Here is a 60,948-nt window from a genome sequence, read left to right on the forward strand (position 1 = left end):
GGGCTGTGCACTCAAAATAAAAACAATTGAAAAGAAGTGATGAGAAAAATCTCTAGTCAGCCCTACCCATCCATTTGACTTGACTATTAAGGGCCCTACCGACTCTCAAAGATATTTTCCGATTAAATGCCAATAATACCATCAAATTGATACATCAAATATGCGCGCTTGTCAACTTACCTCTTGATTCCCACAGCTGATCCTTGCACAACAAACTGATATCCACCAGCAAAAATCAATCACCAGCTTGTCTCACAAGGCTTTTGTTCCCAATACTCTCATCTGTCAATACTCTGCTCGCTGCTCACATCTAGTTCTCCTGCAAAATAAATGTGACGGATAACAATGTGACTGTTGGAGTGACTGCTTATTCAGTCTCTTCTGAACCATCTCCCCCCCCCCCCTCTCTCTCTCTCTCTCTCTCTCTCTCTCATTCACACACATTCACCACGCACCTACCGTCGACCCTTCAGCATTACGCGCCGTCGCCAGTGCCCACCCCATGGGTGATAGAACGCTTGTGATGGTGGTGTTGTGGCTATAGCTTTATTTATATATTTAATAAACTTCATAATGGGGATGTGAAAGAGAGATCTTTTCCCTTGACCGTTTGTTCAGCTTATTTATTGATAAATCGCAATGCCCCCATACATAATAGTGTTATAGACAAACAGACGGACTATTAGATAACACAGCCAATGCACATAAATAACACACACAGGCAAAATGACACAATGTGAGAAGAACAATCTCTGAGGAATTTCAGTGTGAGTATAAGGGGAGGTTATGTTAGGTCCACATATAGAGCCCCAGTTCAATAAAGGTAGCAAAAGTCACACTTTCTTCTTTTTTTTTTGCCTAAAATGGATACACACAATTTATTTTTTTCTTAAACTTTCAGATGGTCAACAACAGTCAACACTGATAATGTACCCTGAGATGTGTCCCTGAGAAAAACACACCTCTACAATGGATGTAGATAATTTGTAAAGGAGCCTTACACACAAACAAAATTAAGGAGATCACAAAAGAGTAGATTGCATTTCAATGGCACAGAAAAAAAGATAAGAGAAGGGCCAGCCATCTTTAAAACTACTTACACTTGTAGGTAAACATTATAGATATACTGTATGACTGACAGCAAGAGATGAAAGTATAAAATTCATTCAAGAATGAAACACTGAAGTCAGTGCACAGATTGGTGTGTAATAATCAGATTCAGATAATACACATAACAGCCGTATGGGAAAGTCAGCACACGGCATTCAATGTGATTATGGCTGAATAAAGATAAAGGCGGAACACAGGGACAGCAGTCCAGTGTTAAAGTGCAGTTTGTCTTCCTACTATTCCCCCAAGCCAGCGTTCAACCTCTTGTCCGTCTGTCTTTCTCTCTCTGTCTTCATCCATTCATCCCTCTGCCTGTAAATCCACGCATGCCTCTAAGACGACTTCATAGTGCAAGGTTCATTGGGGAAGGGGGAAAGCAGGCCGCCAGCGGTCTTTGGAGAAAGGATGTACTGATGCCACGAGAGAGGAAGTGACATCACGGCCTCTCTTCCTGTAGAAGGCACAGGAATTGTTAAGATAGTGAAAAACCTGTTGCCTAACACATATTTGCGCTCATTCTCACTGCATTTTTCCTCTAATATTGCAGAGGAGGATACAATCATATGGATGTCAAACACACACACAGCCCTATTTTACCCATTTCTCCTCCCTCCCTTCCTTACCTGCATCTTGCTGTAGATCCAGGGCAGTAAGCTGTTGACCCTGGTGTAAACCCCCGGCTTGTTTCTCCGGCCGCAGCCGGCTCCCCAGCTGGTGATCCCCACCAGGTTCCAGCGGTCATCCCCTGCTCGACACACCAGAGGTCCTCCACTGTCACCCTGGAAAGAGCAGTTTGTAGTTACTTTAGTTACTTTAGCTTAACAGTTCCTGCAAATAGACATTTTAAAACAATACAATATAAATTTTCCTTTTTAATAAGGCCTTTCCTTTCTGTTGCTTTTAATGATCTTTGTTTGTTTTATCTGTTTTTATGCACTTACACACATTATTTATTCTGTATAACACTTTGAGATTTACTTGAAATGTAATTGTAATGAATTGAAATGAAAAGTGCATTACAAATAAAATGTATTATTATAATTATTATTACAAAAGCACAAAATATATACAAAGGCATGTAATCTGTCTACTGTATGTATTCTGATTACTGTAAACCCTGTTCCATGTAATTCATTGCTTTGTAACCGCTGTCATATTGAATCTACACTACCAGTCAAATGTTTGGACACACGCATTTTTCTTAATTTTTACTAATTTCACATTTTAGAATAATAGTTAAGACATCAAAACTATGAAATAACACAAATGGAATGAAGCAGTGACCAAAAAGTGTTAAACAAATCAAAACTATCTTCTATGATAGAGTAGCCACTGTTTGCCTTGATGGAAAGGCAAAGGCTTTGGAAAGAAATTCATACATAGGCATCAACTTCACTATTTGTATTTGTCTAAAAAACAAATTTCAAGTGTTTAAGCATAAACCTTTAGATCAAAATGGCTTTAAGATAATGAAAAACATAGTACATTCAATCAGGTGTGTCCAGACTTTTGACTGGTAGTGTAGGAAGAGGGATGGAGAGCTGGAAGCCTACCTGACAGGAGTCTCTGCCTCCATCCAGGTCCCCAGCACACAGCATGTTCTTGGACACAGAGCCCCCATACACACTACTGCTGTTACACACACGCACATCAATGATGTCCACAGTCACCTCCATCAGGTCCCTTGAGCCCCTGGCTGTACGGGAGAAAACAATATGCTTGTTTATATTCCTAAAAAGGCAGACAATAAGACAAAATAGTGGTTGATCAGATATAGATCAACCAATTCAGTCATTTATTCATTAGTCTATAAGTAGATTGATGTTACCAAATGATTAAAATAAACTGTATAGCCCTATGTATTCTCCTCCAAACAAAGCATATTCATGCAGGGGAAACAAATTGCCTCTCCAAAAGGAAAACCTCAATTTCTAAATGAATTGAATTTATTCATCTGCACCACAAAAGAGAGATCATGAATGATGCATGTGTGCTTCTGATGTTCTTTTTTTTTTTTAATCATCCTATATGCATGCACGGTATATAGTCATTTATTATCCGCATATTATTGTACTCCATGGCTCCATATCTCAGCCTACCTGCTCCTGCGTCAGTGGTGCCAAAGCCGGAAGTCCAGCATACGGTTCCATGGGGGAATCTCTGGTCAAAGGCTGGCAGACAGGCTGGCTGAACTGCATCTGAATAACAAATACACAAAGACTTACAGACTTTTGCAAACACACAAACAAATGTGTGTGTGTGTGTGTGTGTGTGTTTGTCTATAGTATCACCCTCTGTGTGTGTGAGTGTGTCCAAACTAGATTACCATTCTGACTGTGGATGCAGCACAGACTTTAAAAGCTCAGACAAAGGACTCCACAGCAGCAGCAAAACGTTTCAATTACAACCACTTTCCAGCTTATCTTATAACATGTTTTTTTGTTGGTGTGGTTTTTTTTTCAGATTGTTGCTTATGTATGAAGGCAAACGCCCTGCCTTCAAGTTTCAGGTGTCAATACGTTCTTCAAACAAACTTAAGGGCATTTAGCAATGTAACAATCAGTGAGTAACTGTTAATAATAATGTGATAATTGATCCCTGCAGAGAAATTATCTTTTTATTGATCCCTATAGAGAAATTATATTTTTGCTTGCCCCCCTCATTTGCTGTATCAGACAAGGCTATTAATTAGATTTATTTCATCCGCACATCACTCTTATTTTGAAATTTGGTCTCCCTTTGGAAGCGGTCTGTCTCTCAGACATTTGAAGTGGATTTTAACCACAAAATCAAGCTTATGAGTGCCCATTGTTTTTTGTATATCCTCAAGGAGGAAGCTATCATATCAGAACCCTTCTTCAACCAGCCACTTCTGGTATGTGCTGAAGTTTTGTTTCAAATGCTTTAACTGAAATGTAGAATCTTCTTCAATATAAAAAATGGAAATACACATCTACATGCCGAGGACCAAATTCTGCCTTCAGCCTGAGGTATAAAAGTAAGATAAACACAATATTATTTAAATAAACTGAAGAAGCGACTGACTGTTGAATTCAACCGGTGCAGTGAGCTTGAGCAGGGCGATGTCCTGGTCATTGGTCCTGTTGTTGTAGTTCTCGTTGAGGAGGATCTTCTTCACCAGATAGGGCTGAGGTAGACTGTCCTGAGACACCACTCCGCCATACACACGCCATTTCTCTGGATTCAGAGCTGAAGGGGTGGACCTGCGACATTGAGAGAGCAGAGGTAAATGTTGGTGATATACAGAAGAAGTCAGTCAAAGGACAGAGAGTAGATATGAAAGTATCCTGAATCCTCTATTAGTATCACAGCAGTCACTGCAACCTTTTCAAAATGTTGGAAAGTAGAACTGAACTGTCCCGTTGAGACACAAAACTCACATCTTTACAGCAACTTCCTTGCTGAAAAGAGCACAATATTCTTAAATTTTGTGGGGGTTTTTATCCAAGACAGATTTCATCAGTCAATCAATCACCTTGGAAAGCAGTGGGCAGCGGTCACCACAAAATCAGGAGAGATCAGGACCCCTCCGCAGGTGTGGAATCCTCTGTAGTGGAGGGACAGCTGCCAAGGCCACTGGCCCAGCTTGGCTATGCTGCCCCCTATGATCCGGGATGTAGACTGCTGTCGACCACAGTCTGGAATGAGGAGGGATATGGTGAGATACAACATCCAAGGTCCAGTGTTCTGCCCAGATCAGACACAGCTAAAATCCCTCATATAACATGAACTGTACAAAGCTTACCTGAATTTAATTTGAATTCAAAGCAGGCATGGGTGCGATTACATTGTGATTTGAATCAAATACTTGTTATGTTTTGTGTTAGTTTCTGCAGATGGTTGGGTGTGCAGGCATAGCTGTATTGTGTGTGTGTGTGTGTGTGTGTGTGTGTGTATGCGTGTGTGTGTGTGTATGCGTGTGTGTGTGTATGCGGGTGTGTGTGTGTGTGTGTGTGTGACACATGACTGTGCGAACAGATGGAGGCTCCTTACCCACACACTGTAGGGAGACAGACTTCTGGTCTGGGCAGGAAGAGCTACACAACACCACCACAAGAAAATAAACAGTCATTAAACTTGACTACATATACCAATATGCACCTTACCAGTGGTTTTCACAGTATTCTTAGCACTTGGAAAAGCAGTATCATCAGTTGATCGCTATTTTAACTAATTCAAAAACACTGATTAGGCTTCGATATAATGAGCACAAAATCTGTAAAATGAGATTAGAAGGAGCTTGAATGAGATGAAATGTGATTATGCTGTGTATCAAATAGGGAAATAATAGGTACAGATTATTTACCTGACATTGACCAGACCTTGAATAGGTAAAGATGATCTGCTGGTCAATGTTAGACCAATGGACTGCTGGGAATTCATTTCTTTGGTGTCATAGGACCTGTAGAGATAAAGAAAGAGAGAGGGGGAAGCAGAGGAGACCATTTTGGCTAAAACAATACCTGAATGGGTCTGGAAACTCATTTTGGTTCTGTCACACTGAGGCACCAGGGAGAGACCCATGGAGAATCAATTCAACCCTAAACACACAACAGCAGCAGGTGAGGAGAAATGAAATGGATCTCAGTGGATAAATTACAGGTGGGAGATAGAAACCTGCATGCTTTCTAGCCAGTGTTGAAATTTGGCTTAGCTAAATCACTCCTTCATGTAGCCTGAACTAGTTTCTCTGAAACACAATGGAGAATGGTAATAAATATATGGATGTACACAGCATGATTGAGCCTGACTGACATCACAGGCAAAAACGGCCTATATTCAGTGAACCCAGAATTCAGCACAACCTTTTTTTGGATATGATATTGTTTGTTTTAGCACACAACAGATTAGTGTAGCTTATAGACTGAATTAGTGTGAGTTGAAGCGGTGATTCTTTACTTTCTGAAGCCGAGCTGAGCGCAGGTCTGGTCGGCGTAGCTCCGGTCCCAGCCTTGGTAGCACACTGGAAGGAAGCGGCCGTCCTGAGACGACCTGACCTGCAGAGCACCGTCCCCACCGAACCTCACTGGGGCAGACAGAGGGGGAGGAACAAGAAGGAAAGAAATCTTAACTGACATTTCTTCAGTGGGTTCAGTGGAATCCCATGTTTTTCTTAACACAATGTGATAGACGTGGATTTTTAGGCCTGTGTGGTGCCGCTCGTACGGCTACAAACCATTACTGTTAAAGCAAAAATCAATGGTAAAATAAATTAAAGCTACACTAGGCAACCCTAGGCAAACACGGGCATGCTGTGTGCAGTTTTCTGATGTCAGGTTACATAAATGTCAGGGTATTGAAGTTCAAATGTTTCTTCTTTTTCTCGCTGCCATCTGGAGCAGCAGGTTTTGTCAGTTGTTAATACTTAAACTAAATACAAGTGTCTTCCATAGCTCATATCACCATTACCAAGTCAATATGTGAGAACTCAACACCCAACTAACAAAACACCTAGATGGCCTAAATATCCTTTTGGCTGTCCGGGTGTCTACCCATCCCTTTCTACCATCTGTCTTTGTATTAGTCTGGTTCAGGTCTATGAGTGTGTGTTTGCGTGTGTGGGTGTGGGTGTGTGTGTTTGTGTGCGTGTGTGCCTACTCACCACAGTTTGTTTCATCGGTGCCCAGTTGGCAGTCTCTGATCGCATCACATTGGACGGTAGTGTTGGAGCAGGTGTCACGCTTCGGCACACTAGGCTGGTTTTCATTTCTCCCCACATCGTCGTTCTCACTGGCATTGTAGAGGATGGCTGTTGTTGCCAACCTGGCACCGTAACGCACTACCATTGGAGGAGGGTGAGTTGTAGTGAGTGTGGGGGTGTTTAGACCAAGGTTATTATAGTTGACTAAAACTACATCTAGACATGAAAACAACATTTTAGCAAACTGAAATAAAATTAAAATAGAGCAAAAAAAATGCAACAAACATTGATATAATCATGGATATAAAATAAAAAAATAATATTTAAAACACATATTTTAAACACTTACAAGCTTTGGTACACAATGTACTTTATTTTGAACACGTAAAACAAACATTCTGCTACCAGTTAAAATATGCTAAATTTAAACTGAAATGAAATAAAATAAAAACTAAAATGCAACATTCCTTTAAAAGATACTGAAGTTAAACTACCAAACCTCATCTGAACACTAACAGAGATATATACATTACAATAGATACATACACATTTTGATCTAAAGGCTCATGCTTAAATGCTTGAAATTAGTTTTTTAGACAAATATAAATAGTGAAGTTGATGCCTATGTATGTATTTCTTTCCAAAGCCTTTGACTTTCCATCAAGGCAAAGGCTGGCTACTTTAAAGAATCTAAAATATAAGATAGTTTTGATTTGTTTAACACTTTTTTGGTCACTGCATGATTACATTTGTGTTGTTTCATAATTTTGATGTCTTTACTATTATTCTAAAATTGTAGAAAATAGTGGAAAATGGTAAAAATAAAGAAAAATGTGTGTGTCCAAACTTTTGACTGGTAGAGCAGATAGATACAATACAATAGCCATGAATGAATGAGCAGCAAATTAATATCAATGATAATCTCTAAAGGTCTGTATGAATAAATAGAGTAGGGATACCTCCGAGCCAGACGGCCAGTCCCAGTAGGATGAGCAACAGTATGATGCCCCCTGACCCTCCGTAAAATTGAGAATTGCTCTGACAGCATCTCCTCCTCTTAGTACTGGGGGCTGGACAGACAACACACACATACACACACATACAAACACACACACACATTTCATTATCTGTTAAGCAAATCTCACACAAATCTCCATTTCTCTTGCTACCTGTTGACGCGCTTTCACTGCTGTACCCATTGTATTTCTAGGAAAACATGGAGAGATGGCCGCTGTAGCTACTCACGTATGCTTGGCCGTGTGACGCGGGGAGCTGCCACAGGTGGAGGATACTGGGGGATATATTGCAGCTGGTTGGAGGGGTTCACGCCTGGACCTCCTCCATACACCACCTCCTCATAGGGCATGAGGGGGGGCTGGGCGTGCACCGCAACAGAGTAGTATGGAGGAGGGGGCTCGTTCTAACAGGAGGGGCACCAAGGGAAAAGAAAGAGGGAGAGAGAATGATTGAGAGGGAGAGGTCATTATATCCACTGAAACCCCTTTCTCTAGTAAAACCTGATGTGATGTGAAGCCTTAGTCCTTTGTTGTGTCAGGCTTTACCCTTGGAAAAAAAGACACCATATCTTTAAGAGGCATAATAAGAGAAGATAGACAATCAGAGGGAAATCACATGTATTTTGGTGGCTGTTAACACTAGGCACGTAACCCATTGTCTTCCATATAATCCTACCACTGTTATCAAGCCTGTGTTTAAGAAGTCAACACCTGAGTAACAACCTTTCACACAAAGACCCTGATGTGTCCCGGCAATAGCGTCTGAAAGATCAATACCCTGAGGGTTTCAACCCTTCATTTCCTCATATTTCTATTCACGCTATCTCCTCCAGTTTTTTTTTCCACAGCTCCCAGTAGCCCTATCAAGCATTTCAGACAAAAGGCTTAATCAGTAGCTGAGGCCTGGGTGGGTAAGCTAACATCCCCTCACAAATGGGGACTACTGTCACCAGGGAGATGGAGCGTGGCTAAAACAGCAGGGTTTTAATAGGAAGTGCTGGTAACTGTGGTCTCACCTAGCCAATGGCTCACTGTGGGCGACTTGTGACACACATACACAGGCAGGTTAGTCAGATTTAGCATACCAGGACACCCCCTGGCAAGACAATAGCTTCCAAGACTGGCAGTGAAACCTTTAGAAGTCCTCTCTGTTTCTCTGTGTGTGTGTGTGTGTGTGTGTGTGTGTGTGTGTGTGTGTGTGTGTGCGTGTGCGTGTGTGTGTCTCTCTCTCCCCTGTTACTGGCAACGTAGCAATGACTTGCATTTAAAAGTACATTCCACACTGTTCCATTGTTTAAATGATCACCAACTCCAGCCTCCTTGACCCGTTCTTCAGGTATGACTAACATGTCTGTGGTTAAGCTAACCGAGATGTTGTCACAAAAAATTCCATGGTATAAACAAACAGGGTAGAATAAACCTATGTCTATGTCTGTATGTTATACACACACATATACATACATTCTGATAGAACAAAGGTTTTGCAATTTGAGTAAAATAAGCTAGTGAATTCATGTGTCTTTCCTGTATGTACTTTATGCTGTGTTATTTGGCTGCTAAGCACTTTTTGTTAAGTTCGGAGGTATGTGGAATGTAAAGGATGTGACTTGGGAAGGCGCAAACTGTGATGTGACTAAACCTGCTTGGTAGAATGCATGTTTACTTCCTAATCACCTGTTGACAGTGTTACTCACTGTGTCCATATCCTGCATGAAAACAAGTGAAACTAATTGAGGAGATAGGTTTGGCTACATGTCATTGGTTCATTGTGAACACTTGCAAATGCTAGGATTTGCTAGACACCACACTCTCACACAAGGCCCAAATTTAGTTGAGTTGGGGTAAGATCTAGCAAAAAGCAAAAGCTCCATAACAGTACAAGTTTGACTATACCTTCCATAAAGAAAGGCTTATTGGGCTACAAAAATATTCAAATGCAATGACACAGTATTAGCGTCAATGTCTATCATTGTCTTTTCCAAAGTGTCAAATTTTGCTTGATTAGAACAGCCTGGTCTGTATTTTCACTGTATTATCAGTCCCTACTGCTCAGGCTGTGTCTGTTAGGAATTATTTCCCGTTCCCAACAACCAATGACCACAGCTTGGCCTAGCTGTTGTGACCCTTCACAATTCATCAGTGTGGTTACACCATCACAAAAAAGAGGGGACAAAAAGCATCTGTCAAAAAAGAAGGAATTATTCTGTCTGGGTGACACAGAGAGGACCATGGGTTGACTCAGTAACAAAGGTGTTTCATAAGACCAATTCTATTGCCTTGCGATCAAGTATCAAAATGTGCCTATAGGCAGCAAACACCCAACTCAGATGAACTAAATGGCTGAGCTGAAATAGGTGGAGGAGCAGGTTTGTCTTATTTCCCAGAGGAGTCGACTTGGATCATATTTGTCAGTGTTTGTCCCCTGTGCCATTACCACAGAAAATTACTGTAAAATTATAAGATTAGGGGTTCACATGACATTTAAAAGGTCAATTGTTCACCAGAACAATAACTAGAATAATATAAAGTTACAAAGCTACTCAACATGAAATGTGAAGCATAAAGTGTCCCTTTATGCTTAGTTGCCCAACCTCTATTGCTGAAGATAAACTGACTAGATTTAAATAGGTATACTCCAAGTGTATCAGGCCACTACATCTCTGTAGAACTGTTGTGAGCTCAATTACAACCAAAGTCTCTATTCAACACTTTCGTCTGCATATAGGTCAAACAGACTATACAATCACAGCACAAGGAAGTATACAGAATAAAGACCCAGTCCACTGAGTTTTATGAATGTCAGCCAAGTACACGCTACAGATTCACAATACATTATGTGTAGATATATACTGTAATATCATTAGCTCTAGAAACTAAGTCAAGGCAGAAACCCTCCAAGCGGAAACTGTCTTCTCTTAGCAGTTCATCTAGTTAAACCTCCGGTTTAACTCCCTTGCGGGCAGGTAAAATAAAACTAGTAAAGCCTATGGTAGTAAGCAAGAGACCTATAGGCTAGTAAACAACATATTTCATCCTGCTGGAGGCCACATTGGTTTACAGACAACACACTGAAACACAGACAGAGCAAACAGACAGAGAGCGGAGCTGTGGTGAGAAGCACACAGACAGACAGAGAAAATCATCATTGAAAGCAGTCTTTGCGGAGAAGAAAATGTAAAAAATAAAGTATTGATTAAGGAAGAAGGTGGCTGAAGTCAGAGGAGAGGACATATTATAGCAGCACAGAAGGAGCACATCCCAGAAGAGGAGGAGGAGGACAAAGAGGGAACCTACCGGGTCATGCTTTGCCATCGGACTCAGGGGGGCACAGAGAGGAGAGTGGAGGTGAGAGCAGGTGGGAGGAGCTTTTCACATCCAGGCATTCACTCGGTCACAGAGCAGTGGTTAGAGCATGCTGGCGTCACATGAAACACCTCTCTTCTCTTCCACTCTTCCCCTTTCCTCTCTACTCTGTGTTTTTCCTCTTCATCCAAGCCCTCACAGGTAGGTGCCCTCTCCCTCCTTCCCCACCCTCATTTCCCCTCCCTCCTTTCCCCTCCCTTAACACCTCCCACCCTCAACCTCCATCGTTCTCTCAATCCCTCATTCTTCTCCTCACAGAGACGGGCGTGCCCAGTGCACAAGTTTCCCACCTGCCAGACCGGTTTCATGGTAACCAGGGACTGTCAAGGCTTCACAGTTTGAAGCTCCATTATGGCTCAAATGACACCAGCTGAGCAGTCAGAGCCCTGAACCAAAATGGCTTCCTCTTCACAGAGAGAAATGGCCTTTTTGCGCAAAGCTGAAAGATGTTTATCTTCCATATTTTTACCACCTTTTTTACCACATATTTCCACCTTCAATGTGAAGTATGAACATTTGTTTGTCAAATGAAATGCATTACATGTGTAAATTACACAGAAATAAAAAGAGATGCAAAACACTGGCATATCATACACAACCACACTCATAAGCAGTTCAGTAAGACAAAGAACAAAGAGTGCTGTCACTGAAGTCCTTGTAGTGGGGACAATGGGTTATGTGTGTGTGTGAGTGTGTGTATATTTTATTCTTTTAGACAAACAGACAGCTGAACACACGAGAGAGAGAGAGAGAGAGAGAGAGAGAGAGAGAGACAAAAACACAGACAAGCGAAGAGATCGACAGTAATGACAACAATAATGCAATTGCAGTGTTAATATGCGGTTCACTGAGTCAATGAGTGTAAAAAGAGTTATGTACACAGAAATACACAAATGTATATAACAACATACAATTATGTCTGAACTGTGTGAGTTTATCACATACATATTACACACACAAGCAAACAAACACACACACACACGTACACACCACACTGGGCTTGCATGGGAAGATCTCACCATGAATACTTAACTTTCAGTGGGCCTCAAAGCAAACGTTTAGCAGACCGAGCACAAGCATCTGAATAGATGATGAAATACAGTGTAATATCAGAGTGCTGAAACACCGGTCTGAACTGCAAGACCTTTGATGTTCAGATGAATATAGAAAGAGATATCGTCTTTCTGTGAGTCTATCCAAACTGTATCTGAAGCAGAGCCAGAACATTGAATGATGCATTTGTGAAGAGCATTACAGGTATTAGGAGTGTTCCCTTTCAGCACCACTAGAGGGTGATGTTGTATACTGTCTCTTCCTCCATGCATGCATGGCGCTACAGGCACATGACACCTGTGAAACTCCCCCCTCTAAACTACAGTAGAGGACCTCTGTCAGTTAGGTGGGCCACCAGAGTTCAGGATTAATCATCTATTGTCACCTATCCATCTGCAAGAAAGAAACCAAAAGGGCCACAAACAGACACGTGATCTACAGTAGCCTATGAACTTTTCCTGTGGTTTAGTGCGTTTTCTTTAACCAGGAACTAAAACTGCAACAGAGACATGTGAGGAGACACACTGGAGGTCACAGAGAGAGAGAAAAGGGGATGTGATGTATTCTGCTAAATGGCAGAGCTTTCTCAGACTCAAAAATGTGATTTGGTTTTAAAATTGAAAGAGAAAAAAGGTATTGATTGTTGATACACCCCCAAAAATACCTCTTTAACTTTCCTTCAAAAGTCCAGCCGGTAAATGTCTCTCTTTCCCTTGTGACAGTGCAGATGTTGAGGGGTGTAATGTGTGTATAAACTGTAAATGCAACTTTAGTAGCGCTAAACATAAACATTACATTAGATTTCAAACAGTGACAATTAAGTCTGGTGAGGAGGAAACAAGTGTCCAACAGAGGGTGTATAGATGCTCTGTTTGGTCACTAAACTACATCATGGAAATACTTGGGCTACGACAGACTGCTGCCAAACAACTCACTGAGCAAAAGACGTGATTTCAACATCACGTCTATGCTTTAGCTCTCATATAGCCCAGGATCATTACGGCTATGTATTGACCTATTTTAGACCAAGCAGTAAATACATTATTACAATGAATAAACATCTGTAAATACCAAAAATATGCACCAGAGAAGTCCTGTAGACTAGCCTACAAGATAATTATCTGAGCACAAGAAGTAATTTCAACATTGCGTCTATGCGTAGCTCTCAGTCCAGGATAATACTGTCTATGTATAGACATCTAATAAACTTTCACTTTTCAACCCCATTTAAACTTAATTTAGCCTAGACGGCAATGGCCATTTAGACGTGTTTTAAACGTCTAATCAACGTAAAATTGCTCAGTGGGAATGGTTTGTATTATTATTATTATTATTTTTCATTATTATTTATTGTTTTTTTTATTATTATGGTATTGTTTATTATATGTACTGCAATTCAACAAATAAACATTTTCTCAGATAATGATTCATGGCCAAATGCTTGTCTATTGGTGATCCTTGGTATGAAAATGTTTGACAACACACGTTCTAGAAGAGTAAAATAAGAACTACCTCCTTGATGAGATTCAAAAAACTGTTTTGTCACATTTCCACATTTTCTAACCCATAATCCATTCCATTCAGTGGAAATCAGTGATAACTGACAATCTGTCGAGGTGGTGTGCAACTTATGCCTGTGAGTGAGATGAGGTATGGAGATGTGGCTTCACACAAACTGCGGTTTGTCAGAACCACAGAAACTAAGCCAGCATCCCTTAACTGATGACTTTATGAAAAGGTCATAGACCATTTGATGTTCATGAATTAGACATTGCAGCACACTAAGAATTCCTCAGCTTACAGTACATTTGATGCCTTATAAACAAAAGAAATATATAGGTTCCGGTGGCAGATGCATTACTTATAATAGTGTAATAACCTGGTTATATCAGATTCGTAATAGATTACAGTGTATTATGACATTTCATGATATAATTATACCGTGCTTATGATGTGCGTATGATGACTTATGTCTTATAACCAACAATTCAAGTAAAGTGTTATCCTATGAACACACAAACACACACTCAAAACACACAAAAAACAGCAAAAACGGACAGGTATTTTGAGTTGCCTCCATCCCCCTCCCAGCCATCACTATTGGTCCTTTGGAAAATCCGCCTGCAGCTCAGACAACTGCAACACAGGTTTTATTAACATTGACTATCATAGGAAAAGACAGAAAGGCAGATATAAGTCAAATGGGCTTGCACACACACAACACACAGTGGCAAACTGAGAGAAAAACGAGTGTGCTCTTTGTGTGAGTGATCCAATATTTTACATTATAAGAGAAAATGAGAAAGTCTTATTTATGTCTGCTTCTCTAAACAAGCGATGACCAGATTGCCTCTATTTCTCATTGGCTAGAATGTATCATCGAGAAACTGGAGAATTTTCTGTGACAGTGAAAGGGGAATTCCTAGAGCCTTCCCCTTTCTGCTGTCTCTCACCCCTGTATAGGCCAACAGTCCAGGTTTGCTGTTCGTCATAAAAAGGTATGGAAAAGAGAAAAGAAAAGGCAAAAGAGGAAGGAAAGAGTCAGCCGAGACAAGATCGAGAGTTGAAGCGAGAGCAGCATCGCTGACGTCAGAGCAGGAAGTGTGTCAGCTGAGAGGGAGGGGAGTTGATCAAGAGAGGAAGAGATTGGGGGAGAAGTGTGTAAATAATGTCACAAGGGGAAAACCTGCTGCCTTCTCACTTCTTCCACAGATCAGCAGACACCACAGTACTACTAGAGAGAGAACATCAGCTTGCCTCCGTCGATATTTATCAACACTTTAATTCTATTCACTGCCATTACACAGAAGACCCAATAGTGGATTAAGGGGACATGTTTTTTTAATTCAATTTGCCCTGCTGCCACTTGGAATGAGGGACCGCAGGAGTGATGAATGAAGGACAGCTTGAGCAATACAGTATTGCTGGCTACTGTGTGGATTATGACACTTTGTGACGGCATGAGGATATCTGTCCAGATACCAGAAATGGATAGGAGCTTCAAGATACTAATTCTTGTCTTTTTGATCACCTATACAAACTGTGTGTCAGGTAATGAACAGCTTTTATCATATCATTAGAGTCTGATGTTTGTTTTTTCAGTTTAGATTATCCATGTCTCACAGATATTTTCCACTGTAATGCTAAAATTGTTACACTCAAACATAATAAACAGTAGGAGTTTATTTGTATTTTGTATTGTATCTTTGACAAATTCTGGAAATTGTTCTGAAATGTTGAGATCTAATCTAATTTCCCAACATGTTAGTTTCCCCAACATGATGAACACTGAAAAAAAAAAAACCTAGTCATTTTTATGGAGAATTCCCCTGTTGGATGTTCCATTCTGGTAAATTGTTCCCACAAACAGAGTCAAAATGGTTAAAACTCTGTTCCCTTTGGAAAACCCATCAACTATCATTCTAGAGTAATCAGCGTTCCCATAAATGTTTTGCAAGCTCTCTTCGCCTTTTTCTCGACAAGACTACTTCTCTTCCTGACCACATCCTCTGCAAAACATGTTTGTGAAAATAGTACTTTTTTTTCAGCATTTTCATTGCATGTTTTCACATTACAGTCTGAAATTAAACTGGAACAAAGTATGGTGTTCCCACAATCATAAACGACAAAAACTATACGTGGAGAAATTTTGATACTTTTGTGACAGTGACTTTAACATAGCTCCCCTACTTCTCTGTGGCAGGCCTGGACGTCCCTCAGCCTGACAACCTGCTGATGAATATGTGGGATGGGGAGGTGATGGCAGTCTGGGACCCTCCTATGGATGCCCCATATAAGTCACACTACAATGTACAGATGGCAAAGTACGTTTCACTTCACAGTCCTTGCCACTCTCATTAATACATGTCATTTTCCTATAATTTCCTTCAGAGTTACAGTATCCTGTTCATTTTTAAGTTCCTATCCTATTTTTTTCAGTTTTCTCTATTTTTCCTTTCCCTCTGATCTGTTCAACTCGGTTTCCCTCTATTCCATGCTGTTTCTGTCCACCGATGCAAATTATTAACCAAGGGTAACTGTTAATAAATAGCAAACTCCCACTTCATGTTGTATCATCCACATTTCTACTCCTTTGAGTGGATCATCAGTGCGTTTTCTCTCATCAGGTATGGTGTAGACTGGGCCAAGGTGTCCAGCTGCACAAGGATCACAGTGACCTACTGTGATTTCAGCCACCTCATCCATAACTACGGCGTCGCCTACAAGGTCAGAGTTCAGCTGGTCACAGGAGAGGACGTGTCAGCGTGGAGAACCATTAACAGGTTTTACCCAAATAAGAGTAAGCATATTTTGATTGCATTTTGTTATGCAACCAATGTAGCAATAATGTCTTTTGGCTGGTTAATTCACAGTTTGGCACAATGAAGAAAATAAAGCATACTCTTTTCTGTATCCTGTCAAACTTTTGTAAATACACTACCAGTCAGAGGTTTGGGCACACCACATTATAATTTATTTCTACTATTTTCCACATTTTAGAATTATAGTAAAGACATCAAAACTTTGAAATAACACAAATGGAATTATGCAGTTACCAAAAACGTGTTAAACAAATCAAAACTATTTTATATTTGAGATTCTTTAAAGTAGCCGCCCTTTGTTTTGATGGAGAGGCAAAGGCTTTGAAAAGAAATTCATATGCATCAACTTCTCTATTTATATTTGTCTAAGAAACAAATTTCAAGCATTTAAGCAACAGCCTTTAGATCAAAATGGCTTTAAGAAAATGAAGAACATAGCACATTCAATCAGGAGTGTCCAAACTTTTTACTGGTAGTGGTTGGATTGTGCCGTCCTTTCAAGATCGCAGGTTGCATCATGTACACACAAGTATGGTCATACCATTCTTACATTCCTTTCTCTGTTCCTATAGGTGAATTGCTGCCTCCTTCCTTCACTCTATTGGCTACGTCCAGCACTCTGACAGTCAAAGTTCACAAAAAGCCCATTTTGACAAAGCTTTTTCCCTATGGCGTGACCTACACCATCTACCTGGAGGAAAAAGGGAGAGACAATAAGGTGGGTATCAGAATTAGGTGTAAAATCTGATGAAAGTCTCCATGGCTGAAACAGCTTTATTTGAACATTTTGCTAAATCGTTCCCATCTTCCCAAATGTCTTACCACTCCTCCCAAACAAAACATTCCCTCAGTAATATTTCCAAAGCAGCATGTGAGAGTGTGTGTAGCAAGGCCTGTAATGTTCAATGTACTGACATCAATGCCATTTTGATTTTTGCCCTGCAGACTACAATAGCATACCTGAAAGATGGAGTGGAGGAAGATCAGACGACTAAGACATTTTATTCGCTCCACTGGGGGAGAGAGTACTGTGTCAGCCTCAGGGTGGAGGGCAACGGAGCTCTCCTCAGCAGCGATGTGTCTGCTGAACAGTGTCTGCTGCTACCTGAGCAAGGTGAGAGAAACATTACAATGGTGACTAACAGTGGGAATTCAGAGAAGCCGGCCAGCAAGCAAAAGGTTACATGTTCAAACCTAGCGGTAGAGGAAAGCCTTCCATCGCCTATACAGTCAAGTTATTGGCACCTGGTGAACTGTTTCCTATTTTCTGTTCCCTGTAGAGTGGTTCATAATTGCCGTGTCATCCCTGTCCATTCTGGGTATGATGGTCATCGTTGCTGTGCTGCTCACCATCCTGTTCTGTTACCTGCAACGTCCAGAGAAAATACCTGTTGCATTGGTAAGTACATGAATTTGTAAGTACGTGAATTTCAGCAAATCAGGAACAAATACAGTTATGAAACCTTGGACTGTCTACTATATGAAAAAAGGAACCAATTTACAAAAGGAGACCAGGAGTTTAACAATCATTTTCAGTTTCAGTTCTCATTTCGTAATAGACGGAGACGACAATAGTAAATACCTTGTTCTCATTCCATATTGTAGATATCCTTACCAACAGATTTAGATAATAACATTCGGTTCTTTGCCCTCTTCTTCCTCATTTACAGAAATCCCCCAGAAGTGGCTGGCTCCCGCTCACTGTCGGAGAGGGCCCTATGGAGGCTGTCACGGACAAAGGCTGGTTCCTGACCATCTCCAGAACAGAAGTTAAAAACCGTGTTGCCAAAGAGCCAGTGACGCCACACGCTATGGTATCAAAGGTGGACGCGCAGGAGGGCAGGAGGACAAGCATGGACAGCGGGGTGAGCATGGAGTCAAACTCTGCCACAGCGAACAGAGGAAGTGCTCCAATGAGGCAAGAAGATAGCGGCTGTGGAAGCATGGGAGGATCAGAGAGCTCCACCAGTGGCAGCAGTAGTCCAGGAGAGCACCCCCTGCAGGAAGGGAGGAGTAACACAGCCAGGCAGAGGGAGGATAGCGGAGTGGGTCTGGGCTGCCAGCTGGATTGCTCCATGAGTCTGGATGGACAGGACAGCGGACCTGTAGCGGAGCCTGTCGCGGGGGATAATTATCGCAGCCAGAGCCCCTCAGCTGTGCAGATCCATGTTTGTGATGGTGAGGAGATTTTTAAACAGATACTTACAGATCCAGACACAGTGTTGGCTGATGTGGTCACAGGCTACAGAGCCGTGAATCAGTCATGTATCTGCTCAGGAGCAGGTCAGTGCGCTTGGTGCAATAAAACAGAACATTATGGAACTGAAGACATCAGACAATACAGAGCCACATGTATTGAAAACGGACTGCTGAATAGCAAAAATCATTTTGTGGACACTTGCAAAGGGGAACTTACATTCTCAAGTTACTGCAGAAAAACACACATTCACACGGACACTGTGGTCATGATGGATGACTCAGAGACATCCCCTAACCTGCCTCTTGTACAACTGGAGGCTTTCCCACTCTTAACAGCTCTTTCCACACTGCCCATAGTGGAGGGAGGACAGGACTTTGGTATGAACAATATGTCCCTCTCTTTATGTGACGTAGAACTGCAAACTGACTGATGACTTTTGATGCACAGTAATGCTTGTTACATTGTGGAATACCTTTTATACTGACATGTTGTTGTAAAATATCTGACTGTTCTATTCCAATAATACACTCCCTTTTGCCATACCACACACACATATGGAGTTGTTTTTTTCAGGCACAGCTCAAGACTTTTTAAGTTATGAAATAGGAGAACTATTTAGTATTTTGGAAGAAGAAATTATGCAGAATTAAACTCTTTCAGAGGGGTAAAAAAGCAGAACAGGCATTCTTAATGTGTAGGAAGGAAATAGAGGTTTAAGATCTCTGCTAAACAATACACAGCTGCTGGCTGGTAACTGTTGGTTTCGCAGGAGTGTACAGAGACAAAGTCTATGAGGTGAAAGTCCCAATTCTGCCCTGCTACTTTGGGGTATATTTACAACTGAGTAAAATGCATTATGCCCGGAAGCGAAACTAGCGTGGGTAGAAAATGCAGAGAAACAGTTTAGCAGTTTAATGGATATGAATGTTTTGTGAAGATCTTCTCCTTGCCCCCTCCCCTCCACTCACAACCACATCCTATCTCAATAATTCACCCCAAAGAGTCATGAAAATAGTTATCTGTTGTATCTATTCAAATATGAGTCAAAGTAAATGGATTTTAAAGATTTTAAGAAGAGATATATTACCGTGTAATCAACAAAAGGTCATGAACGTTTGTCTGAATAATTTATTCAAATATTATCGCTCCATAAACCTTCACCACATCAGATGGTGTTAGTAAGGTGTCAGAGTAGCAACATTTTTGCCTAATCTCCATGACTCCATCTCCATCTCCAATGACATTTTGTTAAATGTTCTCATTACCATATACTGACTCAGCAAGTGACCTTTCTCTGCCTAAGAGCTTAAACTGTAGGCCTAAGTGTGCTGCCTATACCTTCCAGTCATGGCAATTTATCAGAATTCTAAATATGAAATAAACTATTTATTCATTAAGCATTACTGCAAATGTACGAAAGATTGAAAGACATCCCCGAAATAGTCTGTAAATTTTGAATGTTGACAAAACAACACAAATGAAAACAAATGTTTGCTGAGTTTCTATTTGATGTGGGTTTCATACATAGAGAAACCATGACTCAAATAAATAAAAAAAAAAAATACCCCTATACACCAAAGTGACACCTATTGAATAATAAACATTACCTTAACTATAACAGGGATTCCTCTGAACCAGGGCAGCGGTTTGGTGGCATCTAAATTAAGGTACAAACACTTCCTCTTTCAGACTCCCTCTTGTGTTCTCATAATCAAGAAGTTCACATGAGGAAAGTCCCACATCAAACTGACAGCAAATAAGCCAAATATTGCCATTATTGCTGAATTTTCAGAGATATTCAACATTTATCTCATTAAAATTAATTACAGTGTTTTTCTTTAGGCTACAAAGAAGAACTAAAGCTAAAACTAAGACGAAACTACAAAACTAGACAAACTACTAAACTGAACTGAAATAAAATAAAAACTAGACTTGTACTTTGTACAAAAACAAAATATAACGTTTCTACTAAAACTAATTAAAATACAATCAAAATAGAGAAGAATTTAGTTTTCGTGTTTTTGTTTATGTTTCGGGTAATTCATTTGTGCAGCATGAATGCAGCATAATAATAAAACTAGAACTGAAACTAAACTACAATTAAACAGAAAAACCAAAACCACTACCAAACCATGTTATATGAAGATAGGGTCCTTTAAGGAGAGAAACATAGATACAATTCATGTTTTTCTGAAAATATCATTTTTGGGTTTTTTTGTTTATATTAGTGGTTGTGTTGTCTTGTGTTGCCAAATTGAATACAGTGAATGCTTCTTGTATATGAAATGCCTCTTCTCACAGATGAGGAGTAGCAAAAACCCCACAAAAACCCCACCTCACATTGTGTTTTCCACTCTCGGTAGCTGCCTAGGGTTTTTTCAAGCTGTTCCCATGACTTGTGCTCTGCTGCCGTTGACCTTATAGCCTGTGGCTGGCTCAGAGGCACGTCGGCAGCACTGCCTTACCTCTCACTCTCTCCCACAGGAGCGCTAAATCGAGGGGTGGGGGAGGGGCGGCTGTGCAGGCCAGGGCTGCTCAAACAACCAAAAGCACATAGACAGAAGTACACATATGCTGGTTCCCAGGTTAATAGATAATACAGTTACAAATTGGCGATTTGCACAAAGCGTGACATAAAAATGTTGTTACCCATGATGATTAATTATTTGAGAATTTCTTTTGGGACATGACTTGTTGAGTTACACTTATGGGGGGATGGGTGGTCACTGGTAAACAATCCACATTACAGAAAAGCAGATTACATTGTAATTGAGCCTTCACAGCATCATGAAGTGGTCAGGGCCATCAGGTGCACAGTTCAGAAAAAAAGAACCAACTATTTTATATATTTTATATTCTGTTATGTAGCATTTCTGACTTGTAAAATCAAGTGGGTAGCTGCACTAGAGATAGCTAGCTAACTAGCTTCAATGTTACAAATGCAGTAGCCTCAACGGTCTCAAGAAGTTGCTGTCATTCATTTGCATTTACTTGCATTTTGAGTCCAAAGGTGCCCTATGCAAATCCTTGGGGCCACTGGCAGGAAATGTCTGGTCAAAAACAGGTTTGAACACAATGGCTGTGCCTTTGAGCATGTACAAAACACATATATGTGAAAAATGGTAATACAAATTTCAATTTTGTTGTTAAAATCAAATTAGAAGATCTCAGACAAAACTCAACAGTTTGCCTTACTGCAAAAGCTCCATTCTCTGCATCTGTGTGGTGTGTGACTGTGCTGTCTGACACACAGAGACAAAATCTAAAAACTGCATTGCATGAGAGCACCAACAGTGTCAGGAGTAGCACTGAACAGAAACATGTTTTTTTTTTTTACTGAACATTGCTTCTCTGAAATTTCCCCAGTGGCTCGTGAATATGTCGCTCATACTCTGGTGACTAATTGTTATTTTGGGAAAGATGTGTGCAAATACTAAGCAGATAGTGAAATATTTTGCCATAGCTTGTTTGACCCGTGGAACTATGGTTTGATGCTCTGGGTTTTTTCTGAATTCATGAAATGGATCGTGGGAGTTTCGTGAAGGTGTGATGATTCATAGTTAATGCTTAGTTAATAGTTACATTCAACAATTCATAGTTACATTAGCACAATAATAAAATGTTTACTTTATTTTATTGAAGTAGATATTGCTCAATATAGAACAGACATGATTTGTAAAAAAAAAAAAGAAACTCATTGTATTTTTGTTCAATTATTATAGTTAATAAAGTTTTTGACTGAAGGGAAAAGTTGACACAGACAAAAAAATAACAAAGACACAGAGAAAGAAGCGGTAGTTTCGTTAATCAAAAAAATGTGAGTTCAAAGAATTTGCCTAAAACTCAGCCAACCTTAGAAAGTATCGAACCGGTAGTAGATTATGTGTATTTGAAGGGAAGTCTCCTGCAGCTTACAAGAAAACTGATCCGCCTATTGCTGTGGTTGAGCTGTTGATATTCTGCATTCGCCCTAAAAGTTCTTCTCATCAGCAGTAGTGTTTGCATTTGTTTCCGTGTGATTTGGTGTGTGTGTGTGTGTGTGTGTGTGTGTGTGCGTGTGCGTGTGCGTGCGCGTGTGCGTGTGCGTGTGTGTGTCTGTCTTTGACTGTCTGGCTGTGTGTGAGTGTGTGTGCTTACTCAAAACTGAACCACTAGAAGCCCCATATCTTGACACCACAAAATGACAAAGTGTGACTGTTTTCATGACAAATAGTGAAACTGGCAAATAGTGGAATCATAAGAAATTCATATTTAAATATGTATGCAAAATGTATATTTTGCATTTCATTTTTTATTCAATTTTTATAATTTTAAAATGTACATTCAAATGATATAATAACATACTCTTTTTCGCAGACACAGTGGTATGTGATATATGAGAAAGAGGGCATTTGTTGTGGGATATGTAGGGTGTTTACATGGAGATGCAATCTTAATGCCCTAAAGGTAACATGGTAGATTCCCTCCTTCATACAAGTTAAAACATCAAGATACATTATAACATCAAGATACATTACAGCAGCAAGACACAGGAACAGATAATATGCATATTGAAACCAAGATGTGAGGGAAAGTGACAGTCCTCTGTTATAGTTGTTGACAGTTTCCTGTGTGACCGAACTGGTGTCATTTCATGATGCTGCTGATGGAGAAGGGAGGAGGAGACTTCTTTAAGCCCACCTTGCTGTAGATAGAAAGATCAAACACATCAACTTTACCCGGACAACCTCACAAGCAATTGCAGAGAGCGAGAAAGGAGTTTGCATGTGAAAGAACTTTACAGAGAAAAACACTTACGTGAGCACTTTGTCTTTCAGTGAGGGCTCTGCAGAGACATAGAGTAAGAAAGAGAAAAAAGAGAGAAGCAGAGACAGAGTGAAGATGAAATTCTAATAATAATGGCATGACAGCTTCACCACGCACTAGTCATAATGTTGGCTGATGTTGTCTAATGTCTAGCATGTAAGCAGTTGTATGCCAGTAATAGAATGTGAGGAGATCTTGTAACTCCACCCACCCTTTTTCTTGCAGCAATTTTTGCACTTTTGGCATTTGTACTTGCAGCAGAATTGTACAATGCCGATGGTGAAGAGGATAGCCAGGATCGTAAAGCCCACAGCGATCCCCACTGCCACTGAGTTTACATGGCTCCCTGTAAACACAGAGAGGAGAGGAGAGGAGAGGAGAGGACAGGAGAGGAGAAGAGAAGAGAAGAGAAATGGATCATAGTCACAGATGAACACATTTTCACAGATAGCCTTATGAGCATTTGAAGAGCAATAAACAAGCCAATTGAATGATGAAAAGGTAATTTTTTATCCTTGGTAGGGAAGACATGATCGTATTCCTTACATAATGATTGCAAATTAAAATAGCTGTCTGCCAGGCTACATGGGCATACTCGGATCAATTTTTTATTCATTCATTATCTGTCACATTTATTGAATATTTAACTCTCTGATGAAGTGAGATTGGAAAATCAATCTTTGCGAATGATGCTGGCCTGGCTTCATTAGCAGTCTTTGGAGAGACACTGAAACGATGAGTGTGGAGGGAATTTAAGAGGCCAAAATACAGTCATTAGCTGGCTCATAAAGCAAACAGGTGAGGAATTAATCACATTGTCATCTCATTGTCTCTTAACTGCAAACTCGTCAGCAGCACCAGATGGAGAACACTTTAAAATTTTATATTTTCAACTTTGTTAACTTGCTGTTGTCTCCAAGCATCTTCATAACAACAGCTTTACAAACTACAATGGTGACATTTACAATAACTGATCAAGCAGATTTAATTGGCTCTGTAGTGTAGTTCATAGGTTACCAGCCAACACAGATATGAGTGCTTGTTTTGTGTCGATAGACAGAGCCTGTATGGCTGTGTGAACTGTAGCACTAACAACCCAACAAAAGCATTAAAAGATCATGAATCAAAAGAAGCACAGTAAAAGTAAATCAATAAATGAGCTAATTTCATCACCTCGGTTGGATGCCAAGGGTTTACTTCCCTGACATAGGTATATTACGTATAAGGTATATTATGTATGTGTAACACATGAAATTCAGCAACAATTCCAAGACTGTGAAAGTAAAACACTTGAGTAAAAAAGGTGTTACTGCATCACTGCACAGAAAAATTTTCAGGAATCCTTTTTTGCATTGCAGGCACTGTAAACAGAAATGCAATAAAACTTCTCAGTTGAAAAACTCTTACCACTGTTCCCCATACTGGACTAGCCAGGAGTGACTGACACCTTTTCTTTGTTTTCCTCTCCTCTCCTTTTGGTGGTGGGTTGCGTCAATCACTCCCTGTGACTTTATATCAATCTTTATCAAATGATTAGTCTCAACTGTTTAACACCAAAACAGTCTATGTTCTCTTCTTCCTTCTTGTAAGTTTGTCTACGTCTTTCTGTCCATGTCCCCATACCTGGCATTCCTTTAAAACTGGTCCATCTTCTTCCTCTCTCCCACCCATTTTTAACAGTGATTTAACAGTGACATTTATAGCAAAGTGCCTCTGACGTCAAGGACAGTCTTGATTGTCCTTTCTTACTGTAAATAGCTTTTGTCATGGCATTCTCACCAGGGACAACATTATAGTCTAGTCCAGTGGTTCTCAACGGGGGGTCCGGGGACCACCAGGGGTCCTTGAGAGGGTTCCAGGGGGTCCCCAACAAATTGATAAATTGTTAAACTTCACCATTATTTCCATTTACAAGAATTTAATGCAATTTCAGAATGTAAAAGAATTACTGTTCTCTCGACCTACAATACAGATAGTCATGGAATTCTGGACAAAATCATATCTAACAATAAAAATATTCTCAGATTTGGGTTCGAGAGACAAAATCTCATCATATGGGGGTCTGTGGCCCTAATATGGATTAAATTAGGGGTCCTTGATATGAAAAAGGTTGAGAATCACTGGTCTAGTCAATTCTCAGAAAACTAACTTAAAACTACAGCTACTATGTGACAACATTAAGCGTCTGTTACTGATTAAATCTGTCCTCCTTTCCTACCTCAGGATCTTATCACAGCTTCACTGTATAGCAGCCCTTCATCCTTTCCTCTATTACAAGTCAGATAGGTATGACAGATAGGTACCTAAACCTGATTCAGGTAGTGTATGGGGACTCCTGGTGGATGACTGATTTATTGCACCTCTTGATCTTGAAACAAGAGAAAACTAGCTTCAAGCTAGTTTTAAGCTCACCACATTGGTTTCAGTAGCCACCTGTTTATTGCAACACACAAATAAGAAGATGTGCACAATATTACGGAGCTCTCGGATGGCCACCAGAATGACCCAAAGAAGGAGGAGGGGCTGGTGAACTGGGTAACCAACACAGCTACAACAGAAGCTAGTGTGGTTATGCCATAGACTTTAAAAACTATTATGCACACACACAAAGTTCAAAACAGAAAACAGGTGATGTTGAAAAGACATGGTGCTGGCTTATCTGTGCAGGTAGTGCAGACTATCCAGGGAGCGTGAGCGCAATCCACCATCGCTAACTACAAAGCAAATTGACTGGGCTTTCTGAAGTGGTCGGGGGAGAGAGACATTGATCCACTAAACTATTAAATTGGTTCTGTTCTCTCTTGGCGGACTGGTGAATTCTACTAAGTGTATATGTCAACAACCCCCTCTTGTCATGAGGGGTTTGATGAGAGGTCCTTTTTGGCCATCGCTTCATGAAACATTTTCTGCTGGGGGCTAAGAGGAAACGGATGCATTCCACTGCCCCCCAGTGGGAATTGCTCTTGGTTCTGGAGGCCCTGTCGAAGGAACCTTTGAGCCCATTTGTCAGATGTGTCTCAAGCTGTCTATTAAGACAGCACTGCTGCTTGCCTTGACTTCGGCTAAGAGAGTGATTTGTGCACTCTGTCGGTCCACCCCAGCTGTTGCGGATTCGTGGGGACCTGAGCAGTGCCACACTCAGGAATCCGTCCTTTACACCTAAGACCATTAATAGTTCTTTCAGATCGAGGAAGATTCAGTTGGCGGCCTTCCATCCTCCTCGTTAGCGGGAGGAGCGGGAGAAGAGGCTGCACCGCTTGTGGCCGGTGCGGGCGCTGGCGTGTTATGTAGACCAGTGGTTCCCAACCCAGTCCTCAAGGACCCCCTGTCCTGCAAGTTTTTATTCTATCTTTACTCTTGCACACCTGATCCCAATGGGGCCTACACACTTTCATGCTGCTCTGTTCAGGTAGATCTGTCTCTACCAATCAGCATTAAGACCTTCACTGGATCAGGTGCGCAAGAGTAGAGCTGGAACCAATACTTGCAGGAAAAGGGGTCCTTGAGGACTGGGTTGGGAAACACTGATGTAGACTGCACAGCTGCATTGAGGGGCTCACAACAGTTGTTTGTGTGCTATGCGGATAGAGAGGCAGGCAAGCCCCTGTCGAAACGGAGCCTCGTCCTGTGATGGCATTTTACAAGCTTATGTGTTGGTGGGCAGAGATCCTCCCACTGCCATTCGTGCACACTCTACATGCAGTGTAGCAGCGTCCACAGCCCATTTTAGTGGCATAGGGGTGGAGGAGATCTGTACAGCGGCGTCATGGTCGACGCCTTGTCCATTCATCAGATTTTATCTGTTGGATGTGTCTGGGTCTTTCTCTGGCTCGAGGCTTAGCACTGGAACACGAGACCTTGGGTGAGAGACCTTTTGTGCTCGAGTCTCAACATGCAAAAAAAAAAAGGGGGGGGGGCAAATTTCGAGACTGAAGAAAGAAAGAAGAGAGGATGGTGAGGTACGGGAGAAGACAGTATTACAGTCAATTCATGCTATAAGCACAACATTTGTTGTCATGTTGTGACGCACCAGGGAGTGAAGTCATCGGGCTTCGCCCCCTAAGCATAAGAGCCCCATTATGTGAAATAGAGCGATAGTTACATGTAACTCTAGTTCTATGATCACAGGCGGAGCCCTCTAACAAGTCACCCTGACACTCCACAAGTTGCTGAAGACTTGGTGGATGGCGGGCGAGGGGCCACTTATTATATTAGACTGATCTCACAGAAAAACATGAAATGAACACGACATGTTAACAGCAAATTACGTGTTGGTGGAACATAAAGTGTTAAATTTATGTTTTCCCAGCACGAAACAGTTACAAGACATGACTATAAACAGTAAGTAGTGTGACATTGAAGTAGCACGGTGGCCAATAAGGGTGTTGTGGTCGGGGTGGTGGATAGGCGGCTTTTTGGCTAATGTTTCCTGTCATGTATAAATTTGAGGATTTAATGTTACAATTAGTTAACGTTTCCTCCACATGCTTGTAGGCATACAGGTTTGATACAGATGCCAACCAAATCTGTGCTCTGTAATGGACGTGATTTAAAATGCAGTGAAGTATAATACATAGGTCAAGAAAAAGTTTTTTGCACACCTAAAGGTCTTGAGATAACAGGTGCGTAGGACCACAACCAAAAAGATAGATACTAAGAGTGGAATAGAATCCCGCACACTGTCTGTACTTGCAATATAATTGAATATGACGTTTTGGTCATGTTTGCCTGATGAAGGTCTGATGACCGAAACGTCATATTAAATTATCTTGCAAGTACAGATAGTGTGTGGGATTCTATTCCTCTCTTAGTAAAAACAAAATTATCGACTGAGAAGCTACTCAATAACAGTAATGAGAGTAAATGTAATCTGTTATTTCCACCTTTGCATTTAACATACAGTTAGAACGTTACTAATCAATTGAATTAAATGATAAGGAAATTTGATGAATTTCAGTCAGTTTCCACACAATCATAACGCATGATCCATGTCTTTTTCTATTTGTAGTATATTGGAGGAATTGTATGTAAAACTACATCTGTCTTATGAGCCTAAATCATAAAATGGGGCAGCAATAGAGAAGAGTTTCCCATCCCACCCAAATTGAGACCCTGTATCGCCCAAATGAAATTTTGGCATCAGGACTGAGAGGATATGTTCCCACAGGAAGTGACAAATCCAAGTGAGTGCTCAGTCAGGAGACAACTGGACTCACCAATGTTAGATCTTTGGCTGCTCATGTCCTTGCAACTAACAGCAAATATAGGTGTTGTTAATTAAACCATTAAGCAAATATTAAATAAAAACTTGGCTGATAAAGGGATTTAGCAGTTGGGTTTTTGCAATGTATGTGTGTGTGTGTGTGTGTGTGTGTGTGTGTGTGTGTGTGTGAGAGAGAGAGAGAGAGAGAGAGAGAGAGAGAGAGAGAGAGAGAGAGAGAGAGAGAGAGAGAGAGGCGGGAAAGGCCCCCCCCTTTCCCGCCTCTCTCAGCTGAACAACAGAGACACATGTCTGGGGCATGTCTGCATGAGAGATGCACCTTGTGATAACGGTGAACAGGACAGATTTTTTTCTCAGGAAATCTTTCACGATTTCTTGGTAATATGGCAGTAGCTGCCAGGAAGGAGTTTCATATTAATTTCATAGTACCATTATGTAACAGAGGGGAGTGTCACTGATAACCTCTTTACAATGATGATGCGGATAACAAGTATTGACCTGCATAGCCTTCTATACAGTATCCTCTTGCTTCATATATCACTATGTTAGTTAAAAACCCATCTACACATTTAAGACATTTCTTACCATTTGAATACTTTAAAAATGACAAAGATGAGTACACCATTATATCACATTTCCACAGCCATAGCAGAAATGACAGTGTAGTTCAGCAGACTAATTAATGTCACACTATCAGTTATTGAGAAAGTACTGAGGAGTGTTGAATGAATGAATTTCATAGGTTACATCATGTGACCTAGTTTAGTTGTATAACGTAATTGCGTTTGCATTTCTCAGCAGACAGCAGAAATTCTTCCTTATACTTCCTTCTGTGTGATACCCTTAATCAGGAGCAGTGGGCGGTGGCTAACACAATAAAGTGTTGTGTGTTCCCCAGGGTGGTGACACACACACTCTAAGAGGCATATTGTGTTGTGTATTGTGCATTTCTTTTTGCTACAGATTACTCTTTGATCATTTTTTTCCATGGAAGTGTATTCGTGCCTCGGTAGAATCATATCAGCTTGCAAACAAAAGTTATTTTTGTTCACACTAGTCTGATGAATATGAACGTAATAAAAATGTTGTCACAAAAACATATGTTGTTATTAACATATGTTGACAAATGTCGACAACATTCGACAACAAATGACAACACACGTTTGACTAAACCACTTTCTTTAGTGCAGGCAACATGACATTTTTGAGAAGCACTCTACATTTCCCTCCTTTTCTCATCACATTGTCCCAGTTTTACAAAATGCACACCTGTCTGGACAAAAGAGAGCTTGGCAAAGCTTTGTTGTTGAGGTCGACTGGGTGTGTGGATGGTTGTGACAGTAGTGGTGGCGAATAGTGCAGTGGCTTTGATGGTAGATTGAGGAAGTGTGTGTGTGTGTGAGAGAGAGAGAGAGAGAGAGAGAGAGAGAGAGAGAGAGTGGCGGGAAGGGGGGGCAGACATAGAGAGATGTGAGTGGCTGTGGAAGTGGAGGGCCGAGAGGTGGGATGTATGAACTATGAAGGGTGTTCCTGGTTTAAATAAGGAAAAGGAAGAAACTCGTCAGAGGAAAAGAGGGAGAGAGAGGCAGATTAATTGGGAAGAGGAATGTTTGCTGCAGTCAAGATCGTTACCCTGTCTGCATTGTCATCGCACTGCAAAAAAAATGAGATACGGATGAGTCAGACAGTCAGATCTCTCAAGTCTTTATTCACAGACACACACTCCCAGGACATACAGTGTAATTTACGGGTGTTGCCAGCTCTTGACCAGCAGCTACACAAGGACTGAAAACATCTCAAAAAGTCATCTGGACACCAGGAAGGGACACTTTTCTCTACCAGTTTACATACCAGTCGACATCTGACAAGGAGTGACAGCTAAGCACTTTACAGGTGAGGAAGAGTAGAGAGTGGTGTGAAGACGGATGTATGTGGAAATGTGATTCTGATCACTTTTGTTTTTATTTAAACCATTCAAACATGGAAGTTTGATAATTAATGTTTGTATTACTGTCATCCAGCAATAAAATGTGTGTGTATGTGTGAGAAAGAGAGAATGAATGTCATATAAGTAGTAGATGATGGTAGATGAGGGGTGTTTTACAAAGTACGCCAAATCAGAAAATAACTTTTTCTTAAGAATATAGCCTTTTCACTTTTATTTGACAGTTCAAAGTAGAGAGAGACAGGAAAGACTGGGAGAGAAGTTACGACATGTGACAAAGGTCTTGGGCCAGATTCAAACCAAGGACATCACGGTTCCATGGTACGCACCTTAGACCACTGAGCCACCAAGACGTCATGGTGACCACAATTACTTTTTTCTCAGAATTCTCACTTTAATCTCAGAATTCTCACTTTAATCTCAGAATTCTCACTTTAAACTCAGAACTCAAATACGTTTTTCACATGTGGCCCTAATCCTCTTCCGTACCTCTGGACTGTGGCTCCTCATTACAGAGTATTCTCTAGTCTCACATACACTCACTTTGAAGGATAAATACAGTATTTTAATGCTGATTAATTGATATCAGGAACAGTAACAGGTAGTTTCATTAAGAAAATAATGGAGAGCATTGAATGAATGAATTTCATCGCTCCGATATGGAATGTGTGTGTTAGTCAGGCTGCTTGTGAGACACTGTGGCCCTTGATGGGGATATGCAAAAATAAAGCAGTTTGATTCAGCTGAACAACAAAGACACAGCAGGGCATACACTAGATCTATTAAATCTCAGAATTCCTCTCATCCTCTCTTTTATGGTAGGTACGATACTGTCTGGCAGATTGTTGTTAGGATCAACATTGTGATTGCGTGATATTCATGTGCTCTACAGGGTAAACTCTGTAGGAAATGTGTTGCAAGGAAAGTAAGGAATAGATACAGTTGGTGACATGATATGATACAGAATATAGTTTACACCCCATTTCTTCTCTGTCACTAAGAATTACTGACTTCTTAATGAAGCAATATTGACTTAAGATCAGTGAGGCAGACACACAGAAGGAGGTTTCATAGTAGACTTCATACCAGGGTGGATCCCAGAACTGCAACAGGATCCTTACGCCGATCTGAAATTCAAATGGGTTAAAACAGGTTATTGGCTGAAAGAGACCATGGAGAATGTTCAGAGATCATCAGCCTCATATTGATCCTCTCAGTGAAGGAAAATCTATCTATCTGTTGATCTATCTATCTGTCTATCTATCCAGGTCCTCATTCCTTTGACCACCTCAGTCAAAAAGAGCAGACAGAACTGAATGTAGAGTGGCACCTATATTCTGGGACAATTGATGAGTCCACTGACCTTGTTCTCCAAGTGAAGAAAGGTTGGGAGTGAGGTTATGGTTCATGGCTTTTAATAGTCCAGGTCAAGCAATACAATCAGCTCCTGTTTAAAACAATGGCTCTTTCTCTTTAGCCAACCATGTCAGTCTTTTTATCACACTCCCACTGTAGGAGCCAAAATGTGTATTTATGTGTTGTTTATTATTTGTCAAGGCTGTGCATGCTTTTTTTGGTTACTATCACTTCCGGTAATTGACACATGGGTGTGGTTTCACATTATTTACCTGTTCACTTGTATGGCGGGAGTCTGACAAAGAGTGTGAGTAGGGCTCACACATATTTTCTGTTGACCGTCACGTCATGCTTTGATTTCTGTTTAATAAACAGATTGATAGTAGTCGCTACACCCACACTTTCTCTTTTTCCTATGCTCAGTCTCCCATAACATTCACAGCCACCGAACACTGAGAAGCACTGACCTAGTGACGGCATTGAGAGAGAGAGAGAGAGAGAGAGAGAGAGAGAGAGAGAGAGAGAGAGAGAGAGAGGTTTAGCATTGTTTTGACAGCAGCAGGGATAGGTCTTTCAAAACAATTCCCTAAAGATCTGCAGAGCATCGAAACACAATGCTACACACTGGCAGCCCTTATTACAGCCTCAGGATTTCATAGTAGGGCAAGTCAGGCACCCTTCAGGCCAGATTCAGTTACATTCCTGTACAAAGAAGGAGGGACGGAGAAGGAGATCATTGTACAGGGAACTACTCCAAATAGATGACAGCCAGATCATTAGTTTGCATTTGAGAGAACATTTGAATAACCTCATTATTATTCATCCTGGGCAAAAATATCTTATCATACTGGAGCACAAAGACAAGGAGTCATGCTAAATGTACTGTATGCTCTCTGCTTGCTCACCTGCACTCTACTAGTTTTGTCTATATACTGGTTCATGTAGTAGCAGTAGCGTGAGGTTGTCTGTTTAGTTTTAAAGTAAAGTCATGCATATTACACATTATACACAGTTTGCTTGTTTGTAATATGTTGTTCTGCTTCTCTGCATGGGCATATGGACGTACACACATAAATGCACATGCCATAGTTTACATTTTTCAGCGTATATTGCATATGTGCCCTGTACATTATGTAGCTGTATAGTATTTTATCAACAGTATGTGGTTAATTGCAGTTCCTGGTCCATGTAGGAGAACCAGCCTTTGGGTTGATGTTGATCCTGCTGATACTCATTGGTTTCGATTGATTTGTGTGGGAATGACAGTTCCAGTTGTCTGTGGAGTTTATTTTGTCTTTAGGTCCATCAATTCCCACTGAGGCTGGGTCAGTTGACTGGAACGGACCATATGGGCCAATCTAACTCACAAACAAACAAAAACAATTCAGGGAGTTTTACTCCTAATATAAATATAACGTGACATATGGTCACACATGGCCAATGGTACCAATGAAACACTGCTTTGGCTCATCTATTAAATTACTCATGTTAGTCATGGAACCGATGAGAACATGTATGTTCCCCAGCAGGTTCTACGAGGCTTAATGCAAACAAATGAAACATTCCTTGGTTCAACATAAAGAGCAGTGTCTCAGGCAGTTTTTCTGCAGAACAGTCTCTGCAAGGGTCAAGGGTAAATTGACCTCCCTCCCTCTTCTTTCCTCCCTCTTTCTCCCAGTGGTTCCACGGCCAGGGCACCACAGAAGACCCATGGAGTCACCGCAGATTCCGCAGAAGGACAAGGCGTCTAAGAGGAAGAGAGTACTGCTGACTGTCCTAACAGTTATAGTGTTGCTGGGCTTACTGGCTACCGCTGCATATTTTAGTGAGTCACCATCTTGACTGTCTGTATACAGTATATACACATAAACCACAGTGTGCCGTGCCAAACATGCCACTCTTTGATCATGCCAAGTCGAACCCTTACTGCTAAGCTTTTAGAGAAACACGTGTTTTGCAGAAGTATAGAAATTATAAGTGTTTGGATTCAGTCTCATTCACTGTGTAACAAATCATCCAATTGTTCAGTGTCAAGCAAAATGTCTGCCATTCTAACTTGACTTACATGCCCTTCCCTTTTACTGTGACATTCCTTTGCTCTCCAGTCAAGCAGCTGATTGACGGAGAGTACTTCTTCTGCAAGGGATCAGTGAAGTTCATCCCGCTAGATAAAGCCTGTGATGGCAAAGATGACTGTGCTGGAGGAGAGGATGAAATCACTTGTGTGTCCAACTTCAAGGTCAACACTACCTTCCCAGGTAAAGCAAAAGACGATTTCTCTCTCTCTCTCTCTCTCTCTCTCTCTCTCTCTCTCTCTCTCTCTCTCTCTCTCTCTGTCTCTCACAAACACTTGGAAACTGACCCCTCTTTTCTTTCTCTCCCTCCATTTCCTCTTCCAGTGCGTCTACTATCAGACCGGAGTGTCCTGCAGGTGTACAGTACAGGCTCAGGATGGAGGAGTGTGTGTAGTGAGGACTGGACCGAGCAGCATACACAGACAGCATGCCAACAACTGGGATACACATAGTGAGTTCACACCCACCAGGGATGTAGCTTTGAAGTGACTGAGTATGTGAGATTACATCCATCACAACATCATAATACTAATTATAACTAATGCCATTGCACTACTGAGCTGATATTAAGCATTCCAATTTTTAATTTAAGTGCCTCAAGCAGATTGAGCTGTAAATGTGTTCCATTCAGTCTAAGACAAATAACCTGAAATCAAGTCTAACATCTTCCCCTCCTCTGTCCCACAGTAAACCTCGTAGCACCACTGTGCCAGTGAAGACCCTAATATCTTCCCTGAAAACGGGACCGTTCACAGCCATCAGGTCTGGGACTAAGACCATACCCATACATCAAGCTACCATTGACCGGTAAGAGAGGCAAGACTTATGTTATCAAAAGGGGAAACAAATACTTTTTCCTCCACCATTCATGATTGCGTCATTTGTTTGTCATTAGTCATTAGTTTACACGGATAGATGAAGTCTCATATACATATGAGATATAAATATTGTGGTTTCAGTTTCTCAGGAGACAGACAATTCCACAGATTTTGTTTTTCTTTTTGGTTTTTGTTTGTTCAAACAAAAAAAGAGACTAAACTCACAATGGGGATTACCTCAGTAAAATTAGGTCAATATTTGGATGTGTATTTTAACTGTCAACGTTTGGCTAATTGTGTGGCTGTATGTGGTAGTGTGTATTTGCATGCAATTCTAAATGTTTGATGAATGTCATTTTGTTTTTTTCCTACAGCAAGATATGCAAATCAGGATCTGTGATATCCTTGGCCTGTTCAGGTGAGTCCTGCTTTTAGGGAAGAAACCATGTCTGAATTATATATTTACTCTATATTTAACCATCTGTTGTATAAATAACAAACAAGGTTGAGGGGGGTGAGGGCAGGACGGGGGGTAGGGGACAAAACAGATTGTCATGTTAGTTCCTTCATTTAGTTCCTTTACAGCAAGGAAAAAATATATGGCGCACAAAACAATTGGCTTAAACTGACTTCCACTGATTAAATATAAGGATCTCTATTAGTTCAACAATAGATAAATCCATGTTTATTGTTTGTGGAGAGGAAATAAGAGATATATCTGTAAATAATGCAATGGATGCTGGATAATTTTGTGATCCCATTTGTAGACTGTGGGCAGGTGGGCTCTCAGGACCGTATTGTGGGGGGTACGGATGCCGTCATCGAGGAGTGGCCGTGGCAGGTCAGCCTGCAGCACAATGGCCAACACACTTGTGGAGGGTCTCTGGTGTCAACGCGCTGGGTGGTCACTGCTGCCCACTGCTTTTCTGGGTCAGTATAGGTTTCCATCTGTACCATTTCACTTGAAATTGAACTTCTGACACAGAAACATGTTCACACCTCCTCCTTGTCTCTCCCCCCCCCCCCCCCCCCCCCCGGGGCTCTGCAGCAGTAAAAAGGAGCTGAATCGCTGGAGAGTGGTGTCAGGCAGGACCTACATGGGCACACTGGGAGGCTCCTATGTGGACAGGATCATACTGAATGGGGACTACAATGCAGCACAGTACGACTACGACATAGCAATGATGAGACTTAGCAGCCCTATCGCTGTGGGAGGTGAGGAAATTAAAGTTTAATAAATTCATTAACCATAATACGTTGATAGAAAACACTGAACCTATGTGTCATGATAGCACCTGACTGCTTAATACAATTGGTAGAAGCAGAATCCAGTCAGTTAACTTGTACCATACATCAAGGACAAGCAGGGATATTAAATATAGGATACTCTGTACAGTCTGCTGCCCTCTAACAGCCATTATATCAAACAGCAAGAGCACAGTTTACATTGATCTACTTCTGTCAGAAAATGTTTTTTTGGTATTATTCTCATGGCTTTGAAAGAGTCAATAATTGTGGCAAAAAAGAGGAAAGAAAATACATGAGACCTCATGTATTTTTTGTTTATCCTTACAGACAGTCGCAGGCCAGTTTGTCTGCCTCCTAAAGCCTTGGGGCTCAGCGCTGGAGCCTCTATGGTGGTCACTGGCTGGGGACACCTGGAGGAAAACGGTGAGACCACAACCACAACCATAACCACAACCGCACACACACACACACACACACACACACAAACACACACACACACACACACAGACTAACTCACCATCTAAACCTCATGTCTTTGAGGCTGACCCTATCACTCAAATGTGACAGACTAGTACCTCTGTTCTCCCTTTAGGTAGGATATCTCCTTCCCTTCAGAAGGCCTCCATCCCTCTGATAGACTCTGCTAAGTGTTCCAGCCCCAGAATGTATGGTGATAGCATAACCCGCAGGATGATCTGTGCTGGTTTCCAGGAGGGCAAAGTGAATGCCTGCAAGGTAACGGACAAGAAAAATCAACATGAGAGTATATAATATGCATGACATTCAAATAATTTATGTATTTCCGTGTTATAGGGCACCTTTTGATTGGGACCCATTTTATTTGATACTGTTAACACAAAACCAAACACTGTTTATAAATAGGCTATGTATCATGTAGGCCTGCTATTTTAAGACACTAAATGTTATTGTCCATCCCAGGGAGACAGTGGGGGTCCTTTGGTGTACCTGTCCTCCTCTCGCTGGCTTCTGGTAGGAGTGGTGAGCTCTAGCTTTCACTGTGCCAGGGAGAGAAAGCCAGGCGTCTACTCCAATGTGGAGGAGCTGCTAAACTGGATACATACAGTCATTGAGGTATAGATATGATGTGTGTGTGTGTGTGTGTGTGTGTGTGTGTGTATGTCACCGAGGTAGGCTGGCTGGCTCCAACCAAACATGTAGGAGTTAGTCTGCCCACCAAAGTTAAAACATTTTTAAGGTAGAATTAGTGACAAATAGGATTTTTGAATGAAGTCTAGGAGGATTTCACATCACAACAAAATTAACCTAGAAAAGGAAAACATTAACCAAACTGAAAGCATTTGTACTCATAGTATCTGAAGATGTTCTAAGTTTAACTCTCCTGCAACCACAAGACAGATGTTGTAACCATTTGAGTCAACTGTATTTGGTGAAATACAATTTGGTAAATGAGACATTTTGTTGATTTGAGAAAAGACAGACAAAACATAAACTATATGAAGCCAGCCCTGATTATTTTTATTTCATCCCCCCAGAAAAACTCCTGAGGCCTTTCCTCCTGACAAGCAGCCACTAGAAAACTGCAGTCTGGACATCATGGACCGACTGTGAAACTGAAAGGCGTTTGCTTCAACATGGAAGGCTGTCAGCAGAACAGAAAAGGGACCTCCAAGTGAAGTTGAAGATGCTTCTCCGCAGCAACACAGGCTAACTCTCAAACACAATCATATGCATGAACTCTGCATGTATGCATGCATATATTCACACACACACACACACACACACACACACACACACACACACACACACACACACACACACACACACACACACACACACACACACACACAATTTCATTAGAGCTTGTTTCAGGTGCTGCTTGTGTCATTTCAGATTCCTATGTATGCAGTATCTCAGGGAACAATAATGTAGCTGTCTGTCACTGGACAGTCTAGGTTCTTCATGGCAGAATGTTCTGGGCCATCTGAGCTCCAAACAAATGCTTATGGTGTTTTTGGCTATAATTAAGTGCCCTAATCAACAAACACCAGACCCAATTCACTGTTTTACTCAATTTTTTATTATAATATTTTGAATATAATTTATTTATTTATGTATTTATTTATTGATTGATTGATTTATGTTATATGTGCCTCTACCTTGTCAAATAAAAACAGTATATTAGTTCACTGGCACTGCAATTAAGACACAGCTGTTCTAATTGTATTAACCTATTCTTAACACTGTTAAGACATTGGAACTTGCAGGGTCGGCAGATCTGAGCTACTTGACTATCAGGTGTGCAATGTCTGATGGTGAGGTTTCAAAATCATATTGTAAACTGTAATTTATGTAATCTGTAAGATGGACTGTGTTCTTGTTATGTTATGGTAGGTCAACAGTGGTCCCTGGACCCTGTTTGAAAAGGTGAAAGACGGGGTAAACCTGTGCCATACTAATGCCAATAGGATTCAACTTAAAATCAACAATTTTTAAACCGAGGCAAAGTCCAGGGCTTAAAATGTTAATGTTGCTCTGATTCAGTTGATCTGATACTTGACTGCACCTTTTTACAGCACAGATGGCATGCTTCTTACCACAGATTGATTTGCATGAGCACTTTAAGCGGGGAGTCAGCATTACTTGACATTATGTGCAGATGCTTTAAGTGCTGAACAATGTGCTGAATAAAGGTAGACTAAACCTCGAGTCACACTGTAAGTGTTCACTGGCTCTACATCGAAAGTTTCAAAGTGCAAAGATGTCCAGTGTGCCTTCAGAATACCAAGACCAGGCTATTAATAGCAGTGGTCACTGGCTGAGTTTTTGTCTCGTCAGCTGCAGAGGATATAACTGTAATTTCTTGAAATGTTAATGTGAACAACAGGAATTATATGTTTATTTGTAATAAGGGTGCACTCAGGCAAAGAACCATCATTATTTCCTCATTTTCAAAGTCATGGTGATTTACATTTTGTTTCACTTAACTGTATTGTTAAATTGTTGTACATGAATAACATTTCTTTGCTGCATATACCAGGGTGGCTGATAATGTCTGATTGTACATACATTTGTTGCTGATGTTTTATATGCTTGTAAATAAGATTTACAGATTATAATAAATCTAATGGATTCTTATTTGACTTTATTATGGGAAAAACAGTTTTACGCATACTGTAGTCAGTTTACGAGACAAAAGCAAAATGGCCACATAATTGCTAGTGTAAATGTGCAGTGTCTTTGTAAATAAAGGTAAAGTTGCACAATTGAACTGATGTAAAGATTCAAACAAAACCATATAATGTGCCATGTCCAGTGGCACATTAGTGAGGAGAGAGAGATGTGCATTCACACAAACCAACGCAGCAGTATAGAGGGTTTATATGCAAATTGAAAAAAGTGCCTGTATCTATTTCCTAAGTGGCTTTTTTTGGAATTACAAAAACACACTTACGGCCCTGGTGAGGTTCATCTGGCTCACAAAGCGGGACAACAGGTCCAACTCCTCGGCCAACAAGGATGTTACAGAGGTGACAAAGACACACCTAATAGCCCCAGGTTGTTAGCCACCGCTGCTTATTGCGCCACCAGGTGGAAAATTGTATTGAAAAATTCCACCATCTCCTTATCCCTAGGCTGCGGTGGAGTAGTTTGTCTACTCCTGAAATAGGTAGTGGAGCCAGGAGCAAAATGGGTGGCCAAGTGGGGGAATGCCATGATGCCAGACATCTGATATCTGACTTCTTAAAGAGTGCTATGGACGCTGCTATTGCTGAAACCACGCAGTTGCATGTTGTTTGAATCATTGTCTTTGCGTTGTGTAGTTATCTGAGCTGTTATGTTATTTGTGTTATCGGATGTTATCCAATAACACCATAAGCTTGGTTCCTGTCAGAGCACTTTTTTGTCTATGGCTCTGGCTCATGTGAAGGACGGTCAACAGGCAACAGCAAACTCCTTCCCCACCTTTTAAACTAAAACAACCCAGTCACCAGAATAAAATGTTGGCACACACACACACACACACACACACACACACACACACACCGTGAGCCACGGAAGGGCTGTTGTGGGTGGACTTGGCGTGTTCGACTCCTGTTTTGGCTAAAATATCTGAAATAAACCAACATATTTTCTTTTTAGATCACCTAGATAACCTAGATCACCTAACATATATCACCTAGATGCAGTGTAATTACTAGTTCGGCTGTACTAGATATTTGATATATTCAGTAGATATATCTTTTTACGACCCTATTTACAACCCTACTTGCAAACCGGAAGAACTACAACTGTGGTGCTGATTTGCATCAAGCTGCATGGCGCAGCTCTAGGGAATTGTAGTTTTTAAAAAATATTAGTTTCTTGGAATTGGAATTTGTAAATACTGAATTGAGAGTACAGTGAGTACACTAACCCTAACCCTAACCCTGAGGTGAAAATTCATTTTAACCATATTTTACCCATATTTGACAGCGCCCCCAGTTGTTGACTCACATGATAGCTGAGGTCAAGAGCTCTCTATAACAGTTTGTCCCATGTCTGTAACCCCTTTTGTTGCTGAATTATAAGCCTTCAAACATGCACCGAGGTCAAGGTTCAAAGGTCAGTATTTCAAAGCAGGAGCCATGTAGAATCTTCATACTGACTTATGTTACTCTCCAGGTCGAGACTTTTCCAACAATGTATTTGGTTTAGCTCTATGAATGCTTTACGGTCAGCGAAGCACATTTTAGTAGAGGATATATTACTTGTTAAAATGTGAGGAAGTGACCGGGCAGCATTGCAGCACTGTGTTGTGTGTGCGGCGGCGAGCCTCTGTGCACCGCCGGCATCTGAAGCCCCACCCCCACACTTGCATAGCTGCCCTATGCCGCCGTGTGGGAAAACCTGTCCTCACACACGTCCGCTTGTCCCTGAGGAGGGGCAAGGATGATGTCAGTAGAACGGTCCAATGAGTGAGGGAGCGGAGTATTTTGAAAATCGCCCGCTCTCGCTTGGGTTGAGCTCGCTGTACTGCATTTTGTGTGTGTGGCGGCGAGCATCTGTTTTGTGTGGGGAGCGTGTGTCTGTGTGAAAGAAGCCGCAAAATGCTCAGTGAGAGCATCGGCGGACTGGCTGAAAGGAAAAAGCTCTTTAGGAAACAGTGGGCGGCCCTGAAAAGGGCCGTTGTGTTTCCTTGGTTCAGCTGCATTGAGACACACGATCCCCACGCCCCGTCATTGCCACTGACACTGTTGTTTGTGAGGTGGCTGGGCGATCGGGTCGGACCAGGTGCACGCTGGCCGCCGGAACTTGCCTGGGCGGCGCAGAGCCTGCCGAGCCAAGGTTGCCGGCGGAGGATACCGCGATGGGGGAGGAGGTGGTGTTTCCTCACCCTCTCCGCTTCCTCGGCTGCTTCCTGTAGGTGGGCTGTGGCACTTTGGAGGAGTGGTCCAAACAGCCCATCGGGGGCAATGGGACCATCCAGCAGCTCCCAACGGATGAGAGGGGGAAGCTGAGACATGTGCAGCCAGATGTTCCACTGCACCATAGTCTGCCACGCCATGATCCTGGAAGACGTCATCGCTTTGCCACTGTTCGTGGCCAACTCTGGGGAAAAAGCCCCTGACTTGTTGGCCATGGCGGAGACAGCCAAGGACAACAGGGTGATGTTGTTCTGCGCTGCCGTGATCTGCGCTGCACACTGGTGCGAGTAATCAGATAGGCAGGCGTAGGCTTGGTCTCGCACCGTCAGCGGCGAAGGTTTCCGCTTACCAGAAAAGGTAGCCTTGGGGAGGAGGATCGACGCCAAGCTCTGTTCAAGCGGCAGAACGGAGGAAAAACCTTTTTCTGTGTCCCCGTGGACCCTGGTGAAAGGTTCCCATCTGGCCACCAGAGCTCGTAGTTTTCCGGGGATGGAAAATGCTGCCTCTCTGAAGGGCTGAAGCTCCAAAAACCTGGGCCAAAGGGGGGGGCGTTTGGCCAGCGGCTCCTGGACATACACATCCCCGCCTAAGAGGCCGTGAGCAGGTGCAGGTTGCTCTGCCGGCATCGCTATACCCCTCAAATCCGCCGGCTGTTTAATGATGTCCGGCAAGTCCAGGAGAAGTCCTTTGGCGGCCGGCATGTGGCTGGCAGATTGGAGCGGAGAAGGAGAGGACCGCAGCAGCGGAGCTCCTTGCCGCAGTGGGGAAGGGGAAAGCCGCAATTGCGGGGCCCCGTCCTCAAGATCAGGCTCCAGGTCTCCCGACGGGGAGACGGAAGAAACGGGAGGAAGGCCCGAGATGGAGTGAGCCGGGCCGGCTGAATCGTGCCCGCCATTGAGGATTTCCTCCGGAATATTCGGGAAGTCTTTGCCGCAGAGGATCTTGTCCAGCTCGTCGTGCCACGGTCAGCCCAGCTACCGTCGCCGCTTCCCTCCACCTGGAGCACCGTGAAGGCCTCTGCCCACCGCTGCAATTCCTCCACAGGCGGGAGGCCTGTGGAGTCAACGCTAACCCGGCGTGAATGGCGCCCATTCAAGCCTCGCAGCGGGGGATGGAGATCTGACGGCAGGATGTAGCCGGTCCGGCAGGTGGTACACAAGTGGACAGCTCCTCCGGCGCGGTGAGATGACTTCTTCATCTTCTTCTTCTTGACTGCTTGATCGCTGAAGAAATTTTGGGAGCAGAGCTCAGGTCTCAACGCTGTATATTCTATAGTTGAGGACCTGAGTGTAGCCACTGTAGCGTGGCAGGAAAGAAAATCTTCAGACTGCGCATGTGCGAGAGGGATAAACCCAATAGCGACAGCTCTTAGAGGGTGAAGCCTATACGAAATAGAACGGAAAATAACCACAAAATGGCTGCAGCTCTTCCAGGATAATCCAAGTCTCTTGAAGCCAATCGATCCCAAAGTGACTTGGAAAGACTGACACCATTATTTAGCTGAAATTGCCACTCTACCTGTTGATTTCATACGTCACGTTTGCGCCACCGTGGCCTCGATAGGTAAGACTAGCTAGAATTAGCAGAAACAAGACTTCCAGTTTGGCAGTTTAGCCTTCAAAATAAAAGCGCGAGATATGAAAATAGGTGGAAATACTGTTTTAAACCAATTATTTTGTATTTAATCGTCAAAATCAATAAGTGAGTACCCATATTAATGTTTGATGTCATAATAATAATGAAATAAAATGTGCCATTTTTAACTATAAAATCTGCATGTTTTTACACTGTGCAGAATACATGCAGAATGGAGACTAAAGTGGACATCAAACAACTGGTCAGCCTGTCTCTGTCTGTTCGATACTGGTGAAAATAAAACAACATGATTATGTAGACATATGTAGCAATCATTAATTAGAAATTTGCTGGGGTGAAACTCTCTTAACAACAGGTAGTGAGCTAGCTAGCTAGCCGGCTAGCTAGTAGACAATACCCACATAGTCGCATATGTAAGCGTACGGTTTAAACCCTTTATCCAGTTTGGTCGTGGTCTGTGGGAGTCTTGGAGGTCAACCTGCATATGATGTACATCGGAAATGCTCATCTGTGGCAGCTCCTGTGGCAGTGAAACTGAACTGGAAACTATAGTAAATCTGTTTTAACAGAATGTGTAAATTCAATTGTAATGATGTAAATCAACATTCATTCTGTGCACAGGGATCTACGCATCTTAGTGAATAACATTTCTTGTCAACACACATGCTGTGATTGAATCAGCCGATATATATAGCTTAGCCATACCTTTGCTTCCCTATCTTTGCTATAATGATCTTCATTGTTGTTTTTTTATCTTAAATATTAATTACATTTTTAATCATTTAAACAGGTTGTGTGTTTTATTTGGATTTTCCAAGTGCAGGGAAAACATGCAAAGAAGACCTTTTTGGGCCCATGTGTGGCCACTGTGGGCTGAAAATTTGTCCCTTTGTGGGCTGTCCCACACTAAGCCATGCATCTTTGGGCCTGGTGTGGGCCAATTTTCAGCCCTCAGTGGCCCCACATGGGCCCCAAGATGACTTAGGATCTGTTCCTTTTGTGTTTTGCAGGCAACGGCAAGATTTCCATTGAGAGTTGACCTGCCACACCAAGGTTCATCATAGTTGGTAAGAGACATGTTTGCATATATTATATAAAATATTTGTTAGGATTGGTAGATTTTGAGGTGGGGGGAAGAACCTTGTCAAAATATTCTCTACAGAATAGGCTACAGGACTTGTATTCTATGCCATCAGGACAGAGAGAGAGAGAGATTTTAGCAGAGCTAAAATATGGCTGGTTAGGGTATTATAACTTGACTTTGTATATTTCAGGTAAAACACCAGTGTCTGCTGACCTCTGGATGATGCCACCTTTCCCTCAGCAGGAGTACCAGGAGTCAGCCTGTACACTGGAGTTGATAAAAAGGTGAGCAGGGAGTATCTTTTATGAATTCTAAACCTCTTGTACTATACTGTCTCCAAAATACTTGTAAATGGCCTAAATTGATATTTCCGGACTTGATTCATTGTGGGGTCCCATTGTGGAGTACCAGGATACATACTATATCAGCTCAGCAAATGTCAAAATCAATCAAGTGGTTCAAGCACCCTTTCACCTTGTTAATTTCCCCAAGGAGTTCAAAGGGAAAATCAATAGGAAGAAACAAACAAACTCATGAATTCCAACCTTGAACGTCAGACTAGGAATATAATGATTCAGTTGGATTGATAATTGGATCCTTTTTAACGATTGTCAATTATCACAAATTTATAATCTATATTACCTAATTTTAGTAATACATTTATATGATATGTATTAGGTAATACAAGAAAGTATGCAAAATATCAAGGGGGCTTTTACCTTTGCAAGTTGGGTGATTTGAACTTAACTGTTTGAACTTAACTGTCATTTCACTACAAGCTGTTGGAGTATACTTGACAGTTATGTAGACAAGACAACACAAGAACCATTGTGCCTCTCACACATTACATATTGCTTATAAAATACTGTTCACTGAATTTCATTAGTATTGGTTTATTGTTTGTATTGGTTTTAATGTTTAAAGTCATTGTTATTTGTATGATAAAACATTGTATATTAAGGTTAAGATTGATCCCGTTCTTCATTGAAAAGCCTTTGAAAGGTTTACATTTAAATTCATTCATACAATGTTTAAAAAACTTTTTTAAAGACATGTTAATGATAAAGTTAATATTTCATTGATTTGACATTCTTCAGATTTGAATCAAAGGTAGTTTTGTATTTATTTATTTATTAAAATAATGTAATGGATTTTTCTAAAATAAAAATAAAAAATTGAATTTACTGCATATTACTGTAAAGTTGTTTTTTCTACAGTAATCTACAGGCCACTGTACTACAGTAATACACAACAATAATTGCAGTAGTAAGTTTTTTACTGTAAAACAGAATAACAGTGAGGATACTGTAAGGACTTAGTTACGGTAACACACTGGCCGATATTGTAAAGGGCCGGTTACAGTATTTAGCTGGCAATAGTTGCCAGTATGTTACTGTAAAAAGCCAAGGAAGTCTTACAGTGTAGGTTACATGTGACCTAGTTTAGTTATATGACGTATTTGCATTTCTCAGCAGACAGCAGAAATGCTTCCTTATACTTCCTTCCGTGTGATACCCTTAATCAGGAGCAGTGGGCTGTGGCACAATAACACAATAACACAATAAAGAAGTGTTGTGTGTTCCCCAAGGGTGGTGACACACACACTCTAAGGAGTGTGTGTGCCACGGCTTGTATCTGTTTTTTTGTTACGGATTATTCCTCAATCAGTTTTTTGTCATGGAAGTGTATTACGTACCTCAGTAGAATGATGTCAGCCTGCAAACAAAAGTTATTTTCGTTCACTCTTTTCTGATGAATATGAATGTAATAAAAATGTAGTCACAAAAAAATATGTTGGTGTTAACAAATGTTGTGCTCAAAAGTAACACAAATGTGTATTGTCCCAGACTATACTGGGACAGAACCACTTTCTTTACCATGTAGGCAGCATGAAATGTGAAGATGTTAATTATTAACCGGTTATTTTTCAGAAACACTCTACAGTTCCTTCCTTTTCTCCACACATTATCCAGGTTTTACAAAATGCACACCTGTCTGGACAAAAGAGAGCTTGGCAAAGCTTTGTTGTTGAGGTCAACTGGGTGTGTGGATGGTCGTTGCATTGGTGGGGGCGAGTAGTGTAGTGGCTTTGATGGTAGATTGAGGAAGTGCGTGTCTGTGTGGCTGTGGGGGTGGGGTGGGGGTGGGGGGGTTAGTAGCTATGGAGGTGGAGGGCAGAGGTGGGATGTATGAACTCTGAAGGGTGTTCCCTGTTAACAGTAAATAACACAGTGGGAAGGTTGAGCAAGGACAGAGGCGATGAGAGAGAAGAGGGAGAGAGGGGAAGATTTTTTGGGAAGAGGAATGTTTGCTGCAGTCAAGATCGTTACCCTGTCATCGCACTGCAAAAAAAATGAGATAAGGATGAGTCAGACAGTCAGATCTCTCAAGTCTTTATTCACAGATACACACTCCCAGGACATACAGTGTAATTTACGGGTGTTGCCAGCTCTTGACCAGCAGCTACACAAGGACTGAAAACATCTCAAAAAGTCATCTGGACACCAGGAAGGGACACTTTTCTCTACCAGTTTACATACCAGTCGACATCTGACAAGGAGTAACAGCTAAGCACTTTACAGGTGAGGAAGAGTAGAGAGTGGTGTGAAGACGGATGTATGTGGAAATGTGATTCTGATCACTTTTGTTTTAATTTAAACCATTCAAACATGGAACCTTGATAATTAATGTTTGTATTACTGTCATCCAGCAATAAAATGTGTGTGTGTGTGTGTGTGTGTGTGTGTGTGTGTGTGTGTGTGTGTGTGTGTGTGTGTGTGTGTGTGTGTGTGTGAAAGAGAGAATGAATGTCATATGAATGGTAGATGATGGTAGGGATGTGTTACAAAGCACGCCAAATCAGAAAAGAACTTTGATCCAGCTCAAGTTTCCTACTAAACTTTAACAAACACTCCTTATCAGTACATCTGATTGCTTTAAAGGAAAGCTCTGAAGTCTGTCCTGTTTAACACAAATCAAGCCCACAAATCAAGACACATCAAAATGTTTTGATGGGTGTCTGCAGATCCTGAAAAAGTCTTAAAATGCCTTAAATCATATGATCTAAACACAACAATCTTGAATACAGTTAAATAAATGTCTCAAACTCAGTTTTAGAGGTTTTGCTTCATGCAGACTTGCATTCTGATAGGACTACAGTTGTTTTCATCTTCATGTTTATTTAAATTTGGTCAAAGATAGATCTTATATTAACCGCCATGAAAAAGGTCATAAAAATTCTTAAATTTAGCTTGATCAAAACTTGCAGACACAATATTTCTTTGAAATTTGCCCAGAATTAGAATTTGTCACTAAATATTTTGCAAGTCAGTGGGAAATTAAACATAGCAAATAACTCAAATAAGCAAATAATGAATCTGTTCAACCCTGTTAATATGTAATCCATCTAGTCTGTGTGCTTTCCGGGAATTCAGTCTTTAGCTGTCCAGCTATAGTAGCCTCTGGACTGTGCCTGCTGATTACAGAATATTCTGTAGTCTCAGATACACTCACTATAAATACAGTATTTTAATGCTGATTAATTGATATCAGGAACAGTAACATGTAGTTTCATTAAGAGAGTAATGGAGAGCATTGAATGAAAGACTTTCATCGCTCTGATATGGAATGTGTGTGTTAGTCAGGCTGCTTGTGAGACACTGTGGCCGTTGATTGGAATATTCAAAAATAAAGCAGTTTGATTCAGCTGAACAGCAAGAGCTCAGAGACACGGCAGGGCATACACTAGATCTATTAACTCTCTGAATTCCTCTCTTCCTCTCTTTTATGGTGCATGCAAACATACTGTCAGTCACTGTTTAACCATATCACAGGATCAACATTGTCGACATTGTTGTTTAATATTCATGTGCTCTACACGGTAAACTCTATTGGAAATGTGCTGTAAACTAGGGAATAGTGACACAGAAAATTCATGTTTTACAGTTGGTGACATTATATGATACAGTATATAGTTTACACCCCATTTCTTCTCTGTCACTAAGAATTATTGACTTCTTAATAAAGCAATATTGACTTAAATTAAGTTCAGTGAGGCAAATACACAAAAGGAGGTTTCGTAGTAGATTTCATACCAGGGTGGAGCCCAGCACTGTCACAGGATCCTTATGCCAATCTAAATTTCAAACGGGTTGAAACAGGTTATTGGCAGAAAGAGACCTTGCATGGAGAATGTTCAGAGATCATCAGCCTCATCGATCCTCTCAGTAAAGAAAATCTATCTATCTATCTATCTAGCTATCTAGCTATCTGTCTGTCTATCTGTCTGTCTATCTATCCAGGTCCTCATGCCTCAATCATAAATAGAAGACAGACTATATTCTAGGACAAGTCCATTGACCTCGTTCTCCAAGTGAAGAAAGGTTGGGAGTGAGGTTATGGTTCATGGCTTTTAATAGTCCAGGTCAAGCAATACAATCAGTTCCTGTTTAAAACAATAGCTCTTTCTCTTTAGCCAACCGTATCAGTCTTTTTATCACACTCCCACACTTCCACTTTTTCCGATGCTCGGTCTCCCATAACATTCACAGCCACCGAACACTGAGAAGCACTGACCTAGTGACTGCAGCGACAGCATTGAATAGGCCTTTAACTCTGCAGGGAATAAGGGGGGTGATTGATTGATTGATTGATTGATTGATTGGTTGATTGATTGATTGATTGATTGATTGCATGGGAGTCCATACTTGTCCCAAAAGAATATGGATCACCATTACCTCTCCATCGTGGATAATCCTGTAAAGATAAGTTTCTCCCCAAGACCATTGCTGTGAATAAGAATGTGCTGTAAATCACCAGATTTACTCCACCAGGTCATTGCTATAAATATGAAACAAATATCAGTCAACTTGACCAAATTTGCTGTCCTCATAGCAAAGTGCATGTATCTTATTTGTCACTTTGCTGTTATGCTGGTGCTATGAGACATGGCACAGTATGAGTCATGGGTCAAAGTCAGACATGACAGACTGATACCAACTGACTACTCATTTGCATGTCAAAACAACACAGGTAGCAAAAACACACCTCAGCCTCAGGGCAAGCTACTGCATACACACCACACCACTTTCTGCTGTGTGTGTGTGTGCATAGGTCTGTCCGTGTTTGTATGTCTGTATTTGTTTTCTGTATGTCTGTGCAGATGGGTGCATGAGTGGGTGTATGTTTGGGTAAAATTTGAGAGGCAAAGAAGCTCTGGTGTGTTTACATCCAGGGGGTTTGAAAGAGTTGGAGTGGGAGGGAGTAGGAGGAGAGACAAAAAGGAGGAAGGCACACAGGTAGAGAGAGAGAGAGGAGGGTTCAAAGTGTCAAGTTACCTGGAATAGTTTAACGTTGTTTTGTCAGCAGCAGGGCTGGGTCATTCAAAACAATTCCCTAAAGATCTGCAGAGCGTCGAAACACAACTCTACACACCGGCAGCCCTTATTACAGCCTCGGGATTTCATAGTAGGGCAAGTCAGGCACCCTTCAGGCCGGATTCAGTTACACTCCTGTACAAAGAAGGAGGGACGGAGAAGGAGATTGAGAGAGAGAGGAGAGAAAGAGAGAGAGAGAGAGAGAGAGAGAGAGAGAGAGAGAGACTAAATCGTGGGACAGGCCCGGTTTTAGAGCTTAAGAAGTCACAGGAGCAGGAGGGTTCGAGAGGAAGGACAGGCAGGGAAGACTGAGTTTCTGGGGAGTCCCACCTCCAGGGAGAGAGGGCAGTGTTCTCTCTGAGCCCCGTGTCTGATGAGGTGCGTCTGGGTCTACCAAGAAAGGACAACTGCATCATGTGGGTGAGTGGAGCTGGAACTAGAATCAACTTAAATTTGCCACTCATTGCACAGGGAACTACTCCAAATAGATGACAGAGTTTGCATTTGAGAGAACATTTGAATAACATTATTATTCATCCTGGGAACCAATATCTTATCATACTGTGGTACAAAGAAAAGGAGTCATGCTAAATGTGCTGTATGCTCTCTGCTTGCTCACCTGCGCTCTACTAGTTTTGTCAGTGTACTGGTTCATGTAGTAGCAGTAGCATGAGGTTGTCTGTAATGTATCATGCGTATTCACGTTTTGCTTGTTAGTGATATGTTGTTCTGCTACTATGTATGGGCATATGGATGTACACATACAGTATAAATGCACATATGCTGTAGTTTATATCTTTCAGCATATATTGCATATGTGCCCTGTACATTATGTAGCTGTACAGTATTTATCAACAGTATGTGGTTAATTGCAGTTCGTGGTCCATGTAGGAGTACCAGCATTTTGGGTTGATGCTGATCCTGCTGATACTCGCTGGTTTCGATTGATTTGTGTGGGAATGACAGTTCCAGTTGTCTGTGTTTATTTTATTTTGTCTTTAGGTCAAAATAGGGAACTAGATTGTGCTTTGTTCAGTAATACTGTGTATATGTATGTGTGCGGCACTTGCCTTTATGCATTTATGTCCATATGAATGTGTGTCCCTGTGAACATCCGTGCATGTACTGCACTGGTCTAGATCTCTGCTTTTGATTAAAGCACATCCAATATGTCACGCACAGTTTCTCAAAAGCGCTTTTGTGAATGTCTCAGTTCAGAAGAACTCAATCCAACAAAGCCGATAGGTAGCAAGGGGAGCACCTCATTCAAACAAAAGATTTACCGTGCCAAGGCTTTTATCTGTTAAAGCAGTCCCTGGCTGACCCAGTTATGCTTTCTGGCTGGAGCTGGAGCTATTAGCAATGAGGCTGGGTCAGTTGTCTGGAGCGGACTATATGGCCCAATCTATCTCAAAAAATAAACAAAAACAATTCAGGGATTAAGAGTTGTACTCTTAATACACCGGTGAAATCTAATGTGACGTACATTCACGCATGGCCAATGGTACCTGGACATGTCGAAACACTGCTTTGGCTCATCTATTAAATTACTCATGTTAGTCATGGAACCGACGAGAACGTTTATGTTTCCCAGCAGGCTGTCTTGATAAAACAGAACATGTTTTAAACAGGAATGTTTTTGTCCACTCTCAGCAACATGACTTCTCTAGCCATCTTTCAGGTTTTTCAGGTTGGATGGACGTCCCACTTTTTCTGTGCTGTCTCATTCATCCTTCCTTCATTTCACAATCCCTTTCTTATCTCACCTATTCAACTCATATACTGTAAGTTGACGATGACCTGGTTTCTCCTAGAGTTTTGGTTTCCATTACGATCTCAGCCAATCAGTATTGCACGTTTCCATGTGGGTGTGTTTTGTGTATGTCCGTACGTGCCCACATGCTGCTCACATTCAAATTATGTATTTATGTAGAGGACTGCTTATCATGTAAATTTCTTAAATCTGATATATTGTGCTCCATACTCTATCCTCTGGCATCAATGTAATATCTAATGTCCAAAGAGGAGGCAATTTCTCAATCTTTTTTAGAAAATTGAGTAGAGGGACCGCCTCAGAACAATCATCTCACACCCTTTTACGTAAAGGAAACATTATATGGCTGTTTAAACTAAACATATGAAACTTAATAGGATTTTCACCATAACTGAGTACAACTCTCATGTTACATATGCAGGTGCTATGAGGCTTCATGCAAACAAATGAAACGTTCCTTGGCTCAACATAAAGAGCAATCTGAGAGAGATCTGACTACAGGACATGTAGAGAGGAACAAGGTATCCCGGTCTCTGATGCATGAGCCTTTCTGTGAAACTGGACATGACAAGCACTTTGACCACAGCTAACGCTATGTGTTATGTAAGACTGTCTCAGGCAGTTTTTCCACAGAACAGCCTCTGCTGACATAGCTGATTCATAGCAGGGTAAAGTGACCTCCCTCCCAAAACACTCTTCCGGGGCTAGAGAACCTGTCCCACCACATTCTTTGCCCCCTCTCCCACAATATGGTCTATACAATACATTGTGCTTGTTCGTCCATCTCAGTCCCCATATTACTGTTGCATTTAACTGACAAGACTACAGCTGCCAAATTGCTTTTATAACCATTTAAAGTCATCAAACTGACATGTTAACCGATCATATTGTGATGAGCTTTTACATCTCTCATGCTTTTAAGTCGGCTATTGGCCCTTCCTTTTATTGAACTGAAAAAGCACAGCAGAATGAATATGCAAATAAGGGAATACACCTAAAACTGAACAGCAGAAAAATAAAATAGTCTATAATTTATGGCTGTGGAAACTTAGTCTTAGTCATCAGCTAGATAGATAGAGATAAAGTTATGTTAGTAGTCCAAACAATGAAACAAAAGCTTTGAGAACAGGACAAAGACACAGCGGCAGGTAGCTGAAAGCCATTTGCCAATAGTGAATGGCAGTGCACCTTAAGTACAGTAATAATTTAGTAGTGGTTGAGAGATTTTTTTTATATATAAAAAATTAAGGGAGATGAATTGACAATAACATGCAAAAAGTGAAAGTGCAACAGCATAAAAGACTCGTATTTGACCCTGCATGAAAAACCCTTTTTAAAATGGTTTCAGATTGAACCATTTCAATATTTCAAATTGTGGTAACACAAATCCATTGTTGAGATATGACTGGATGAATTGTTTCATAGTTGGAAGTCAACTATTGTAGCTATTGTTCTGTGGGACCTGTGGGATTTCCCTGTTTTGTCAGTGATGTGAAACAGAGGTTAGGTTGATTAATACGTTTTTGACATTTGAATGTGTTATTGATAGAATGTGAATTGGCTACAATTTATTAACTCACAAGGAAATGATAAGTCTTAAAAGGCGTCACAGTATTACTAATGCGAATCTCGACTGATCCCCGTAGGGAGTTTTTTTTCGCTTTCCACCCTCCTTCAGGGAAGTCAGAGAGCACCGTCAGCTACAGAGCAGCGCCCCTGGTGCTGGTAGGGACTCAGTATCTCGCTCAAGGACTTCAGCGGAGTGGATGCTTCCTGACATGGGGGCTTGGCTCCTGTGGTGATAGGGGGGTCTCCACACCGCCCTGCAAGAGCACAATGTGTCCTTTCCTCACATATCCATTGCATTTGAATGGAAGATACTCTCTGACATTACAGTAGATTCACTGGGTCCCAATAGCCTCTGCCACACCACACCCTACTGTACATGCAGTGTCTTCCTATATCATAACAGGGTTGGTAACAGATGAAGGGAACTGCCTGCAGCTCCTGGAGTAACTGACAGAGACACAAGGGTGTAACATGACAACTTAAAGTGCCACACTATTTTCCATGTGTGTGTGATCCGTAATCCTTTGTTGCTCCTCCTTTAATCAAGAGTAGACCCTGGCTATCCACTGTATTATACACCTGTTTTACATGTGGCTTGCGTACTGTACATACTGTAGGACAGACAGAGACATGCGTTATCGCACACAATCACACACACAATCACACATACACACTCGCTGTATATTTTCTCTCAAGCTACGCAATACACACTGCTGTTTTGACACCTATGCTCTATTACCTTGTCTTATGCATCCTTGTCATTTTCTCTTCAGACGGCCACCCAGCTGCCTGAGGAAAGCGCTAGACCATTGAATCCTAGGCAACAAGGTGAGTGACAACTTGTGCTGCTGCATATAATATCAGATACTTGGAAATTTAGTTTTGTTACAATACTGAGAACTTGCTCCACATTCAGAAGACACTTCTCTTTTCCTCTTAATTCATTTTTTCCACCCTCATGACCATCTTTGTCTTACTCCCTTCTGTGTATATCTCTTTCTATTCTCTCCTCTCTCTTTTCTATCTTTGTTTTCCTGATCCGCTCCGTTCCCTGACTTCACTCCTGCTCCTCACCCCCTCTTTCCTCTCCCTTTTCCTCCCAGTGGTTCCACGGCCGGGGCGCCACAGAAGGCCCATGACGGCCCCGCAGACTCAGAAGGACAAGGCGTCTAAGAGGAAGAGAGTACTGCTGACTGTCCTAACAGTTATAGTGTTGCTGGGCATACTGGCTACCGCTGCATATTTTAGTGAGTCACCATCTTGACTGTCTGTATACAGTATATACACATAAACCACAGTGTGCCGTGCCAAACATGCCACTCTTTGATCATGCCAAGTCGAACCCTTACTGCTAAGCTTTTAGAGAAACGCTTGTTTTGCAGAAGTATAGAAATTATAAGTGTTTGGATTCAGTCTCATATCACTGTGTAACAAATCATCCAATTGTTCAGTGTCAAGCAAAATGTCTGCCATTCTAACTTGACTTACATGCCCTTCCCTTTTACTGTGACATTCCTTTGCTCTCCAGTCAAGCAGTTGATTGACAGAAAGTACTTCTTCTGCAAGAGATCAGTGAAGTTCATCCCACTAGATAAAGCCTGTGATGGCAAAGATGACTGTGCTGGAGGAGAGGATGAAATCACTTGTGTGTCCAACTTCAAGGTCAACACTACCTTCCCAGGTAAAGCAAAAGACGATTTCTCTCTCTCCTCTCTCTCCTCTCTCTCTCTGTCTCTCACAAACACTTGAAAACTGACCCCTCTTTTCTTTCTCTCCCTCCATTTCCTCCTCCAGTGCGTCTACTATCAGACCGGAGTGTCCTGCAGGTGTACAGTACAGGCTCAGGATGGAGGAGTGTGTGTAGTGAGGACTGGACCGAGCAGCATACACAGACAGCATGCCAACAACTGGGATACACATAGTGAGTTCACACCCACCAGGGATGTAGCTTTGAAGTGACTATGTGAGATTACATCCATCACAACATCATAATACTAATTATAACTAATGCCATTGCACTACTGAGCTGATATTAAGCATTCCAATTTTTAATTTAAGTGCCTCAAGCAGATTGAGCTGTAAATGTGTTCCATTCAGTCTAAGACAAATAACCTGAAATCAAGTCTAACATCTTCCCCTCCTCTGTCCCACAGTAAACCTCGTAGCACCACTGTGCCAGTGAAGACCCTAATATCTTCCCTGAAAACGGGACCGTTCACAGCCATCAGGCCTGGGACTAAAACCATACCCATACATCAAGCTACCATTGACCGGTAAGAGAGGCAAGACTTATGTTATCAAAAGGGGAAACAAATACTTTTTCCTCCACCATTCATGATTGCGTAATTTGCCTTAGTTTACATGGATAGATGAAATTCACTCAGTGCTGAGTCAGTGCTGCTGCATGCTGGGAAAAATCCTATTATGTCATTTGCCATTGTTTTTAAAATTAGCTTTAGGCCAAATGTGTGTTGACTTTATGTCATTATCATTCTCGGTTTATATTTGTGTTGCTATTGTTTAAGTCAGTCTCAGGCATTAATAAAATAAAGCCTTTCAAAGGCAGTGGTGGTGACAGATGGCTGACTCACCTGTGAAAAGAAAAGGCCAGGGGCATGGAAAAGAAACACTTTGTTCACTTCCCTCTCCTTATTTTCCTACCTGTTACTATCTTTCAAATCAACATTTGCTAGACAAATCTGTCATTTTTATTCTCTCTTTCTCTCTCAGGTTTTAACACTTGTCCTCTGTTGTCCTCTTTCTCTTTATCTCATATACAAATATGAGATATAATTAAATTGTGGTTTCAGTTTCTAAGAGACAGAAAATTCCAGTTTTAGTTCCTTCTCTGTCGTTCCTTCCATCATGACAGTGAACAAGTTAGACTGGTATGTTATTCAAACAAAAACAGAGACTAAACTCACAATGGGGATTACCTCAGTAAAATTAGGTCAATATTTGGGTGTGTATTTTAACTGTCAATGTTTGGCTAATTGTGTGGCTGTATGTGGTAGTGTGTATTTGCGTGCAATTCTAAATGTTTGATGAATGTCATTTTGTTTTGTTCGCACAGCAAGATATGCAAATCGGGATCTGTGATATCCTTGGCCTGTTCAGGTGAGTCCAGCTTTTAGGGAAGAAACCATGTCTGAATGATATATTTACTTATATAGAAATAACAAACAAGGTTGTGGGGGGGGGGGTCATGATTGTCATGTTGAGACACGTTAATATGACCAGACAGTTTTACATGAGCAAGCCTATACATGCCCACAAGAAGCAGTGAAACAAAGTTAGTTCCTTCATTTAGTTCCTTTACAGCAAGGGAAAAAAATATATGGAGCACAAAACAATTGGCTTAAACTGACCTCCACTGATTAAATATAAGGACCTCTATTAGTTCAACAATGGATAAATCCATGTTTATTGTTTGTGGAGAGGAAATAAGAGATATCTCTGTAAATAATGCAATGGATGCTGGATAATTTTGTGATCCCATTTGTAGACTGTGGGCAGGTGGGCTCTCAGGACCGTATTGTGGGGGGTACGGATGCCGTCATCGAGGAGTGGCCGTGGCAGGTCAGCCTGCAGCAGAATGGCCAACACACTTGTGGAGGGTCTCTGGTGTCAACGCGCTGGGTGGTCACTGCTGCCCACTGCTTTTCTGGGTCAGTATAGGTTTCCATCTGTACCATTTCACTTGAAATTGAACTTCTGACACAGAAACATGTTCACACCTCCTCCTTGTCTCTCTCTCCCCCCCCCCCCCCCCCCCCCCCCGGGGCTCTGCAGCAGTAAAAAGGAGCTGAATCGCTGGAGAGTGGTGTCAGGCAGGACCTACATGGGCACACTGGGAGGCTCCTATGTGGACAGGATCATACTGAATGGGGACTACAATGCAGCACGAAATGACTACGACATAGCAATGATGAGACTTAGCAGCCCTATCAGTGTGGGAGGTGAGGAAATTAAAGTTGAATCAATTCATTAACCATAATACATTGATAGAAAACACTGAACCTATATGTCATGATAGCACCTGACACCGTGCTTAATACAATTAAAACTGGTAGACTGATAGATAACTTGTACCATACATCAAGGACAAGCAGGGATATTAAATATAGGCTAATCGGTGCAGTCTGCTGCCCTCTAACGGCCATTATATCAAACAGCAAGAGCACAGTTTACATTGATCTGTTATTATCATTAGCAGTATCTATCATTGATCTGTCAGAAAATGTTTTGCCAGTGTAATCATTTGGCATTATTCTTGTAACTTTGAAAGAGTCAAAAATTGTAGCAAAAAAAGAGGAAAAAAACAATACATAAGAAACATAAAACTGATGTATTTTATGGTTATTTTTCTGTCCCGGTGTTCCAGAGAGTCGCAAGCCAGTTTGTCTGCCTCCTAAAGCCTTGGGGCTCAGTGCTGGTGCCTCCATGGTGGTGACTGGCTGGGGATACCTGGAGGAAAACGGTGAGAAACAACCACCCACCCACCCACACACACACACAGACTACCTCTCATCATCACCATCTAAACCTCATGTCTTTGAGGCTGACCCTATCACTCAAATGTGACAGACTAGTACCTCTGTTCTCCCTTCAGGTAGGATATCTCCTTCCCTTCAGAAGGCCTCCATCCCTCTGATAGACTCTGCTCAGTGTTCTAGCCCCAGTGTCTATGGTCTTGCCATAACCTCCAGGATGATCTGTGCTGGGTTCCTGGAGGGTAAAGTGGATGCCTGCCAGGTAACAACTGCAAAATCAACATGAGATTATTTGACTTAAATATCGTATAGACTTGTTAATATAACATGAATGACATTCAAATATGTATTTGCTTGTTATGGGGCACCTGTTGATTGGGACCCATTTCATTTGATACTGTTGACACTCTGAAAACAAAACAATGTATAGTATAGTGTATAGTATTTACCATGTAGGCCTGCAGTATTTTAAGACACTAAATGTTATTGTCCTCTTGTCCAGGGAGACAGTGGGGGTCCTTTGGTGTACCTGTCCTCCTCTCGCTGGCATCTGGTGGGAGTTGTGAGCTGGGGCGTTGGCTGTGCCAGGGAGAGAAAGCCAGGCGTCTACTCCAATGTGGAGGAGCTGCTAAACTGGATACATACAGTCATTGAGGTATACATATGATAACTGTGTGTGTGTGTATGTCACTGAGGTAGGCCGGCTGGCTCCAACCAAACATGTAGGAGTTAGTCTGCCCACCAGAGTTTTTTTAAGGTAGAATTAGTGACAAACAAGATTTTTGAATGAAGTCTAAGAGGATTTCACATCACAACAAAATTACTCAACCTGGAGGGAAATGGAAAACATTAACCAAACTGAAAGCATTTGTACTCATAGTAGCTGAAGATGTTCTAAGTTTAACTCTCCTGCAACCACAAGACAGATGTTGTAACCATTTGAGTCAACTGTATTTGGTGAAATACAATTTGGTAAATGAGACATTTTGTTGATTTGAGAAAAGACAGACAAAACATAAACTATATGAAGCCAGCCCTGATTATTTTTATTTCATCCCCCCAGAAAAACTCCTGAGGCCCTTCCTCCTGACAAGCAGCCACTAGAAAACTGCAGTCTGGACATCATGGACCGACTGTGAAACTGAAAGGCGTTTGCTTCAACATGGAAGGCTGTCAGAAGAACAGAAAAGGGACCTCCAAGAGAAGTTGAAGATGCTTCTCTGCAGCAACACAGGCTAACTCTCAAACACAATCATATGCATGAACTCTGCATGTATGCGTGCATGTACACACACACACACACACACACACATACACAATTTCATTAGAGCTTGTTTCAGGTGCTTGTGCCATTTCTGCAGTATGCAGTATCTCAGGGAACAATTATATTAATGTAGCTGTCTGACACTGTCAATCACAGGCTGCAGTATCACAATACTTAGTTTCTCCTCAGTGAAACCATCAAGAAAAAGGGGCATATTTTCCAATAGAAAGTTTGGCTATTAGAATTAACTTCAACAATGTGATTGCAATGAAATTATAAACTTGACAGAAGTCACAGGCCAACACGAAATTAGCCATAACAAACTGACAGCATGTGCAGTTGTCACAAAGTCTGTCTGTGTACCTTCCATAATGTTTTGTCTGTCTGTCTTTTCCAAGTGTGCCTGGACCCCGCAATTGGCGCTTGCAGCTATATTTTAAGTTTTTTTTTTTAAAATGTGCCTCTACATTGTCAAATAAAAACAGTATATTTGATCACTGGCACTGCTATTAAGACATAGCTGTTCTAATTGTATTAACCAACTATTATTAACACTGTTAAGACATTGGAGCTTGCAGGGCCGGCAGATCTGAGCCATACTTGACTAGGATTTATAGGTGTGCAATGTCTGATGGTGAGGTTTCGAAATCATATTGTAAACTGTAATTTATTGTAATCTGTAAGATGGACTGTGTTCTTGTTATGTTATGGTAGGTCAACAGTGTTCCCTGGACCCTGTTTGAAAAGGTGAAAGACGGGGTAAACCTGTGCCATACTAATGCCAATAGGACTCAACTTAAAATCAACAATTTTTGAACCGAGGCAAAGTCCAGGGCTTCAAACGTTAATGTTGCTCTGATTCAGTTGATCTGATACTTGACTGCACCTTTTTACAGCACAGATGGCATGCTTCTTACCACAGATTGATTTGCATGAGCACTTTAAGTGGGGAGTCAGCATTACTTGACATTATGTGCAGATGCTTTAAGTGCTGAACAATGTGCTGAATAAAGGTAGACTAAACCTCGAGTCACACTGTAAGTGTTCACTGGCTCTACATCGAAAGTTTCAAAGTGCAAAGATGTCCAGTGTGCCTTCAGAATACCAAGACCAGGCTATTAATAGCAGTGGTCACTGGCTGAGTTTTTGTCTCGTCAGCTGCAGAGGATATAACTGTAATTTCTTGAAATGTTAATGTGAACAACAGGAATTATATGTTTATTTGTAATAAGGGTGCACTCAGGCAAAGAACCATCATTATTTCCTCATTTTCAAAGTCATGGTTCTCTCTGTGGTGAAAGTGTGGTGAAGTGTGATTCTTTCACTTCTTTGGCAAAGTGAAAGAATAGATGAACCTGTGTTTTAAAGTTTACTTATTCTCTCGGTCTATAGAAAGCTACACAAAATAAATAAAAAATGGCACTTCATTTTAAAAAAAGTGAAAGTGATTTACATTTTGTTTCACTTAACTGTATTGTTAAATTGTTGTACATGAATAACATTTCTTTGTAGACCTGCAAAATACAGGGTGGCTGATAATGTTTGATTGTACATACATTTGTTGCTGATGTTTTATATGCTTGTAAATAAGATGTACAAATTATAATAAATCTAATGGATTCTTATTTGACTTGATTATGGGAAAAACAGTTTTACACATACTGTAGTCAGTTTACGAGACAAAAGCAAAATGGTCACATAATTGCTAGTGTAAACGTTGGAAAATGCAGCCCATATTCATGGGCCAGATTGCCCAGGATGTGGTCTGAACACTTCAAGAGTGACTCTCTGAAGAATAAACATGCATTCTGATACATTTACAACAAATGTATGAATGGACCATTTTGGTACCAGAACGCACTTGAGTATATGGAGTGTCATTGGGTTTATGGGAAAGAAATATTATTGACCCGTCTGTCCAAGACCATGGGAATAAATCCTTGTCTGGAGTACATTTCCCCTTTAGAGTAAAGGACACACACATACACACACACACAGTTACTTCTTAATCAGGCCTTGTGGAGTCTGAGTCAAGTATTAACCATAGTAATTGAAAGGGTGGAGGGGATGGGGTGAGGATGATTTGATCTTATCTGAATACCACGACCAAATTCCCTGCCAAATTCTCAATTTATCTAGAATTTAGCAGGACTGAAACACGCAAATTAAAGAGTAACTCCACACTACGTATTAAGGAGTAACTCCACACTG

The 60,948-nt window shown here is 41.4% G+C and overlaps 4 protein-coding genes across 6 annotated transcripts; 3 read left to right on the forward strand and 1 right to left on the reverse strand.

Moving 5' to 3' along the window:
- Nucleotides 1-608: 608 nt before the first annotated feature.
- On the reverse strand, nt 609-11,265 carry tmprss13a (transmembrane serine protease 13a). 2 transcript variants are annotated; one of them, XM_071519248.1, is made up of 14 exons: nt 11,083-11,265; nt 8,018-8,192; nt 7,950-7,952; nt 7,732-7,842; nt 6,734-6,910; nt 6,031-6,157; nt 5,438-5,533; nt 5,125-5,168; nt 4,607-4,769; nt 4,156-4,334; nt 3,210-3,308; nt 2,664-2,806; nt 1,734-1,889; nt 609-1,561 (listed from the first exon to the last, which is right to left on the reverse strand). In XM_071519248.1, exons 1-14 carry the CDS (start codon nt 11,098-11,100, stop codon nt 1,547-1,549), a joined length of 1,506 nt encoding a protein of 501 aa, XP_071375349.1. In that variant the 5' UTR covers nt 11,101-11,265; the 3' UTR covers nt 609-1,546. The 2 variants fall into 2 exon arrangements, with proteins under 2 accessions (XP_071375349.1, XP_071375348.1); XM_071519247.1 differs by lacking the exon at nt 7,950-7,952.
- A 3,645-nt stretch (nt 11,266-14,910) lies between these two features.
- Nucleotides 14,911-19,274, forward strand: il10ra (interleukin 10 receptor, alpha). Its single transcript, XM_071519245.1, has 7 exons — nt 14,911-15,255; nt 15,908-16,028; nt 16,332-16,504; nt 17,099-17,244; nt 17,472-17,640; nt 17,807-17,925; nt 18,197-19,274. Exons 1-7 carry the CDS (start codon nt 15,099-15,101, stop codon nt 19,154-19,156), a joined length of 1,845 nt encoding a protein of 614 aa, XP_071375346.1. The 5' UTR covers nt 14,911-15,098; the 3' UTR covers nt 19,157-19,274.
- Nucleotides 19,275-30,337: 11,063 nt separating this feature from the next.
- LOC139643934 (transmembrane protease serine 4-like) lies at nt 30,338-37,960 on the forward strand. The gene is made up of 12 exons (XM_071519249.1): nt 30,338-30,646; nt 33,733-33,879; nt 34,160-34,312; nt 34,454-34,580; nt 34,817-34,936; nt 35,322-35,365; nt 35,715-35,877; nt 35,996-36,162; nt 36,523-36,618; nt 36,788-36,930; nt 37,135-37,287; nt 37,710-37,960. The coding sequence occupies exons 2-12, from the start codon at nt 33,765-33,767 to the stop codon at nt 37,719-37,721; spliced, it is 1,293 nt and encodes a 430-aa protein (XP_071375350.1). The 5' UTR covers nt 30,338-30,646; nt 33,733-33,764; the 3' UTR covers nt 37,722-37,960.
- Nucleotides 37,961-46,709: 8,749 nt separating this feature from the next.
- Nucleotides 46,710-60,546, forward strand: LOC139643925 (transmembrane protease serine 4-like). Of its 2 annotated transcripts, none has more exons than XM_071519230.1 (13): nt 46,710-46,844; nt 53,754-53,808; nt 54,084-54,227; nt 54,509-54,661; nt 54,775-54,901; nt 55,134-55,253; nt 56,054-56,097; nt 56,486-56,648; nt 56,773-56,939; nt 57,365-57,460; nt 57,593-57,735; nt 57,976-58,128; nt 58,537-60,545. In XM_071519230.1, exons 3-13 carry the CDS (start codon nt 54,116-54,118, stop codon nt 58,546-58,548), a joined length of 1,290 nt encoding a protein of 429 aa, XP_071375331.1. In that variant the 5' UTR covers nt 46,710-46,844; nt 53,754-53,808; nt 54,084-54,115; the 3' UTR covers nt 58,549-60,545. The 2 variants fall into 2 exon arrangements, with proteins under 2 accessions (XP_071375331.1, XP_071375332.1); XM_071519231.1 differs by lacking the exon at nt 46,710-46,844 and adding an exon at nt 49,950-50,057 and having other exon boundaries at nt 58,537-60,546.
- The last annotated feature ends 402 nt before the right edge of the window (nt 60,547-60,948 follow it).

This window comes from Centroberyx affinis, unplaced genomic scaffold, assembly GCF_046629955.1.
Source record: "Centroberyx affinis isolate AG114_WGS23_722 - 3 ecotype Tasmania unplaced genomic scaffold, CSIRO-AGI_Caff_v1 ptg000677l_1, whole genome shotgun sequence".
In the NCBI taxonomy this organism is placed as follows: Eukaryota; Metazoa; Chordata; class Actinopteri; order Beryciformes; family Berycidae; genus Centroberyx; species Centroberyx affinis.

What these genes read in the sequence shown, in the direction of transcription:
- tmprss13a (XM_071519248.1), bottom strand. An exon ending in CACCGATGAAACAAACTGTG is followed by an intron (nt 6,158 to 6,733) that starts GTGAGTAGGCAC and finishes TGTCTGCCCCAG; the next exon opens with TGAGGTTCGGTGGGGACGGT. An exon ending in GAGGCAGAGACTCCTGTCAG is followed by an intron (nt 1,890 to 2,663) that starts GTAGGCTTCCAG and finishes TGCTCTTTCCAG; the next exon opens with GGTGACAGTGGAGGACCTCT.
- il10ra (XM_071519245.1), top strand. Translation starts at nt 15,099, where the DNA reads ATGAAGGACAGCTTGAGCAATACAGTATTGCTGGCTACTGTGTGGATT. An exon ending in TACAATGTACAGATGGCAAA is followed by an intron (nt 16,029 to 16,331) that starts GTACGTTTCACT and finishes TTCTCTCATCAG; the next exon opens with GTATGGTGTAGACTGGGCCA. An exon ending in AGAAAATACCTGTTGCATTG is followed by an intron (nt 17,926 to 18,196) that starts GTAAGTACATGA and finishes CCTCATTTACAG; the next exon opens with AAATCCCCCAGAAGTGGCTG.
- LOC139643934 (XM_071519249.1), top strand. Translation starts at nt 33,765, where the DNA reads ATGGAGTCACCGCAGATTCCGCAGAAGGACAAGGCGTCTAAGAGGAAG. An exon ending in CAACAACTGGGATACACATA is followed by an intron (nt 34,581 to 34,816) that starts GTGAGTTCACAC and finishes TCTGTCCCACAG; the next exon opens with TAAACCTCGTAGCACCACTG. An exon ending in GCAAAGTGAATGCCTGCAAG is followed by an intron (nt 36,931 to 37,134) that starts GTAACGGACAAG and finishes TGTCCATCCCAG; the next exon opens with GGAGACAGTGGGGGTCCTTT.
- LOC139643925 (XM_071519231.1), top strand. An exon ending in GCTGCCCACTGCTTTTCTGG is followed by an intron (nt 56,649 to 56,772) that starts GTCAGTATAGGT and finishes GGGGCTCTGCAG; the next exon opens with CAGTAAAAAGGAGCTGAATC. An exon ending in CAGCCCTATCAGTGTGGGAG is followed by an intron (nt 56,940 to 57,364) that starts GTGAGGAAATTA and finishes CCGGTGTTCCAG; the next exon opens with AGAGTCGCAAGCCAGTTTGT.